The sequence below is a fragment of the Zea mays genome, chromosome 3 (assembly GCF_902167145.1).
Source record: "Zea mays cultivar B73 chromosome 3, Zm-B73-REFERENCE-NAM-5.0, whole genome shotgun sequence".
Classification (NCBI taxonomy): Eukaryota; Viridiplantae; Streptophyta; class Magnoliopsida; order Poales; family Poaceae; genus Zea; species Zea mays.
The window spans coordinates 173,467,599-173,539,271 of record NC_050098.1 but is presented as its reverse complement, the minus strand read 5'-3'; the positions used below and the strand labels follow the sequence as shown (position 1 = coordinate 173,539,271).

The 71,673-nt window shown below is 44.4% G+C and overlaps 2 protein-coding genes, 1 long non-coding RNA gene and 1 pseudogene across 40 annotated transcripts; 2 read left to right on the top strand and 2 right to left on the bottom strand.

Moving 5' to 3' along the window:
- The first annotated feature begins 1,702 nt into the window (after nt 1–1,702).
- Nucleotides 1,703–6,014, top strand: LOC100280264 (TAZ transcription factor). 13 transcript variants are annotated; one of them, XM_023301882.2, is made up of 7 exons: nt 1,718–1,829; nt 1,925–2,381; nt 2,918–3,336; nt 3,449–3,579; nt 3,800–4,106; nt 5,233–5,549; nt 5,693–6,014. In XM_023301882.2, the coding sequence occupies exons 3-7, from the start codon at nt 2,938–2,940 to the stop codon at nt 5,865–5,867; spliced, it is 1,329 nt and encodes a 442-aa protein (XP_023157650.1). In that variant the 5' UTR covers nt 1,718–1,829; nt 1,925–2,381; nt 2,918–2,937; the 3' UTR covers nt 5,868–6,014.
- A 7,347-nt stretch (nt 6,015–13,361) lies between these two features.
- LOC118471922 (uncharacterized) lies at nt 13,362–20,235 on the bottom strand. 26 transcript variants are annotated; one of them, XR_004857260.1, is made up of 14 exons: nt 19,447–20,235; nt 19,282–19,377; nt 18,994–19,109; nt 18,409–18,501; nt 18,189–18,335; nt 16,978–18,099; nt 15,769–15,866; nt 15,629–15,683; nt 15,058–15,394; nt 14,692–14,756; nt 14,403–14,609; nt 14,094–14,161; nt 13,933–14,019; nt 13,362–13,519 (listed from the first exon to the last, which is right to left on the bottom strand). It is a non-coding gene; the product is annotated as an uncharacterized lncRNA (long non-coding RNA). The 26 variants fall into 26 exon arrangements; XR_004857263.1 differs by having other exon boundaries at nt 14,403–14,536; XR_004857269.1 differs by lacking the exon at nt 14,403–14,609 and having other exon boundaries at nt 15,058–15,078; nt 15,181–15,394.
- A 216-nt stretch (nt 20,236–20,451) lies between these two features.
- On the bottom strand, nt 20,452–56,692 carry LOC103652354 (uncharacterized; annotated as a pseudogene).
- Nucleotides 56,693–62,702: 6,010 nt separating this feature from the next.
- Nucleotides 62,703–66,868, top strand: LOC103650901 (putative metallophosphoesterase). The gene is made up of 4 exons (XM_008676493.4): nt 62,703–63,199; nt 64,275–64,516; nt 64,686–66,266; nt 66,349–66,868. The coding sequence occupies exons 1-4, from the start codon at nt 62,824–62,826 to the stop codon at nt 66,463–66,465; spliced, it is 2,316 nt and encodes a 771-aa protein (XP_008674715.1). The 5' UTR covers nt 62,703–62,823; the 3' UTR covers nt 66,466–66,868.
- The last annotated feature ends 4,805 nt before the right edge of the window (nt 66,869–71,673 follow it).

The following is a 71,673-nucleotide window of genomic DNA, read 5'->3' as shown; positions in this document are numbered from 1 at the left end:
CTCGCGGGCCCCAGCTGTCATAGACTGCATGCGGAGTGCAAATACGGAGTCTCCTGAAAACGGCTCCGCAGCTGACTGCATACGCTCGCGGCTGCTCGCGGGCCCCAGCTGTCATAGACTGCATGTGGAGTGCAAATACGGAGTCTCCTGGAAACGGAGACGGATACGGAGAGGGAGTCTGCTGGAGTTGGTCTTATTACTTAGCACTAGTTGGGCCAGCAACGGGCGGACGGGCCTTTTATGAACAAAAGGCATCCGAATTCATCAGCTGTGACAGCTGCTGCAGGCAGTGAAGAGAAGAAGGGTCAGGCAGGCAGATGAATTCACCTGCCAGTAATTAGTGCGCATATTATTACTGCCCAAGTTTTAGCTTCAGTTCCACTTGCATCTGTAAGGCTGTGTTCTTTTTCCTCTTTTCTCAGAACAATTCTCTTATTTTTGTTCTTGCAGTTGCTCAGAAGTCAACTCCTGAGGTGTGGCCGCAGTATCTTGCCAGACCATCTCCATGACCAAGAGCCTCCTGATTCTACGGTCGGCCAGCAATTCTAAACACCCCTTCCATTCCCAAGCTAATCACTGTACGTACACCTCACTCAGAGGAGCAGAGCATAGTGGCCGGACTCGTACGTGTACGCAATATGATATCCCATCGCAGATCATTCATTCTCTATTTATTTTTTATTTTAAACTTCATTTAATAAATAGTAATATCTATAGTATAAAATCATATTTTATACGTTCATATACATGATCGGCTGGAGACTATAAATACAAATTTATTAAGTTTAATATTTTTGTCTCGGTGTTTTGTATTCATCTATGTAATTAATTGTATGAATATATTATATTTAATACTCATAATTGATATTCAAACATTTGATATGATATGAACTAAACTTCAATGAAAAACCAAGCACAACCTTATTAGCTGGTTCAACCTAGCTAAAAGTAGCTAATTGTTATCCAACTAATTTCATGTAACATTTTAGCCAGCTAACTATTAGCTCTAATGTATGTAAACTAATAGTTAGTTGGCTAAAAAGTTACTAGCAAAATTAGCTAACAAATAAATAGTTGACTAGCTATTAGCTAAATTTAGCTAGGTTAAACGAGCTAATAACCAATGGGTAGCTGCACTATTAGCTATGGATATTTGATAGCAAACCCAATTAATTAGGTTGTTTAAATGTCTCTACTTAATCTTAACAGCTAAAGATACAGTGCGTTTAAACAGTGCCTTAGTCGCCTGTGTCATGGGCACTATTTGTTTTAGCTTATTTACTGGTTCGGGCCACTAGAAGCTGCTACGGGCTGCCAAACATCTAACTTTTGAGCTATTTTCTATGAGAATCACTTTGAAAAAACCCATCTAAAATCTACGAGAAACACATAATCGGTTAGACATCGTGACAGTAAAGATTTATCACTTTATAGATTCTAAACCTTAATTCCTATCATATTCAGATTATTCTTACTGGCAGGTTCTCAGAAAAGTTCGTCACACAAAAGCTGAAACAGGTCGATGGACTCATGGATGACATCGGTAGTGCCGCCCGGTGCTGTTCAGCTGTTGTCACGGAACGGAGCGGAAGAGGACAAGAGAGGTCGGTACCCTCTGCACGGAAGAAACAAAACATCCCGAGCGCGGAAGGAAAGGTGAGGAAGAAAAGGGAACGAAGGGGCCAGGTTCCAGTTTCACTGGTCACCAAAGAAGTTTTTCTCATTCTGTGGCTTGGACGGGCAGTAGTGTTTCTGACTTGTGGCTGCCTCCCCTCCCGTAGCTGCAGCTGCAGCTGCAGAACCAAGGACGGTCACCGCCACACGAACAGGTGATCCCACGCCGATGAGAGTATGAGACCTCCCTGTCCAGCCTCTTCCACGGTTCCACTGCTCTGAACGCCCTCAGCCTGGGACCACCGTGCAGGCGGCGGCGGTGCCCTCTTGTTCTGTCCTGGTCCCGGCCGCCATCCTAACTAACTGGGTTGCTGGGCCTGGGCGGCGCCGGCGCCCCGACACGTGGCGCGCTCCTAGAGGCCCGGCGTCGCGTCCTTTCCACGTGAGGACACGACAGTCGGCGGCCGCGTCCGGCTACTTGCCGGATTCTGCTTTCTGTGTGAAGGCCGCCACTTTTCCGTGCCTCTCATCTCATCTCCTCGTCTCGCCTAGTCCATTTCCATTTTGTAGGGAACACTTGTCAGGACAGGCGCCTTGGCGTGAGTCGCCATAGGAAGGGGAGGAGGCCTCCAAAAGTTTCTGTGGAGCGACGAGGACGAGGACGCCGTGGTGAGTGAGTGAGTGGTGAACGAGCTCCCTTTTCGTTCTCCGCCTCGCTCTCGTCTCAGAGGCTTTGCAGTTTGCACTCCAGACTGATTTCACTTCAGGTGAGCACGCTCGTGCCGTGCGGTCTCTGACTGAACACACCTTTCTGTTTCATTCTTTCCTCTGCTGCCTTCAAATCTTCTCTGTGATAGCCCGAACGGCCGGCGTCCAATCGCTCAAACCCAAAGCTGGATCCCTTTGATTTCTTCTTTTCTTCCCCCCCGGAATCCGGGTAAAGGTTTTCAGGTTTCGTAAAGAACATAATTTTCCTTCTTCCTCCTTAGACGCCACGCGGGGAAAGCTTGAACGCAATCAATCATGCGTATATCTTTCTTTCGGCTCGTTGTTGGTATCCATATTGCTTTTTTTCCCCTTCAGTAATCTGGCAGCTGCTTTTAAAGAACAGTGCAGTAACCAGCACACAGGTATTATTATCAAAAAAAAACAGTAACTGTATTTAGAACGAATTTATTCGCCTCTGCTTTTGCTTACCTCTCTTGTGGGCGGTTATTTATTTTAGCTTCATCCTCCCGAACCTAAAACCGCGCTACGGACGGGACGGTCTTTAATTTCCAGCTAACGTTTTCCCTTTGCGCAGCCCAGAGCAGGAGGCAGTTGATGGAATGCGTGGAGCTGCTGGATTCTCCCGATCTCTTCTTCCTGGACGGCGGCGATGCGCATGCGACCGACTTCTCACTGGAGAACCATCTCGAGTCAAGTAGCTCGGCAGGTGCCAAAAACAAAGCTGCGCCGGGTCATAGTCATATTCATAGTCATAGTCATAGCCGGCGTGCTCAGCTTCATCGGAGTAACGCGCCTGTTCCACCGCCGCTGCCTGGAACCTCTTATTATGGCGCGCGGAGGAAGGCGAAGGCCGCCTGTCGCCGTGTCCCCGAAGGCGTCCTGGATTCCTGGGACAGGTTGTTCTTGGAGGGATACCAGTCTGACCTCCGTGTCTCCACAGACGGCGGCGCTGAGATTTCGTCGCATTCCTGCGTTCTCGTGAGTTTCAGCTCTGTGAGAATCTTTCCTCTCGTGTTCTCCTGGAACACGGCAGCTCTGCTTTGGCGCTTATGTGATTGTGATCGTGACCCACACCTTCGTGTCCTGCTTGCTTCCTCTTGTGCAGGGCGTCAAATCCCCTGTCCTGAGAGCTATGCTGGAGGAAGCTAGACTGAGAGATGGGTTTCGGTGTATCCGTGTCTCTGGCGCGCCTTCGGAAGCAGTCCGTGTCTTCATCAGATTTCTCTACTCTTCACGGTATGGATGCTATCTACTCATTCATATAGATAGTTCACTACTCATTCGTATAGATAGTTCACTGTCCTCTAATTCTCTAAAGATCAGATTTCAGCCCAAACAGTTTACAGTGACTGAAGCTGATGAAGACAGTGCAGATTCTTCTTCTTCTTCTGACTTTTGATGCGTGCGTGCATCTTTCAGTGAGAAACAGACGCGCTGAATTATTTGTTTGGTGAAGGTTTGAGCAGGAACAGATGAAGGAGCACGCTCTGCATTTGCTTGTGCTCTCCCACGTCTTCTCGGTGCCGTCTCTGAAGACGGTCTGCGTCGACCAACTCGAGAGGGGCTTCCTCGCTACTGACAACGTGGTAGACATGCTGCAGCTTGCCAGGCTGTGTGACGCGCCCCGCCTCGCGCTCGCCTGTGCCCGGATGGTCATCGGGGATTTCAAGACCATCTCTCTGACGGATGGGTGGAAAGTGATGAGACGGACCAATCCAAGTATGGAACAGGAGCTGCTCGAGTCTCTTGTCGAAGCTGATACGGTGAGTTCTCTGTGATGATTGGTCTCAGTATTGTTTGATCACATCCAACCCTGCATTGCTAGTTCTTAGTACTCAGTAGCTACAAGAGAAGGAAGGGAAATGCCCATAGTGATTCAGAGTTTCAGTATTTTTTTATTATGGAAACAAAATGTTCCAGCCTTTTGCAATCTCTTACATACGGCCTTATAAATCGAAAAAAACAACCATCCATCGTAAACATTCTTTGAAATAAAACATCAACAAATCAAGCTCCTTCTAATCTAGCATTGGACCTCCATCCATGGCTTGCAAAGATCTCCATAGCCACCACCTCTAAGGATCGACATACCGCAAGGATCTCGTGTTGAGGTTGTTCTTTCTGCAACAATTTCCAGAATCCGAGCCAGTATGTTGCCCTGAAAAGAACCTGCATAATTGATGGTTTTGGTTTAAAAGTAAAAACAACATCATTGCAACAAAGCCAAATAGACCAAAACATTGCCGCCACTCCAATTAGAAGTTTTTTTTCTATGTGTTGTTCCCTTGTTAGCAATCCAGGAGCCAATTATATGATTAATATTGTTCGGTCTCTCTATATTTAAGGCAAAGTAAATAATTCTCCAAATATTTCTAGCAAGGTAACAATAAAAAAACAGATGTTGAATAGACTCATTTTGATTACAAAATCTGCATTTTAAACAACCTTTCCAACCTCACTTAGCTAAATTGTCTTTGGTGAGAGTAACTCCCCTACCTAAATACCACAAGAAAATCTTAATTTTCAGAGGAAGATTTAGACGCCAAAGTATATTGCGTTTTGCAGGGGGAGAATTCATTAAAAGAAAGTACATTGAGCGAACTGAGAAAAGTCCATCTTTATGAGCCCCAAATGAATTTGTCTCTCAGTTCTTCTAAAGAAACGGTTGCCATCAAATTTAATAAATTATGCCACTCAACCTGCTCAATTATGTCTCTCGGTTTTTCAGAGTTTCAGTATGCCTGCTCAAAGTCTTTGCCTGTTCAATTCATAGTTTGTCTGTGTTTCCGGGGACTATATAGGATGTTCTCTAACCAATGGCCAGGCCAATGCTCGTTGTGGTTTGAAACCTTTGTTTGAAATATAGTCTGAAACTCTAAATTGATGCAGAGAAGGCAGGAAAGAGCTAAAAGGATGGAAGAAAAGAAAGTGTATCTGCAACTGTACGAAGCAATGGAGGCGCTGGTCCACATCTGCCGGGACGGATGCAGGACGATCGGGCCTCGAGATCAAGCGCTCAAGGGCAGCCTAGCAGCCGCCTGCAAGTTTCGCGCCTGCAAGGGCATTGAGCTGCTCGTGCGCCACTTCTCGGCCTGCGGAGTCCGGGTGCCCGGCGGCTGTGCCAACTGCAGGCGGATGTGGCAGCTCCTCGAGCTGCATTCCCGCATGTGCTTCCTCCCGGACACCTGCAAGGTTCCTCTCTGCAGGTGAGCGCGGCGCATCGATCTCTTTGCCAAAGCGGTAGCAAATGGGGAGAGGAAGAGGATATGCTCTGGCATATCTTGATTTCATTCATATAAGATATAACAGAACACGTGTTTTTATTTATCGCAAATTTTACGACTTGCAGGCATTTTAAGGAGAAGATGCGGAATCTGGGGAGGAAGGAAGAGACCAAATGGAACCTTTTGGTGTGCAAGGTGCTGGAGCGCGGAGGAACCATGGGTTTTATGCCCGGAAGGAGAAAAAATTTCATCAACCCTAAGGCCAGCTGGGTGTTGCCACGTGGCTCCTCTTGTATTTGAAACACTCAAACCTCGCAGGGGTACTTTTATGTTAGACGAGAAGGGGACCAGGAGGAGCAGGAACAAAAAAGAAAAACGTCAGAACAGCTGTTGCGTGAATCGTGATGATACTTTAAAAAGGAAAAAGCATCTAATTTTGACCATCCATCCATAGCTCGAGCAAATTTTGTTCCACCAATTACTAGTCATATTGGAAAAAAAATTACTATTCAAATTGGAAAAATGTCCATTTATCCAGTATCAAAAGTAGCTTTATAGTTCCTTTCTGAAATAATAAAAATCTGGTTTAATATTTACAAAGCTATAACTAATTTATTTTAAAAATCTAAAGACACATAGCCAGTAGAAAACACATTTCTAAGAGCATAGCATGTCTACTGGTTCTAGATTAGAGTTATTTGTTTATATCTCATTTATAGTTGTTCCTAATGTTTTGTTGCTTAATTATAGTCATGCCCGCTATTTATTTAAACTACTGTTGACACCTTTTTCGGGTGCCAAACACTCAACAAGAACCGGCGGCGGTGCTCTCTACACAGGCGCGGACGGTCCGCGACCAGGGACCGGACGGTCCGCGACCTGGAGCAGGGGCAAAGGTTCCCTGCCTGACGGCCGGACGGTCCGCGCCTACAGGCCGGACGGTCCGCGCGTGCGCAGGGGGTGGCGAAGGTCGCCGGCGGCGCCTGGATCTCGCTCCCGGGAGGGACCCCTTCGGGGAGGAGAGATCCTAGGTGTTGTCTAGGCTCGGCAGGCCGACCTAGACTCCTCTAATCGACGTAAAGTCGAAGAGAGGCGGAGAATTTGGAGATTGAGAGGCTAAACTAGAACTAGACTAGAACTATTCCTAATGCGTAAGGTAAAAACAAGAAATAGACTTGATTTGTTCGATTGATGGGGGGTTCAATCGGCCGTAGCCCTTCATCTATATAAAGGGGGAGGTCTGGATCCGTTTCCAACTGTTTCCTGAGTTAATCCCGCGGTTTTAGGCAACAAATCCCGCGAGAAACTAGGAACCCTAACTGACTCTGCGCGCGCGCGGACCGTCCGCGCCGCCACCGCGGACCGTCCGGCCTCAGGGCCGGACCGTCCGCAAGGCTCATTTTAGCCTTCAACATATGCCCCCCTGTCTTTTGGTGAAGGTTGACGAACCAAAAGCATATGAACTAAACCTGATGTAAGTCATCGGCTTTTCAAAATAGAGATCATTCAATAAAGCACCAATGTATAAAGGCCGTTTTGGATTGTATCTTTCTCGGCCATGACCATTTCATTAATGGATCAAAATGAATAGAATGGAGGTGCCCCCAGCCTGGATAGACAAAGGGACTATACATGTACCATGCATTCATCACCATGTTATTCCACATTTGGGTAGGACAATATACCGACGATGAATAAACGGGTGGAAAGTACCCTGGTCTCATAGGATGAACAGACGATGCTTGTCGCGTCGCCTTTTGGGCCATTTTGTTCGGCCGTTTCGTTTTAGTAGGTGACCGGGGTTTCTTTGTTGACCGATCACGTGGAATGGTCTTTTTGCTAGCATTTTTGGAGAGCAACTGATCAACAGTAGAGTCAGCTTTGATCAGTCGACCATTTGTGCTTCGCCGTTGTGTCTCCTTCCCTTTTAAGGTTTTGTGTGGAGGCTGACGCCTTTGGGCATAGGCGGACTGTCCGGCAGAGTTAGCCGAATCGTCTATGTGAACACCGGACCGTCCGCTCGTAGGTGCCAGATCGTCCGTGATGCTCAGGACAGGCTGTCGTGCTTGACTCATTAATTGTGCCTGCCCCCCGGTGCCTCCGGACTTTTTAGCCTTATTGCCCGGAGCCTTTCGAACAATCTCCTTTTGTGATATATTCGACGTGCGAGGACTACCAATGATTATGTCTTTGCTTTTGCCTTTATCGGCCATTTCGGGCCGAACTAAGATCTTTTTGCATGCGATATCTATTGTATTAACAGGAAATGATTGTGTGTCCACTTGCATTTCCTGAAAAGCCAATCGGCCCTCATTTATGGCCGATTGTACCTGTCGACGAAAAACATTACAGTCATTGGTGGCATGAGAAAAAGAATTATGCCACTTACAATAAGCACGTCTCTTTAATTCATCTATAGGAGGGATAGTATGAGTTAATTTAATGTTGCCATTTTTAAGTAGCTCATCAAATATCTTATCGCATTTGGCAACATTAAAGGTAAATTTAATCTCTTCTTGCCGATTCTTTTGAACCGGCTGTAAGGAAGAACATGCTGAAGATTTGGCCTTTGTTGGCCAAATAAACTCAGCGGTATATACATCTGCGGATTCATCATCTGAACTATCACGCTCTATTAGATGTATAGTACGGGCGGCCGATTTTGATGTCTCTTTAAATCGGCTTTCACAGGCTAAAGCCCACTGATGTAGCTGGGCTATCGAAAAGAACTGGGTCCCATCTAATTTGTCTCTTAAGTAGGATAGCAACCCATTAAAAGCTAACCCTGCTAGCTCTTTGTCTGCGACATGGATCCGAAAGCATCGGTTTCTAGTGTCCCGGAACCTCCGGATATAATCATTAACCGATTCTTCGCGTCCTTGTCGAACTGAAGCTAAGTCAGCTAGTCCTAATTCATATTCCCCGTCAAAGAAATGTTCATGAAATTTACTTTCTAACTCATTCCAGGAATTAATGGAATTAGGAGGCAGGGCGGCGTACCATGCAAAAGCGGTACCAGTAAGGGATAGAGAAAATAACCGAACACGAAATGCTTCTCCATCGGCCAATTCACCTAGGTGTGCTAGGAACTGGCCTATGTGTTCGTGTGTGCTTCTCCCATTCTCACCAGAAAACTTAGAAAATTCTGGTATCCTTGCCCCTTGTGGATATGGGACAGTGTCAAACCGGTGATTATACGGCTTTTGGTATGATTGCCCTACTCTGGCTACACTAACTCCGAACTTATCTCGAAATAGTTCGGTCATCTCTTCCCTAATTTTTTCCATTGCACTCGGTGGCAGACCACCGGACCCTGGGCTGTGGGGCTCATTTGGTCGGGTATTAGTATACCGACCTTCTTGCCGTGACCGATCGATAGTGTTGATCGGTCTGTGGTTGTATGGTACGTTATGGTTTAAATATGTAGAGGGCGAAACATACTGCTGCTGAGGTGTGTAATAATTTGGTGCATGGTGTGCAACAACAGGTTCTGCGTATGTGTATCCAGTTTGTCCGGTGGTAAATCCGAACTGACCGGTTGCGTTCGCCATTATCGGGACGCCATGTGGTAGTCCTGGTGCAGGCCCGGACTGTCCGGTAGGGAAAGCCGGACGGTCCGTGTAAGGGCCGGACGGTCCGGGCAGAAGCTCGGACGGTCCGACCGCGTCCAGGGTCACCGGTCTAACAAGCAGGGACGGCGGTGGTCCTAGGGCGGCCCCGGACTGTCCGGCAGAGCAAGCCGGACGGTCTGCATATGGGCCGGACGGTCCGGGCAGAAGCTCGGACGGTCTGACCGTGTTCATGGGTGCCGATCTACCAAGCAGGGATGGCGGTGGTGGTACTTGTCCTGTATATGAGTTCATCGGCATACCATATAATGGCTGGGGCTGCAAATCCCCATTTGTTGCCGATGTATTAGACATAGATATCCTGTTACTAGTCTCATATGATGGAAAACTAGGAGCAACAGACTTCTCCAACGTACGCGTTAATTTTCTAATTGACTCTTCTAACCCTACAACCTGTTGTTTCATTTGATCCTGCTGCTGATCTACATACTGTTTAATAAATTGGATGTCGTCGGGTTTACTTACGTTGGGGACTTGAAGCGAAGATAGAAGAGATGCGACGTCGGTCTCTCCATGTTTGACAACTTTCTGGTGACGATCCACCGTGTATTGTGATAAGAATTTCTCCCTCGCTTGACGCATGTAGTCCTCGTATTGCTGTTGCTCATCGGCCGTCAGACTTTCAACAGCCGGCTTCAAGATATTGTCCGGGGAGATATCGGTGTGATCTTTAGAACCGACCATTTGAGGGCCTGATTTTTAGTAGATCTAAACACCGTCCCCAGCGGAGTCGCCAAAAGTATGTTGACACCTTTTTCGGGTGCCAAACACTCAACAAGAACCGGCGGCGGTGCTCTCTGCACAGGCGCGGACGGTCCGCGACCAGGGACCGGACGGTCCGCGACCTGGAGCAGGGGCAAAGGTTCCCTGCTTGACGGCCGGACGGTCCGCGCCTACAGGCCGGACGGTCCGCACGTGCGCAGGGGGTGGCGAAGGTCGCCGGCGGCGCCTGGATCTCGCTCCCGGGAGGGACCCCGTCGGGGAGGAGAGATCCTAGGTGTTGTCTAGGCTCGGCAGGCCGACCTAGACTCATCTAATCGACGTAGAGTCGAAGAGAGGCGGAGAATTTGGAGATTGATAGGCTAAACTATAACTAGACTAGAACTATTCCTAATGCGTAAGGTAAAAACAAGAAATAGACTTGATTTGTTCGATTGATGGGGGGTTCAATCGGCCGTAGCCCTTCATCTATATAAAGGGGGAGGTCTGGATCCGTTTCCAACTGTTTCCCGAGTTAATCCTGCGGTTCTAGGCAACAAATCCCGCGAGAAACTAGCAACCCTAACTGATTCTGCGCGCGCGCGGACCGTCCACGCCGCCACCGCGGACCGTCTGGCCTCAGGGCCGGACCGTCCGCAAGGCTCATTTTAGCCTTCAACAACTACCATTTCGCGCACCATTAAAGTTAGAGGTGGACTGGTAGTGTTTGGTTGAGGTGCCAAGTAGAACGGAGTCGTTCCATCCCTGATTCTAAGAACGGAGCCGCTCTGTTCTGTGTTTGGTAATCTGGAACGGAGCGGCTCTGTTTTTTGTTTGGTTGCAGAGTGAACGGAACGGAGCGTGACTGTGAGAGCGGGATAGGAACGGAGCGGCTCCGTCCGGTTGATTTTTTGGAGCGGAATGATTCCGGATCTGAGGAGAATATTCCCTAATTGGAGTCATTCCGTTCTAATTCCTTTGTAACCAAACAGCAACAAAACTGGGACAGAACGGTTCCGTTCTACTTGACTCTTCAACCAAACACTATCCATACTCAAAATAGAGTATGCTGTTATCCAAATACAAAAGTATGCTGTTATCCAAATACAAATTGATTAGTGGCACTGGTACATAACTTCCATGGAAAAAAACATGTGCAAATACAGATTAGTGGCATCCCAGGACACCTCTGCAGCCACACAACTGTCAACTGACTATTACCCCTTAACTCTGTATTAACCAAGCTCTCCATACAAAGTAGTGGCATCCCAGGCGTACTGACGGATGTCTGAAAACAAGACCCATTTACATGTTGCTGCAGTCCTATGACGCCCGCACTCCGTTCCAACAGAAGCAAATTTAGGAATAATAACAACGACACGACACCACGAGGACCATCACTTTTTTTGGGCCAATTTGGTTTGAAAACATTCGAGTTGGACAACACTGAAGACAATAGTTCATGCAACCTCATAGAAGAATAATCCCAACATAGGGGCACATCATATGCCATACTTCCATTTTTTTCCTATTCTATACTAGGTGAGTGCCCGTGCGTTGCGACGGTGTACAAATTATTCGATAAATGTTAGTGCACAACAATTACATGGAAACGAACAACATATATATCAACCCTAATATCTCACATATGAGGAGTGGACATGTCAGTCAGTAATAGCAAGTGATTGTTCCCCAGAAGTCGTGAAAATAAGAGATGTGATATGAGAGACCGTTTACGAAGTGGAGTTTAAAATAAGAGATGTTAGACTGTTTGTTACACTGTTTATAAAGTGGAGTTTAAAATAAGAGATGTGATATGAGAGACCGCTGAAGATAGCCTAAACAAAAGTTCCCCTTATGCTGTGTGGTATTTTCTGTAAAATATTGATGTAATATCTAGCCGTTTTTTGTAAAAAAAACTGAAAGTTGTGAGTATGTACCCTATACTTCACAAAGAAGTCCTTGCAACTTACTATAATTTCAATAGAGATCTGTAGTGAAAGGTATTGCCCTTTTAGCAACTCCCTCATTAGCACAAGCACTTTTGACTGAACCAGTGTGACTGTGAGCATGTATCCTGCACACCACTACTGAAAATTTCAATGTAGATTCAGGCATGCAGCTCTCCCTTTATCCATGTTAATGTCAGCACACAATAATAAGGGAAAAATGCTTCTAGAGCCCTTATGTCAGTCCCCACCCACCTGAGATGAACCTGTTCCTAGTGGTTGATACGGAAGGTGTCAACATAGAGTAAACAAAAAAGACGCATTCAGCATGAGGGCTCTTAATAATACCCTTCATCTCTTATTCTTTTTTTAGATCAAGGTTTAACCCTGCTTTTAGAAAGCAAGTGATCCATACCTTCACATCTTATTCTCCTCAATTAGAATAGATTGTACGCATGCTCAGTGCTGGATATCGATGCTTTGCCTCGTCTCTTTTCTGAAAGTTAGGACCACCAGGCCCTTCTCTTGAAAGTGAAGTTTGGTAGTTGTGATATAGCTTCTAGTAACTGGTTTTGGTTCTTGGATCATATTAGTTAGGATGGATTTTTTGTGACCATATTCTCCATATTTACGTTGACATTTCATCAGGTATCATTTAGCTCCACACGTTTTCTAGGTGCTGGATACAAATGGGCATTTTGGTAACAGTTTGTTGTCTTCCAAGAAGGGCTTTTGTCTAATTAGCTATTGAACAAATGCATTATAAAAAGAGCTTGCTGTTCTGTTCTCAGTTCCCTTTCATGATAATATACAGATCATGCAGCTGCTTGACTTCCCCTGGAGTCCATGAAAGGGAATCTAGAACCTGTCAAATGTATCACTTTGAATGCTATGATCATTCGACCTCAAAACTGGTACGGACACACAACAACCATTTAAAGGAAAATCTATAAGAGCTTAGCATTTTATTTTATTTGATAGGTAAAATGGTTCCTGAACAGGACCGCAATAAAAACCACATCATGTTGTTTTCAAGCAAAAAAGAACACATTTTGCTTGGTGGCAAAAAACAAACTGTTTTGGAATGCAAATTCATGGTCAAACAAACTTCTCCGAATAAATCGAATAGTATAGTAAACAAACTTGCCATATCAGTTTCCTCCTGATTTGCCCTTGCAGATGTTGGAAGCCCCTGTGAGCTACTTGGGCTTGCAACAGATACTTGAGTAGCTAGTCTTGCCGATTCCATATGTTTCTAAAACTCGTTTTCCTCCATTGAGAGCGAGTGAGCACTGACATCTATTATAAACATCTTTGCTGAAATGAGGTTAGTCAGATAATATTCGACTTCTAAAATTAACTTTGTTTCTCTTCTAAAGAGCTGAACGAACTTCAGATTTGAGTGCAGCTGAGGAGGATTGGCCTACATCAAATTTTTCAGAAAGCTTCTCAGTTGCAGCGAACCAGTAAGAAGAAACAGAAAGAATAAACAGTGGCCAAGACTAAGAGTTGCTTGCCTTGATAGTAACATAGATAAGAATAGGAAGGAACTCATCAGCCTAGATAATATGTTCAGAAGCAAGTTATTGATGACTTGACAACAGCTCATGATGCACAGAAGCTTCTCACGTGGTTCTTTAAAGGAATTAATCTTCTGCAGCTCTTTCACTGCAAGCTGAAGTGGCATGTGCAGAGAAAGAATGGTCACAGTCAGTATGAGCTTTGGCTGTATCACTGGAACGATTTCTTTCATGGGAACTTTGGATAATTTAAATTTTTGGATTTTACATGATTAAAACCAGCAACTTCTTGAATATACACAATACAATCAGAGCATAATTTATAACAGAGGGGGAAAAAGAGCTGAATGCTTGACAATTGACACCCTTTTGAATACCGAGGCTAGCAAATTTATATCCAAGTAATACTATTTTGGGGGCTTCATTTTGATCAAACACAAAATGCTATTAAAATGTGAAATGCACCAATTACTCCATCTCCATCTCCACGAGGATTTTTTTGTTATGACATCGGGAATGGGCAGTTTCAGATACTCCATTAATTACTAACCTCAATACATGTACATACCTAGCCATAAAAATTAGGAGTCCACTATGTTTCTCCCCGTCTCATGGGTGCTTAATGTGACAACATCAAGAATTTGTTTCCCATTCTCTGTTGAGGACAAGCTAGTATCAATAACCAACATTTCAAACTGCAAGGGGAGCTAAAGGGGCAATGAGACTTACATTGGCAAATGTTTGTCCTCAGCAAGAATGGCATTGCCCGGCTTCACATCATACCTAGAGCACAGGTCCTGCGACAAACGTGTTAATTAGTTCGGAATAACTTGAGGTGCACTGGTGCAGCCTGACTACTCAGAACAAGGCGACCGACAAAGCGTTGTCCCAATCTAACAGACATCGTTCTGATGAAGCAACATAATTGAATGCATATTTTTCGCGGACACCAGTTTAGACAGGTTAGTGAAAAAAATAAGGGAATACGATGTGCAAGCAAACAAAGTGAGCCCAAGTGGACAGTAGTACTTCTAATACATTGATTTCCTTGGTAGCTTCAATAAAGGCGCTCTCGGTCTTGAGTATTGATGGTTAGTTCAGTTGCACGGTACGGATTGCTTATTCAGATTCAGGGTTCCAGAGGTTAAACCCATGACTCCATGAGGCCATAACTGCCGTTAGATACAACAGAGAGGTGAATTGGTGATGCTCGAGTCCGCATCACACCACTGGCAAAATTACGTACTGAAATTTAGAAAAAAGTATAGGTGTAGTTGAGAGATCATGAGACGTGATCGAGGAGGAATCGAGTACTTGGCGAACTTACTTATATCGTGTATATAGTGGTTTTTTGAATGCGTATTGGGCTTCAGTTGCTTCAACAAAGACCACCTGACACACAAAAAATGTAATTCAAGATAAACTAGTTAGGAGCCCGTGCGTTGCAACGGTATACAAAATATTCAGCAAAATGTTATTGCACAACAATTATATAAAAAAAATACCACATATATTATCGATCTCAATATCTCATAAATTCTTTGGCAACAATTAATACATAACTAAATTGATACGGATCAAATTATATTACAATACGACAATAATGTCATCTTCAAAAAATGCAGAGTTCAAACACGGGTTCCATTCAGGTGCTACAAGTCCATAAAGAAATAAGAAGTCATTGATGTAGTACTTGAAAGGCACACCGAGCCCTCTGTAGAATGTCCATGTACAACTTCACGCATCAGAAAAGAGAAGCAATAATTTTCTCTCCTTACTTCATATAAGCAATGACTCATGACTACTGCAAAAGTACCTGTTGGAGAAATATTGACTCCTAAAAGTTGGCTTAGCTCAAGGGCCTTCCGTGCTCTGGAACACCTACCTAAAAAGTTGGCAAATCTTAATAACCTCAATAAGAACTTCGGCAACACAATTAGGTCGAGCACCATCCGAGCGAGCAGCAACTTCATGGGCACCTGTTTGCCATCCTTACTCGAAATGCCTTTTCAGAATGATCTGTGGACAACCTGATTCATGTATCCAACAGGAAATCCAACCCACCATCACTACAAGTATCAACAAGGAAAGCAAACAGTAACATGCCCAGCCATACAAAAGGACTCAGTTCATTTAGTTTCCAGAAAGCATATGGCCAGGACAGCATCAGCATGAGAAATTGCCAAAGGAAGCCCAAAGGCAATCCGAAGATGGTGCTTACAATTTTCGAAAGGGCAGATAGTGTTAAACTGCTTGGTACTTACTGTGTCTATATGCTCGCGGATGAAATCGACCAACTGCTGGCTTGACATGCAGTCCCTAATAACCCAGAGGACACTGATGTTACTTCTGACAAAAGCAATAATCATGTTGAAGTAGTAGTAGAGATAATATAAGAACATACCCATGGAACTCAAATCCAGACTGTTACGCTGCAGCTCGAAAACGCTAAATCTCTACTGCTCCTCATCACAAATACTTGTGACATCCCGATGAAAGCCACTGGATAGAAGATGATCGACATAATTAAGATAGACTCCACCAATAAGTTACATTGTTACAGTTGTGTACAAACAGACAAGCCACATGGTTTCTTCTTTTACGCAAGGAGATTCAACAATATGATATAGTGTGTACACACACTCAGGTGCAGATCGAATCGTAGAAGCTAGAAAGTGCTTGGTTATACTTCAGCCTGTTCTTATAATCAAGTAATATGGACTCGGTTCTACGATAATTGTTTAAAAAATGTCTGGAGCAACAGGTAGCCATATCTAACTATTTATCTATGAGCAAAAAGGTATTTGCACCTAGAAAGCTTGGCCTTGGGAAGGTCACATGATACTAAATAGGTAGGCGCTAGTGATCTGCAATTGAACCACTTCATTTCAGTCATCGGCCAATTAGCCCACTATGTGTACTTGTTAGTACGGTTAGATGCCTCTTGATCTAGCTGAGAAACACCTATCTCACGACACATGCTGCAGCCTGCACTGGTATTCCCAAACGGCCTAGAGACCAAACAAGATGCGACATAATAAACTAAAGGAGCTGCAGATAATAACTACTTGGTTTAATATGTTCTTGCTTTGTTAAGCTCTGTTCTTTGTTACGGTGTAGTGTGACATGTCGGCTATTTCAGGCTAGGAAAGCAATGTTTATTTTGACATATATAATTCTCATTTTTAGACAAATATGTCAGCCTTGGCTCTTCAACCTATCAAAATGATGTTCAATGGAAAACTGAAAATAGAGCTTTTTCTGCTATAACTTTTTCCACCATGGACTATTACCAAAATCCTACCAGCACCAAAACTCCCTAGTAAATTACAAGGAATAGTCGGAACAAAAGAATATCGTGATAAACAACTATTAGTAGGTTATCGCGCTGTTCTGAAAAAATTAAGAATGCACCTAAAAGAAGCTTTAGAAAAACTGAGTCCTAATGCATAGAAACGTGTACCAATTCATCACACACTTTGTGAAAGGGTAGTACCTAATTCATAAACATTGCAACAAAATCAAAATACCCATGTGAAATGAATATGGCATAAGTTCTCCTCTGAACCAATTCATACACCATCCAATGCTTCATAAAGATTGAAGAATTTACCTTAAGGTTCCTGAGCTTCTACAGATCTCTAGTGGGCTAGTGGCAAAGAACTCGAATAGAGGCAGTGCTTAATGAAGAACGACTCATCGCTTGGGTCTATAGATCCCCTTCTAGGGCTCTTGTACTTGTGGTACCTGGACAAAGATGTGGGCTAGAAGCAACAATCAAATATATGTACCTAACTGAAACTTTAAGATAGTACAAGGAGAAAACGAAACAGAAAATCCATATGCACAATGTTTAACAGACTTGCCTCATTGAGAGGTTGCATATACATATAACCTAATAAGGCATCTAGAATGAGATAATGAAAAACATCATGTATAGGGTGTGTTTGGATTGCGCCTACAAGTTCTTAATCAAAACATTGGTCAGTAACTGTATGTAGAATAGGAGCTTGGATTCTAGTCGTGTTTTGTTTTGCCCAACGTCGTGCGACCAATGCACAGTACATTCAGGATAATGCCCAGCTGATTCCTATGCCGCCTAAAATTGGCCAGCCAACCATTTGGCAGAGCACAAAAAGGGAGCAACTAAACGCACCCAAAGTGCACAGTATCAGTTTATTGTATATAAATAATCGCTAGTAGTATTTGGTTCAAAAATTGAAAATAGAACACTACAACAGCAATACATACAGCTGCAATAATTGGTGTCTAGAAAAGCAACTTGTCATTTAGGATCTTAATCACAAATTTAATATCATAAGCGTATTTGAAACGGAACAATTAATGGTACATGCCAAAACTAAAACCGAATGGATATGATTAGTTAGGAGGAAAATATGCCGCAACGAGAGCCTAACCATATCCTTAATTATACTATTTTAAATATGTAGTAACATTTGGCACCAAGTCTCAAAAAGACCAATTTACAGAAACTGAATATAAGATAAGAATACATACATTACGCGGGCTACTTTGGACCGTGTCAACCACTTACTGATTACTAAGATGTTCCCAGAGTCCATGAAATGCAAAAATGGTGATGGTGGACAGTAATTGCTGGATCAGAACTAAGAAGTGGTCTCCTAAAAGTTTCCTGAAGACGAAACTTGCTGTGCAAAGGTTCTCTATTAAATTCTGGTTTCTTCAGATACACATCTCCTATTGACCTTGTTATCTACAACACATGATCATAGCATGTGAGATGCAACCTGGAAGTAAAGCAATTCAACAAGCAAGATGTGAAAATCAAGTTGTGAAACACACCAAGGGTTAAGAGCATTGGAAATAGGTTTGGGTGCGAGCAAGAAAAAACTTCCAGATCTTTGATGGATCAAGTGACACAGAAACACTAACTTCACTGGTAGCAACACAATCCACAGATATACATAGATCTTCAAATATAGCAAATACCTGCTCAAGGTCACACATGTAGTGATCAGAACAGTGAAATATAAATACAAAAATGGCTCAGTGTTCAACATACCCTTGCCAGAAAACCATACTGACCAAGCATCCGAGTGCTCACAATGTCCAACATAGTGACATTTGACTTGAGCACTATGCTAGTTAGTACAACCTAGTAGTGAAAAAGAGGGGCGAAAAAATCAATGACTCGAAAGTCAAGCGGATGTGACGATATATTTGAGGTTACCTACTACAGAGCTTATCAGGAGACTGACATCATGAGCTATATGTTCAATTCATGATGGTTAGTAAAGCAAATGCCAAGCAACAATCAATATAGCTTTAAAAGGTAAAAAGGGAACAACTGTTTATCTACTGAACATGATCTTTCGTTTTTGAGAAGTATGCAACTGAAAGATTCGTTTATTCACTAAGAAGCAGCCTGCTCACACTTTACACGTGCAATAAGGATGAATATCATGTACCGTTGTTTAGTTCCAGAACTCTTTTCTTGAGCATTCAAAATAAAATTTGTACAAAGATTCATTAGTGACAAAAATGAATCATCGCATGTCAACCATCATAGCCCCTTTAACAGTCCAAGACAGATAATTTTTCTTAGGGGAAATGTTAATTTTGATTCTTCACTCAAAAGAAAGAGTACCTGAGCACCAAAAAAGCAAGTTCTGTGGCCTCTTCAAATGTTAAGTATGGAACATTATTTGCATGTGGGTAGATATTTGGAACACAAGTAAGTACACCATCAACATCTTTCCATACCTATCACAAGCATAGTATGCTTTCAGACCAATTAGGCAATGTATGGGGATAAGCAACGATTTTCATGAAATGCACATGCTAGTTTAGTGATTAGCATCAACTGTTGTCTCAATTTTTTTCCTCAGAAAGAAAATTATGGTTTATTAAATATCTATTCAGACTAAACATAGACCTGAATTTCTCTCGGTCCCAAGGCTTTACCAATGGTTGTAGCAGTCATGTCGTTACCACCTCGGCCTAAAGTAGTTACAGCACCAGATTTCCAGCCCTGCAAGTGATGGCGGTTGCAGTAAACAAGTTGCCACATGGATGAAGAAATTATTTGTCGATGAGATACCTTCCCAAGGAACCTAGTAACAACAGGTACCGATGTATCCTATACCCAGTAACAACAGGTGCCGAATGTGGGGAAGCCCCGTCCGCGAATGTCGACAGGCGATGTGGGGAAGGGAGAGGAACCGGGGCGGATTTGGGGAAGGTTGGTCCGCGAACGTTGACGCCCGATGTGGGGAAGGTAGAGGAACCGGGCGGGATTTGGGGCGGGCGAGCGAGCAGATCGGCGCGCGCGTGGTGTGTGCTGGCGAGGTGCCGGAGCGGGATCTGGGCGCTCTGGAGACGCCGGAGGGTTGGTGGAGAAGGGGGTGCGATGCAGATGGGTGATCCCATCGCGGGGGCTCGGAGCAGGGTTGCGGAGGAGGTGAGGGAGCGGCGGAGGTCACGGCGTGCGTGGCGGGAGCGTCGGGCGAGATCCATTCGCGGGCGCGCATGCGCGGTTCTGGCGAGAGCACTGCTGGCGCGGTGGAGGCAGGCGTACGGCGGGTGCAGGCGGCGGCGTGCGGGGCGCGGATCTGGGAGGATTTGAGGTTGGGATCCACAGTGCGGACGACCTTCCATGGCGGCTGCGGTCCCGCGGATCTGTTGCACGGCGGTGGGGAGGAGGGCCCGCGGATCCGCGTGGGGAGGACCGCGTTGATTGCGGCAGCGGTAGGGAGGAGGGTGGAGGATCCGCGGGCGTTGATCGGTGGCGGCGCGGTGTCGACCGAGCGCTGATGGCGGGGCGGGTGGGGTGGACGATCGCGGTCTCGCGGCAGAACCACAACACTGTGCACGCCTACAATACCATCATATAGAGTAGTAGAGATAACCTCAAGTGGCAATATTTGTGCAATTTAGACATTCAAGATGGCAAGTGACAGAAGTTTTAAAAAAAAGTCAAGTGCAGTAAAAACATAAGTTGCTGCAATATATAAAAATAGCTGGATAACACAAGTTTAATATACTAACATACCAAGGCAAACACTCTCGTTGGAGGTAGAATGATTTTATCCAAACTACCATGTTTCTAAAACAGTGTCGCGAGTTCTTCATCAGTAGAATTAAATGGCAAGTTCTTTACTAATATCACATAATTGCTTCTTTTGAACTTCTCATTTCGTTTAGAAGCATGTTCTTCCAATGCAACAACATTAACTCCATACCTTGATAGAAATTTCTTAGTCTCTGCAATGACGTGTGTCTCACCAAGAGCAATACGAACAGCAAGATCATCTGCTTCTCTATCAAGTAACTCACTCTTATTGATACCATTCTTCCTTGCAATGTTTTCAACAACCTAAACGAAAAATAGAGCCCAATCATTAGACATGCTTGACAAGATCATGTATCTACATTACTCTGATCAGCAGCAATTTCATCAGGAAATAACTTGGCTAGCTCTTCCATAGTTGCATCGATGATTTCAGTGTCACTTCGACCAATCCATTCGTCTGCAGGAGCAAAGACCAACTCCAGCATTGAACGGTTTGGGTCATAGTATTCCTACAAAGAATTAGAAAAAAAACAGAAGGAAAGAAACAGCTGAGTGTGCATCTATGTCATTTGCTACCAAACATAGCGTGATTCAGTGTCCAGTGACACGTTCACCAATGATTGAAGTACTACATTTTAATAATCTATGTGCACACATAGCTAAAATTCATAATGTGCAAGACATTTATATTTACACTTAATAATGAATTCCTTCTAAATCTCATAAGCCATAAGACCTTTTAAATGTAGTTAGAGTAGACCTAGTGCGAGAGACTCTCGCGTAAGTGGGGTCTGTGGAAGGGATAAACCCAGTCAAGCCTTCTTCCGTAAATGCGGAGAGGCTGCTTCATGGGTTCGAACCCATGACGAGACAACTCTCACCACTGCACCATACCTTTTTAATGTAGTTAATAAAGTAAAATTAAGGTGAATATTATATGTCTTTTAATGTAGTTAATAAAGTAAAATTCAGGTATATATTGTATGCTAATGATTGTGGAATATTGTATTGTAAGTAAAATTCAGGTACATATTGTATGCTAATAAAGTAAAATTCAGGTCGTTGAGACCCTAGAAATAGTAAATACCCATCCCATAAGACCCTAGGATTGGTGGTTTTCTTGAGCTTTCCTGCCTGCTCTTGATGCACTTTTTCTGCAATTTGGCCACCTGCATTTGGTACACAACAGCATGTCAGGTTCTTCACATTCTAACTACAGGTAAAAGGCTGTATTTCTTTTTCAGTACCATCAGTTCACACTTCACGGAAATAGCAGTTACCTTCAGAGCAACATTCTCCTTCAGAGGAACATTATCATTGTTCTCCAACAGTCTGATTTCACTTCCATAATGTGATGAATTGTCCAATGCTTCTTCACTCGGAGCACTGGACACATTCTCCTTGTTGTCATCTGAATTGCCACATCGCGATGCATCCACCTCGATTCTCAATTCCTGCAGCACAACCTTCCTTTCCTGATGGGAGCCAGCAGTTTCTGCAAGCGAGTTCTCGTCTGCAGCAGTGCTGCAACCATTTCGGTTCTCTCCATCAGGTCCGGCATTAGCATGCTTCACTGAGCGTCCTAAAATTTTCTTCTTGGCATTGGTCTTGGATTCCAGCCCCCGCTTCTCGCTCTTGGCCACCGTGGTCTCTTCACTCTTCTTGGCAGTCTTCATATTCTTCGGCTGAGGCTGAGACATGTACCTGCTCGGCACCTCCCAGCACGCCAAGTTCAGCTTCCTCAGCTTCGAACAGACCTCGGACACCGCCCCCTTGCTCTTGTCTGCCGCTGGCGTCTAGACTGGTTCCTTTTTTGGCATCATGCTCATGAACAGAGACTTGACGACTGTCCCTTTCCTAGCTGCAGCGGCCAACGACTCCTTCTGGTGCTTCACGCTGTGGAACAGCTCCTGCCTCGGCTGAACGGTCTTGCTCCGCGGCGTGGTCAGTGCCTTCTTCCTCTCGCTGGGACATTCGACCCTCGCTGTCTTGGTGCGAATTGGGGATGCTCGCATGGCACAGATCCACTCGACCCTTGGCTTGGGCTCCGCCGGTGCCTTCCCCGCGGCCTCAGTCTCTGCGCTCAGCCTCGCAAACCGAGCTCTCTGACGCTTCAGTGGCGCAGAGTGCGGGCATTTTAGCATCGAGCAGCGTCAAAATCAGAATCCGGACTATAAATCTGAACCGAAGATGAAACATCCAGCTCAAGTGGAAGCTGTCGGTACCTCTAGTTCTTCCTGTCGATAGCCTTCTATAGCCTCACATTGGGGCTTCTCGCCGCCATGACCTGCCAATTAGCATCACACCATTCATTAATCGACGACATTTGCGTTGTATTGCATCGCAGGCTGATGATACTAATGAACACATGCGAGAGAAGGGGACAAACCCGCATAAAGAAGCTCCTGTCCAGGGCCTCAGGGTCGACCTGCTCATGGCCCTGTTCGCAACCTGCATACCACGACACAGATCATGACCCTTCGCTAGCCAGCGTAGAACGCGTGACACAGGGAAGAACTATGAAGGGGGTTCGACTCGCGAGGGAGTTTATTGACCACTTACCGACTCGTAGGCAGAACCAGGCGGGGTCGTCGTCGGGGCGGCCGACGTCGGGCGCGGTGAGGTCAACGTCCGGGTGAATTTTGTTTGGGCCGTCCGGAGAGGGGGATTTTCACCCCGAACTCCTCGAAGTCGACCTCGAAATCCTCGAGGTCCTCCAGGTCGAAGCTGTACCCGGCGCCCTTCCCAACGAACACCAGTCGGCTCTGCTCCCCCGCCGCCGCGACTGCCGCGGCTGACCCGAACGCGTCGCCTCCGAGGTCCTCCTTGGACGAGGACGTCAAGACGCCACCCACGCCGGACGTCGGGGGGGCTGCCCCCTGGCCGCGGTGGATGTCGCGGGCGCCGGCGCCACGACGTTTGGACACCACGCAGAGCACGATGGCGATGAGGAGGAGGAGCCCCACCACTACGGCGCCCACGACGATGCCCGCGATTGTGGCCCCGGAGAGCTTCCGCTTCTTGGATGAGCCCGGTGCAGGGCCGGGCCCGCCGGGCGACGGCACTGGAGGAAAGAACGGGCTGCTGCAGGGCGGAAGCGGGTCCCCGCAGAGCTGGAGGTTCCCGGCGAAGGATTCCCGCGGGAAGTGCGAGAGCGATTTGGGGGTGGAGCCGGAGCTAGAGGTGGGCAGCGGCTGTAGAGAATGTGGAAGAGAGCGATAGTGTGGGGCTTGAGGTGGTCGAGCACGTCTGCGAGATTTGGGGCGCAGGGGCAGGAGTGAGGGCGGGGTCACCGAGCGAGATTGCCGGCGGCGCGATGCCGATGCGAGATTTGGGGCGCAGCCGCGCAGGGGCGCAGACGCGCGAAGGGCGGAGGCGTGGCAGAACACCACTGTGCACGCCTACAATACGCTCTTAAGGAGTAGTAGAGATATAAACACAATAGCTTATGTCATTTGGAAGCTCAGCGGAAGACAGTGGGATCCTAGCAAGCTTTCTATGAACGAGTACACAGAGGTTATTAATACATTTAGTCCCATTTCTTGAATAAACACTACATATCAACCTTATGAAAAATATCATCTATGGAGCAGATTATTCAGGTATGTTATTTACGTGTAGAAGTTTCCAGAACTGCATTTTACCTCAAACAATCACCAACCCATTTACGCTACGTGGGATGTTCCACAGATGCAGCCGACACACACGAGGCATGTGCCGTTACGAGATATCTGGTAAGATCAACCGACCTTTAGAACAAAATAAACCATCAACCATCTCACTAACTTTATTTGACAGAGACTACACTTAAAAGTTCTCTTACATAATTATCAAGCAGAAGGACATCCGATTCTATCTCCGCCGACCATGAAGCAAATTTTGAAGCAAACAACGAATGCGCGCACACCCAACCAATACTTCCTCGGTACCTCTAGGTTACTCGATGCACACAATCTTGTATAAGGCTGGTTCCAATGCCTCAATCCTATATCTACCACCGGTTGCTCGTCTTGTCACCGACCACAACTGCGACCACTACAGTTGATATCGGCCGTGGTGTCAGGATAGATACCACCCCACTAGAACCGACCTAATATATTAACCACTACCTACCATCCGCTTTGTGCTTGCCCTCCGGTGTGATATGCCATCCTAGGCAAATCAAGCAGACAACCATTGCTTCTCCAACTAAATAAACGACTAATCTAGCTTGTTTTCTTATAATAGGCCAATGAAGACAAGGCAAGCATTCTACACTAGGACATCTTTGTGCATGGAAACGCCCCTTTATGCAAACTAGTCTAATACCCATGCGTAATGCTACAATCACAGAAGGGGGACATGTAGGGGGAAGGGGCCGGCGACAGAGGTGCGAGGGAGAGGCCGATAGCGACGACGTGAGCGAGGGGGAGGGACAACGAGGTTGGAGGGGGGAGAGGAGGCATGGGGTTAATGTGCGTATGAAGGATGAGAGAGAAAAGATGATTTAAATAATATTGATCATTGGACTTGACTACTTGAGTAAGAGAGAGGAAAGTTATCCAATGATCTGAGTCGTTGGTTTTAAGAGTGTGTTATGTGTTGGTGCAATTTGTTTGGTGGATTTAGTGTAGGTTATGGTTGTAGGGGTGATTTGGTTGAGTGCATTTTAGAAAGTTTATACTTGTTGAACACCAAAAATGGCTTGGCGGAATGTCTGCCTTGGGCTCGAACGGTCTGCGGTGGCGTCCTGGATGGTCCGGCGCATGCGTAGAATCAATTACGGTTCCTCGTTTTTTGTGGGGTTTGTTACTAATCTTCGCGTGACTAGCTTGGGAATCGACTTGTAACGGGTCTAAACCTTCTTCCTTATATAGATGAAGGGGTACGTCCAATTGAACCTCAAACAATCTATCCAATCAATTCTACTTGTCATTTTTACCTTATACATTAGGAGTAGACCTAGTTTAGCCTTCCTCTACCTCGAATCTTCACCTCTCTTCGGCTCTACGACGACTAGAGGCGTCTTGGGTGGCCTGTCAGCGATGAGCAACAACAATACGAAGATTTCATGAGTCAAACGAAAGAGAATTTCTTATCACAATTCACGGTGGATCGTCACCCGGATGTTGTCAAACATGGAGAGATCGAGGTTGCATCTCTTCTACCTTCGCTTCAAATCTCCAATGTAAGTAAACCCGATGACATCCAATCTATTAAACAATATGTAGATCAACAACAAGATCAAATGAAACAATAGATTGTAGGGTTAGAAGAATCAATTAGAAAATTAACACGTTTGTTGGAGAAATCTATTGCTCCTAGTTTTCTATCATTTAAAACTAGTAACATGATGTCTATGCCTAATACATCGGCAACAAATAGAGATCCACGGCCACAACCATTATATGGTATGCTAATGAACTCATATCTAGGGCAAATACCACCACCGTCGCCCCTGCTTGGTAGATCGGCGCCCCTAGGCACGGTCGGACCGTATGAATTTTCCCGTCGGATAGTCCGGGATACACCAAGCCCACCACATGGCACCCCTGTAGTAGCGAACATAATCAGACAGTCCAGGTTTACCATCAGACAGTCCGGCTTCGCGTTAGACCGTCCGGGCGCCTAGGTCGGACAGTCCAGATACGCATATGCATAACCTATTGTTGCACACCATATACAGATTTATTATACACCGCAGCAGCAGTATGTTCCTCCCCATATATATTTAACCCACGACGCACCATATGATCATAGGCCGGTCAATGTTCTCGATCAGCCACGACAGGAAGGTCAGCATAACAATGCCCGACCGAATAAGCCCCGTACCCAGGGTTCGGTTGTCTGCCACCGGGCGCAATGGAGAAAATTAGAGAAGAGATAACTAAACTATTTCGAGATAGACTCGGAGTTAGTGTGGTCGTAGTTAGGAAATCATATCAAAAGCCAAATGTCACACCCAGCTTTAAGGAACAAAGCCAGGTGCATTTCATACATGCGCCAAGAAGACAACATATATAATAACAGAGTGTATAGAGATAAATGTCACAATAACATCAGAGTATTTATTACATAGCGGAAGTCTTATTACAAAATAAAAGATAAATATAAACGAACTAAGGATCATCCTTGGCGCAAAAGTCAACTGAGAAACGCCACCTAGATTAGATCAAACTCCTCGCTTTGTGGCTCCTCCTGAACCACCTGTTCTTCTCCTGTGGGGGGATGTGAGATAGCAAGGGTGAGCTCACACATGATCATAGCTCAACAAGTTGTGGGGAAACCAGTGGGCATGAACTCACCATAGGTGGGAGTTCATGTGATGTGTAAGGCTAATCAACAACAGGGGTTAAAGCTGAGCATTGCTTTTAATTAGTTGGTCAAAATTTTATTAGCAGTTACTAAATGTAAGTAAATACCAAACCTTAAATAAAGTAATAGAACAAATTAATAAATAATCCCATGCATATGCAAATGACAAAATTGAATTTAAGTTACATAAATTAATCATGCGAGAGTCCTGAGCTGCTCATGACCGTGAGCTCGGCTAGTATACCAGTTTTACACTCTGCAGAGGTTGTACCCTTTACCCACAAGTCATGTTACCCATCTGCCAAGGGATCGTGACTCCCATACACCTCTACCTAGGAAGCGAGGCAGGGCAACACTACGAGGCCTTTACAAAGTTCCACTAGCTTCCGAGAACCCGCTACAGTTTATGGGAAGAGCACTTGCAAGAATCCCCCGTCTGACTGCCATCGCAGCAAAATCAACCCGAGAACCTCCTTGCATGCAACTCCCCTACTGCCCTTGCCCCTTTCGGGTAAGGTAGTCTTCCACTAGCTTTCCTAATTAGTTAGCCAAGGGATCCCATTCCTCCCTTGTGGTGGCACGTGTTTCTTAAGTTAAGCTCTATGTTCCAATTAACATTAATGATCTTGACATGAACATAAAATAGAATAACAAAAGAATTGGAACATGGATATAACGAAAGATTATCCCAAAACCTTGTAAAGCAATAGCAAAAACTACCCAAGTGATTTAGGGATAACAAGGTAAAAAGGGATAAACACTTTAGGGTGATCAATTGGGTCCCATCAAAATTAAACCTATGCATGAATAAGTGATATTAAAGAACATTATTGGATAAAAAGTGGTCAAGGGAACAACTTGCCTTTAATGAGCTCCTGCTCAACTACTTCTATCTACTGGTCACCAGGATCCTCAGTCACAGGCTCTTCTATTCGCATCATACAAACATACATAGTATATAGAGAAAATTAACATCACACCAAACATGTAAACAAAATACATAATAACAATCTACACATTAAAATAAAATCCTAGGAATAGGAATCGTAAATTTTGGAGTTACAGATTTTAAGATATGAATTTCCAAATGTTTTATGTGCTTAAAATAGGATGAAATGAGAAATAATTTTTCTTACTGTTTTTATGTCAAAATAGAGGCTCTAAGTGATAGAGAATAATATTACAAAATTTAGAAAGTGGAATGTATTAATTTGGACCAAGTATGGATTTTCTATGAATTTATTAAGTTCTAGTAATTATTTTCATATTAAAAATCCATTTTCCATTTGTTTTCTCTGGTTTTCGAGTTCTCTGGATTGGGTACGCTATAACAGAGAAAGGTAGGGTGCTCGGGGTAAAATACCCCGACACAGCGTACAGTCCATGTGGATGGCGGGTTGCTTCGTTAAAATTATAAGGTCCTTTCTACAAACTGCGCACGCCGAAGGGGTATGAAGCGTTGACGGCCGTCCGAACAAGCGCGGATGGCCCGGATTAGATCCGTCCCACCGCGAACCGGTACGCAACCACAGCCCTCAAATTTGGATCTGATGACATAGATTTTAAATACTAAGATCTAACTGCAGCCACTGGATATGAGATCTACGGTCAGGATTGATTGCACAAAGGGGTAAGCAGTGATCTAATCTTAACCGCTAATCCTGAGATCGACGGTTTCTAACACGTTATTCCCCATCACCTGCTCTTCCCGGCGAACAGACACGACGGAGCTCTCGCATGCGGTGACGCCATGGCCGGACACGGCGAATCGGCGGCTTACCAACCTAAACAGAGCGAAACTACACCGAGGGAAAGGGGAGAGGGAGGCAAAATCGCTAGAGCGGTCATACCAGCCTTTCGTCGCAAGGACGAGTCCGACGACGCGACGGCGCGGCTTCCTGGTCCAGTTCGACTCCGACGAGCAATTCAATGCTCCTGGGACGAAGACAAGCCCGGCGCAGCTTCCTGGTCCAGTTCAATGCTACTGGTTTTCTCCGACTTCAAGGGATCACGGAGGTGAACCCGCACACTCAATAGAGGACAAGTCAACGGCGAGCAACACTTGGCGCGCGGCGGACTGAGTTCTACCACGGCGGCGGCGCTTTTGAGTTTTAGGGAAAGGGAGGCGGTCAAGGGTGTCAGGTGACGGGAACGTGGTCTTTAAGATATGTAGGAGCGTGACCGTTATGCAACTCCAAGGTCCTCGGAGGGCTCCCCGCGCGAGGTGGGCACGGTCCGCGCGGTGAGGATCTCGCGGGCTCTATTACGAAGGAGAGGGAGCAGCGACTGATGCGTGGGCCCGACGGAGTAGCGTGTGCGTGACTCACGGGGGAACTGGCCGAGCTGGTCCATCTATCATCGAATGGAAGAGGAGATGTGCGCGAGGGTAGGAGGCTGACAAGATGGGTCTGGTTGTCGGCGCCGCAGTGATGAGTTGGGTCGCGCGGTGAAGGTTGGCTAAATGGGTCGAGAGTCGAGGTTCAAGCCCATTCACTGTTTTCTCCTTTTCTTTTTTTTCTTTTTTTCTTTTTTCTTGTTTTCTTTTCCTTTACTTTTATTTTCTAGAATTCAAATTTGAATTCAACTTTAACTGTGAATTTATATTCATTTTAATTGTACAAGTTGAACCCAATTAGGAAGGTTTAACTAATTTATCTATATTTATTTTCTTTATCTTTGTTTAGTATTCTTTCTTCTCTTTCTCAAATTCTTGAACTCCCTTTAGATAATTTAATATATTCCTTTTCACATTATGTTATGTTGTCACAAAATGCACAAAATAAGATCCAGCATGATGCATAATTTAGTGGTATATCTTTTTATTATTTATTTGTTGTTTGAATATGGTATTCACATGTGATGATAAGTAAATCCAACACACACATAAAATATAGGAAATGACTTTTCTCCTCTTTTATTATATATTACAAACTGGGTGTTACAAATCCTATCCCCCTTAAAAATAATCTCGTCCTCGAGATTTAAGAAGGTCTAGGGAAAAGATGGGAAAAATCTATGCGAAGCTCTTCTTCTCTCTCCCAAGTAGCTTCATCTTCTCCATGGTGACTCCATTGCACTTTGTACATCTTTATCACCTTATTCCTTGTAACTCTAGTTAAAGTGTCAAGAATCTTGATCGGATACTTCGTGTAAGTCAAATCACCCTGAACACTGAGCTCTTCCATTGGTAACTGTTCCTCAGGGACACGAAGACACTTCTTAAGTTGAGACACATGAAACACATTATGCACATCAGATAGATTAGCCGGTAGCTCAAGTTGGTTTGCCATCTCCCTAACTCGCCTAAAGATCATGATTGGTCCAATAAAGCGAGGGGACAACTTGCCCTTAACTTTGAATCTCCTCATTCCACGAAGTGGTGACACCTTGAGGTACACATAATCTCCTTCCTCAAATTCCAGTGGTCTCCTTCTATTATCAGCATACCTCTTTTGCCTGGTTTGAGCTACCCTCAAATTCTCTCGAATGATACGGACTTGTTCTTCCGCCTCTTGAATCAGTTCAGCCCCAAAGAACTGTCTTCTCCAGTCTGATCCCAATATAAAGGAGTCCTGCACTTCCTGCCATACAAAGCCTCAAACGGTGACATCTTCAGACTGGTCTGATAAATATTGTTATATGAGAACTCAGCATATGGTAGACTTTTATCCCAACTTCCTCCATGCTGAAGGGCACATGCTCTCAACATATCTTCCAATACTTGATTAGTCCTTTCGGTGTGTCCATCAGTCTGAGGGTGATAAGCTGTACTGAAGTTCAACTTTGTATTCATATTCTCATGAAAGCTTCTCTAAAATCTTGAGGTAAACTGTGAACCTCGATCAGACACGATCTTCTTTGGTACTCCATGTAAACACACAATCCAAGCCATATATAACTCTGCTAGCTGAGAACCTTTATAAGTAGTCTTGACCGGAAAGAAATGTGCCACTTTGGTCAGTCTATCCACAATCACCCATATAACATCATATCCTTTCTAGGTGCGAGGCAATCCAGTAATGAAATCCATACCAATCTCTTCCCACTTCCACTCGGGTATCTTAAGTGGGTGCAGTAGTCCAACTGGCCTCTGGTGTTCAACCTCAACTCTTTGACACACATCACATATAGCCACATGTGCAGCCACATCTATCTTCAATCCATACCACCAATATTTTTGCTTCAAATCTTGATACATCTTGGTGCTACTAGGATGAATAGAATAATCCGAGTCATGGGCCTCCTTTAAAATAGTCTCACGAAGGCTTTCAATATCAGGAACACATATCCTGTCCTTGAACCATATGGTGCCTTGCTCATCTTCCGTGAATTCTAGACCTCGACCTTCAGTAATCAGATCCTTAATCTCTTGTATTTTAGCATCACCAATTTGTCCTTTGCGGATCTCTTGTTCCAAGGTAGGTTCCACATCAATAGTAACTCCTTCAGTGTGAGCAACTATCCCCAGGTTAAGTCTCCTAAAATCCTCAATAATCTCATCAGGTAGCTGGGCAACAACAGCTGAATGAACATGCTCCTTTCGACTCAAGGCATCGGTAACCAAATTCGCCTTGCCCGGGTGATAGTGAATCTCCAAATCATAATCCTTAATAAGCTCCAACCAACGGCGTTGCCTAAGGTTGAGATCCTTCTGTGTGAATATATACTTCAAACTCTTATGATCTGTGTATACTTGACACTTGGTTCCCATAATATAATGTCTCCAAACCTTAAGCGCATGCACAACGGCTGCCAGTTCTAAGTCATGCGTGGGGTAGTTCAATTCATGTTTCCGTAACTGACGAGACGCGTAGGCGATCACATGTCCTTCTTGCCTAAGCACACATCCCAAGCCTTGGCCACATGCATCACAATAAATGTCAAATCCCTTCTGTAGATCTGGCATAACCAACACTGGTGGTGACATCAATCTCTTCTTCAATTGATCGAAACTGTCTTGGCACTTCTCATCCCACTTGAACTCTCTTCCCTTCTCCAGAAGCGAGGTCATGGGCTTCGCAATCTAAGAAAATCCTTCAATAAATCTTCGATAATATCCTGCAAGTCCCAAGAAACTCCGGACCTCAGTAACTGTAGTGGGTATGCTCCACTCCATTATCTCTTTGACTTTAGCAGGATCCACTGATATTCCTCCATTAGAGATGATATGTCTAAGAAATGGCACCTCGCCAATCCAAAACTCGCATTTGCTATACTTGGCGTAGAGTTAATTATCTCGTTACTTCTGTAGCACCAATCTCAGATGTTCCACATGTTCACTATCACTCTTGGAATAAATAAGAATATCGTCGATAAATACTACGACGAATCTATCCAAATACTCCATAAACACCTTATTCATCAAATTCATAAAATAAGCTGGTGCATTAGTTAATCCAAATGACATAACAGTGAACTCATATAATCCATATCAGGTTGAGAAAGCCGTCTTGGGGATATCCGATGGTCTAATCTTCATTTGATGGTAACCTCATCGGAGGTCAATCTTAGAGAACATCCTAGCACCTCTTGTAGGAAACAGGTGATGCCTAAGGGGGGTGAATTAGGACTTCTAAAACTTTTACTAAACTAGGCCACAATCAAATCCCTAGAGCAAAACCTATGCAAATAGTCAAACTAGAAAGTGCAAACTAGGTTTTGTCTAAGTGTTGCTATCTCTACCGCAATGGCTAAGTTTCAATCTACACTAAATAAGTATGTATACAAGATTGAAACTTAAATGCTTAATATAAATGCGGAAACTTAAAGAGCAAAGTAGAGAAGCAAACTCTCGTGGATGACGCCGGTATTTTTACCGAGGTATCCGGAACCACACAAGGTCCCGACTAATCCTCGTTGGTGCCCCTACGCAAAGGGAAGCCTACGCGAGAGCCAAGCACAATGGTTGAGTAACTCCGTAGAGAGCCACGGGCCTTCTCCACGTGCAAGTGGTGCTCCGCTTCCGGCTCCTCTCGGACGCTCCCGGCGTCTCCACTATTGAGCTTCCGGTCGAAACGCCACGGGCCTCGTTCCCTCTGGTACACGGTGGTGGCCGTGACACAAACGCGGTTGTCACGATCTCGCAAGACTCTCGCCCCACTCGGTACAATTACAACGGCTCACGCCAGAGCCGAGGGGTTGTGTGGTTTTTCTAAACTCACTCAACTAACTAAGGTTCACCTAGAGCAAGCGCTAAAGTGGTCTAACTAACCTAAGCACTTCGCAAAGCACCTACGCTAATCACCAAGTGATTCTATTAAGCACTTGGGTGTTTGAGCTCTTGGAAATGTGCACTATATGCCTTGGTATGTTGCTTGGGCTCCCACACCTTCAAATGGCCGGTTAGGTGAAGTATATATAGGCCCCAACTCCAAAATAGCCGTTGGAGAAAAGCTGCTGTTCTCTGCAGCACACCGGACAGTCCGGTGGTGCACCGGACAGCGCACTGTAGCTTGTCCAGTGCGCCTAGCCGTTGCCCTGTCAGAGCAGGTGACCGTTGGCGCCGCAGGCTTTTCACACCGGACAGTCCGGTGGTCTTCTCTCCGGGTGCCACCTAGAACTAGCCGTTGGGCTACAGTTCCCTGGTGCATCGGATAGTCCGGCGTGTGGGCACCGGACAGTCCGATGTGCCACCGGACAGTCCGGTGCTCCACGCACAGACAGTCCGCAGGCAGCACTTCTTCTTTTCTTGGACTTCTCTTGAATCTTATTAATGTCTTCTTTTGAGGTGTTGCTTTCCTCAATTACTTAGTACAAGTAGATCTTGCATCCTATGAACTACAAACACAAACACTAGGAAACTTATTAGTTCACGGATTGTGTTGATCATCAAACACCAAAACTCAATCAGCTAAATGGCCCGGGGTTCATTTTCCTTACAATCTCCCCCTTTTTGGTGATTGATGACAACACAACCAAAGCAAGCAAATAATACAAGTATTTGAATGAAAATATGCAATCTACTTGCTAGGATGCATGTTTGTCCCCTTAAAGTGATATTATGGACTTAAGCCTCCCCCTAACTCCATAATTCACTTACTTCCTATTTTGGACCAAATAACCAAAACCACTTGAATAGACACATGCAGATTTAAAAATTTTAATTTGGTGGTGTTTGGTGTTTGATACATTTTTTATACTGCTTTGGTCCCTACTGTAGAAACGGGTGACGCCTAAGAGGGGGGGTGAATTAGGACTTCTAAAACTTTTACTAAACTAGGCCACAATTAAATCCCTAGAGCAAAACCTATGCAAATAATCAAACTAGAAAGTGCAAACTAAGTTTTGTCTAAGTGTTGCTATCTCTACCGCAATGGCTAAGTTTCAATCTACACTAAATAAGTATGAATACAAGATTGAAACTTAAATGCTTAAAATAAATGCGGAAACTTAAAGAGCAAAAGTAGAGAAGCAAACTCTCGTAGATGACGCCGGTATTTTTACCGAGGTATCCAGAACCATGCAAGGTCCCGACTAATCCTCATTGGTGCCCCTATGCAAAGGGAAGCCCACGCGAGGGCCAAGCACCACGGTCGAGTAACTCCGTAGAGAGCCGTGGGCCTTCTCCACGCGCAAGTGGTGCTCCGCTTCCGGCTCCTCTCGGACGCTCCCCGCCGTCTCCACTATCGAGCTTCCAGCCGAAACGCCGCGGGCCTCGTTCCCTCCGGTACACAGTGGCGGCCGTGACACAAATGCGGTTGTCACGGTCTCGCAAGACTCTCGCCCCACTCTGTACAATTACAACGGCTCACGCAAGAGCCGAGGGGTTGTGTGGTTCTACAAAACTCACTCAACTAACTAGGGTTCACCTAGAGCAAGCGCTAAAGCGGTCTAACTAACCTAAGAACTTCGCGAAGCACCTATGCTAATCACCAAGTGATTCTATTAAGCACTTGGGTGTTTGAGCTCTTTGAAATGTGCACTGTATGCCTTGGTATGTTGCTTGGGCTCCCACACCTTCAAATGGCCGGTTGGGTGAAGTATATATAGGCCCCAACTCCAAAATAGCCGTTGGAGAAAAGCTGCAGTTCTCTGCAGCACACCGAACAGTCCGGTGGTGCACCGGACAGCGCACTGTAGCCTGTCCGGTGCGCCTAGCCATTGCCTTGTCAGACCAGGTGACCATTGGTGCCGCAGGCTTTTCACACCGGACAGTCTGGTGCTCACACCGGACAGTCCGGTGGTCTTCTCTCCGGGTGCCACCTGGAACTAGCTGTTGGGCTGAGATTCCCTGGTGCACCGGACAGTCCGGCGTGTGGGCACCGGACAGTCCGGTGCGCCTTCGCACAGACAGTCTGCAGCAGCACACTTGGACTTTTCTTGGATCTTCTTAATGTATTCTTTTGAGGTGTTGCTTTCCTCAATTCCTTAGTCCAAGTAAATCTTGCATCCTGTGAACTACAAACACAAACACTAGAAAACTTATTAGTTCACGGATTGTGTTGTTCATAAAACACCAAAACTCGATTAGCCAAATGGCCCAGGGTCCATTTTCCTTACAATCTCCCCCTTTTTGGTGATTGATGACAACACAACCAAAGCAAGCAAATAATACAAGTATTTGAATGAAAATATGCAATCTACTTGCTAGGATGCATGTTTGTTCCCACAATGTGATATTACGGACTTAAGCCTCCCCCTAACTCCATAATTCACTTACTTCCTATTTTAGGACCAAATAACCAAAACCACTTGAAAAACCATTTGTAGATATAAAATTTTAAATTGGTGGTGTTTGGTGTTTGATATAGTTTTTATTGCTTTGGTCCCTAAACGTCTCCCCCTTTGGCATCAACCACCGAAAAGGAAGACATTAAAAGCATGTAGGAAGTAAATAAAAGCTTGTCCTCAAAGGATTACTCCCCCTAAGTGAGTGTTCTCCTTTAGAAAGAGTTTTCTCCCCCTTTAGAGATGAAGAAAAGCTCTCCCTGACAGAGATCTTAGGAAAAAGCATGTGAAAATTTGGAGGTGCAAGACATTGTAGCATCCCAAAAATTCAAATCTTGTAATTTTCTCAAACTCGCTCTAAATTCAAAATGAATTTCAAATTTCATTTCAAAATGTTTGTTTGCGAGTTGATATCAACAAATAAAATTGTAGTGGTCTATATTCTCTCTAAAATCTCCTCAAAATCTCCTACAAATATTTCCCCAGTGATCACCCTCAAACTCTTTCAGAAATACTGCCCAAATATTCCACCGATATATGTCCAAGTATTTTCTTCCTGAGAAATACCTTCAGAATCATTTTTCAAGTCCCTACAAATATTTTCTCCATAACTTTCCTCATGCCCATACGTATACGTATGCCTCCAGTGTCATACGGTGAGCTCTACAAGCTAATTACACTCATACAAGACAAATCCATGCTAATCTCCCACTAATCATCTCATCCTCCCACTAATCCTCTCATCCCTCCCCCTAATCCCCCACCATGGCTATAAATAGAGGGGCAAGGGCCTCCTCTCATCCCACCCCAAGCCATTTCATGGCAACTCTCTCCCCCCCACACACCCAATCCATGTTCCACATAAGCACACACTAGCACAAGGATCGTTCGATCGTTCTTCGATCGTTCGTCCCCCTGTTCTTAGTTTGTTCGTTCGTTCGTCCGATCGTTCGATCGTTTGTCCGATCGTTCGATCGTTTGTCCGATCGTTCATGGTTCGTTCGTCCGTTCGTCCGATCATTCGATCGTTCGTCGGTTCGTTCGTCCAAATAATCTTTTTCCTGCCGTTATGCTGCCAAAATTCCGATCGTTCGTTCGTTCGATCATTTGATCGTTCATCGTTCGTTCATAGTCCCTATTCATCGTTCATCGTTCGTTCATAGTCCCTATTCATCATTCTTCCAGATAATCTTTGTCCTGCAGTTATGCTGCCAAAATTCCGATCGTTCGTTTGTTCGATCATTCGATCGTTCATCGTTCGTTCATAGTCCCTATTCATCGTTCATCGTTTGTTCATAGTCACTATTCATCGTTCTTCCAGATAATCTTTGTCCTGCCGTTATGCTGCCGAAATTCCGATCGTTCGTTCGTCCGATCATTCGATCGTTCGTCCGTTCGTTCGTCCAAGTAATCTTTTTCCTGTCATTATGCTGCCGAAATTCCGATCGTTCGTTCGTCCGATCATTCGATCGTTTGTCCGTTCGTTCATAGTTCCTATTCATCGTTCATCGTTCGTTCATACGAACTATTCACTATCACTATTCACTATCACTATTCACCATTACTATTCATCGTTACTATTCACATACACTATTCATTATTGTTACTATTTATCATTACTATTCATCATCGTTACTATTCATCGATGATATCTATAATTACTTTTCCGTCGCCACTATTCATCGTTACTAATCATCATTACTATTCATCGGTCATCTAGTCATCCCAAATTTCAACTACTCATCCATCATGCTGTCCAGTCTACCTAAGACCAGCACGACCCATGTTCCAGTCATACGAACTCCGGTGACTGTGATTTTCCTTCCAGTAGGGAACTTCCCATCTGGTCACCCATCCTAGGTTTCTCCAAGTTGAGCATGCTTAACTTTGAGATTCCTTTGAACCAGGCTTCCAAACTTAGATTCCAATAATTCTTGTTTCTAAATTCTTATCAAATTATTCCCTATCCAACCATGTCATCCCTTAAGCATGGTTCATGTTCCAGAAGACTCCCAAAATACTCTCGTCCCATATTCTGCCTATAACTCTCCTGTTCATACTAAGTCAGACGATTCATTCGTCACTGTTCTCACCTACAATGAACTTCACTGTGCTACACCACATACACCCAGCTATAAATACACCCAGCTACCCTCTCCCTCTCCACACACACTCCACACCCTCAGCCAAGGAAAACTCCCACCCACTCAGTTACTCCGCTCTGCCGGCTACACGCGTAGTGTCGCTTCGCCTCCAGTCCACCCTCCTGGTAAGCACCTCCGCTCCACCACTAGTAGTATCTCAACACCACATGACATAGATTCTACTCAAGACTCTACCCATCCATATATCGCTTTTCTGACCACTATACTAAATATTTGTTGGTATATTTGCTGGTTTGTATGTTTGCTTGTTCATGTTGCATAGTTATCAGAGCGTTCGTGTCGTCTCGTGGAGGCCAGATCTACAAGTCTACACCAGGCAGTGGAGCCAGAAGTCAGTTCCGCGAGCTCTCCCTCCGTTTTGCCGGATAAGCACGGCAAGCTCACTGGATCCCTTTGATGCATAAATTACCTATGATTTTTTAACCACAACCCTCAGCCTGTTATTTTATGCATAATATGATTTTGAGACAAGTTATTATGGCCACCCAGCCGCTTGCCGCAATCAATCCCTGATATAATTGTTACAAATGATTTGAGGAAAGGTGTGAGTTTTCAAAAGAAAATGCTTTTCAAAATGTGTTTGATGAAGGGTTTTCACCCTTATCACCTTTGAGTAGGGATGATCAGGGACTCCCTGGTTTAGGGGAGGGCCTAAGGTGATGGCTCAGCTGGTTTAGGCGTAAGTAGAAGGATTGTCCCCACTTATAAGGACCGGTTTGTCATCTTTCACTACCTGTACTCATGATAAGTACAACCACTCGAGACTGTGTGGGCACTCACTCAATCTGAACTCGTACGGTCCAACCCCAGGGTTATGAAGGCTGGGGAGCACCGGGAGGATAAGGAGGGGGAATGTTTTGTCCGGTTTGGACATGGCGGTGGCCTGACTCCTTCCAGTATAACCATTAAGGTTAGGACATGCGAGGAAAAAAAGAGACTCGGATTCGGATCTCATCGGCCATGAGATCGCAGAGCCGGACTAGTGGGTAAAGTGTACACCTCTGCGCAGAGTTCAAACCTATTCGAATAGTCTGTGTCCACAGGAATGGACGAGTCTGGTGTGGTATGGCAATTAGTGTTGTTTTCAAAAAAAGGTGCGTTTGAGAAAAGTGGTTTTTAAAAAGTTCGGTGGTTGAGCCGTGAGCTATGGTGGACGGGAAGTCCAGTAGCTGTTTTTGAAAAATGAAAACCAGTGGGAAACTGCCGAGATACCTGGATGGTTTAGTCCAGGGGATTTTGTTCTAATATTGAAAAACTTCCTGCTCCTTTGGGAGAGGATGCACTTTGAAAAAAAAATACAAAATGTTTTACAAAACAACCCTGCATAAAATATTGCTGTTTCTGCAAAATATCATGAGCTCCATATATTCCATGCATTATATCTGATTTCCCCATTCCGTGGGTGAAGGTGGGCTGCTGAGTACGTTTGTACTCACCCTTGCTTATTTGTTGTTTTTCAGAAAAGGAGATCGGGTAAGAGTTACGACTGTTCCCAACCTTGCCTGTGGCTGTTGGACCGCTGAATTGCTTCGCTGCGTATATCGGGCTGCTTCATCCCCACTCTGATGATATGTCCCGAGTTGTGGACCAACTCTTAAAGTTGTTCGCCACCTTTATAGGTTTGTCTCGTTTAAGCAGATCTGGAATCATCTGATGTATAAATGTGTTTACTAGCCTCCTGGGACTAGTAATTGTATCACATTTGAGTCCCAGAGGATCTGGGGCGCTTCAAACATGATTTGAAAAGACTAACTTCCCTTATGCATAGGTAACAGAATGTGAGTTAACCACTTATGCATTTTTAGCAACATGGAAGTATGTGATATGAAATATAGTCTAATCAAATATTGGAGAAGACATGTACATGATACTAGATGTAGTCTCAAAAGATACCGATTGAAATTCAATGGCGAGCTTGAGAGACATGAGAGTTCTTGGAGATTTTGCAGTGGAAGATTGTTGTCTTTCTCCGGGGACCTCATTTTCCTTACAATGAGACTATCACATGAAATAGACTTGAAAAGGTGTTAGTCTCAAAGTATTAGATTATAGAGTAACCTCCCCCTGAAGGTGTGCATACAAGTTTTGAATACTTGTAGGAGACATGCACTTTGATTTGATATCAAGAGGGGCAAATTATCTATAATCCGAACTTTGGCACATATAGGTTAAATGATATAACTTGTAGAATTCAAAATTTTCAATTGATGCATCATTTACTATGGAGTGATATAGAATCTATGTGTCGTGCTTCAATAAACATTTTAATCCATGTAGGTTTGCTTAAGTATATGAATTGAAAGCAAGCAATCCTACCATGTGATTTACCTAGTATGCATGATTTTAAGCAAAAGTAAATAGCAAATGTAATACTAGGCAAGAAAGGTAAACTAGATACAAGGTAAATAGATACGCATATCTAAAAACAAGAGATACAATAAATCTAGTTACCTCAGTCATGGGTGGGAAATTTGGGTCCAAAATTTTCACTAACCCACCTGGCAATAAACTTGATCCAATATGATGTATCCCATGATATACATCCTAATTTTGCCAAGTCTCCAAATTTCCCGTTGACCTTCGGTCCACTCACTTCCCTTTCGGGATCCAAACCTTCTTGGTGCTTTTCATGGTTGAAATTATTTCCTTTGGCACCCAGATGCGTTTGACCCCCTTTCCTTTGTTGGCTTGCTTGTTGGCCTTGATTGCTATCACCTTTCCATTTTTTTCTTGATCAAATATGGTGTAGCATCCTTTTTATTCACCTTTATGATGTAGGTGTTGGAGATTTTGCTTGATGGCTTTTGCTTGAGCTTTTGCCTTTGTTTATCCCCGGTCAATGCCTTGCATTGGAAAGACTTGTGGCCTTCCATGTGGCATAGCCTACAAATCACAGTTTCTCCCTCCATAGGCTTGTTCACTCTCGCAGTGGTGTTATCCCATGGAGGTCGGATTTGTTTGGCTTTGCCTTGTCATACAAAGCCTTGCCAAGGCGAGCCACTTCTTGCTTTAATTGCTCATTCTCTTTTGCAACCTCATCCGAACATGTTTCTACAACAATATTCTCAACAAGAACTTGGTTGCAGAGGTTAGAATCATTAATTAAATCAAAGCAGGAAGTAGAAGCATCTTTCTCAGGTATTTCAACTAAAGATGCTGCTGGGGTGCTACCGATGTTTTCTAGCTTAGTAGTTAGCTCATTATTGTGTATGCTAAGAATTTCCATTTTCTCTAGCAAATTTTCAATAGCTTCTTGGGAGCTAGCTAACTTAGCCTTAAATTTTTCATTCTTTTTAATGAGACTGTCATCGGTAGCAGTGGATGGAGCACTAGATTCTAATAGCTCAATTTTAGTTGACAACTCACTATTTAAGTTTGCAAAAGTTTCAAATTTTTCTAGCAAACCTTTATAATCATTTTGGGAGCTAATCAACTTCTTTTTCAAAGTTTTAAGTTGAGCTTTTTGCTTAGTGCAAACATCCTGGAAAAAAACTACGGCTTCCGCAAGCTCATCTAGAGAGGGCTTTTCCTCACCTTCATCATCACTACTACTTTCATCACTAGAGGATGGAATGCTTGTGTTACCTCTTTCCATAAGGCATTTGTGTGATGACCCTGATGAGCGCGATGAGGACCGGTGGCTGCGCGTCCTTGGAGGTTCATCTTCACTTGAAGAATCATCCCAAGTTCTAACACTTGTTAGCGCCTTGCCTTTGCTCATCTCCTTTTTGGGTTTGGCCATATTTGGACAGTTGTCCCTGAAGTGGCCCTTCTCCCCACATGCGAAGCATCCTCTTTTCCTTTGCTTTTTCCTATCAATGTTAAAGAGAAGATCTTCGACCTGCAGGGGCACACCCATTAGATTAATCTTGCGGATCATCCTCATTACCTTTCCGACGCGTCGGATTGTTTCTTCATCCTTGGAGGATGATGTGCATGGTTGATTATCTTCATCATCATCACTTTCTTCTTCTTCCTCTTCTTCACTTGAGGAACTTGGAGTGGGAGCCTTCTTTTTGCCCTTCCTTTCATCACATGCAAAAGCATATGGTCTTGAGGAAGTTGGCTCCTCTCCCCGACACATTTTTCGCGACATCTCAAAAGCCGCGATTTTCCCAATCACAATGGTCGGGGTCATGTTGCTCAAGTCCTCCATGTTGTGAAGGATGGTGATGATGCTCCCATATCTTTGTTGTGGTAGCAGGGAGATAATCTTCCTCACAGTGTCCGCATCACCTAGCTTATTAATGCCAATAGAGTTGAGCTCATTGATAATTAGATTCAAACGAGAATACATGTCTCTAACAAGCTCATCATCTTTCATAGCAAAAGAATTATACTCATTTAAGACTAGGCAATGTTTTTGCTCATGGACATTGGATGTGCCGTCATGGAGCTCATGCAATTTTAGCCAAATCTCATTAGCAGTTTTTAAGGTAAATACTTGATTAAAAATATCCATGCTAAGAGATTCATACAAGCAATTTTTGGCTCTAGCATTTAAATGAATTTCTTTTTCCTCACTCGTGGTGGGTTTCTCGGGATTCTTGAGGGGTTTCATCCCGTCACGAGTGACTCTCCAAACACCTAGATCAACAGCCTCTAGGTAACAAGCCATTCCAGCACTATAATATGGGAAGTTAGTGCCGTCAAAGTGTGGTGGCCTATGAGTATCCATCCCTTCCTCTAAAAAGCGTCGGCTCTTTTAGCGATGAAGCTAAAGCGTTTCAAATGAGCCAAACCGGGTTCTAATACCACTTGTAGGAAACAGGTGACGCCTAAGAGGGGGGTGAATTAGGGCTTCTAAAACTTTTACTAAACTAGGCCACAATTAAATCCCTAGAGCAAAACCTATGCAAATAATCAAACTAGAAAGTGCAAACTAAGTTTTGTCTAAGTGTTGCTATCTCTACCGCAATGGCTAAGTTTCAATCTACACTAAATAAGTATGAATACAAGATTGAAACTTAAATGCTTAAAATAAATGTGGAAACTTAAAGAGCAAAGTAGAGAAGCAAACTCTCGTAGATGACGCTAGTATTTTTACCGAGGTATCCGGAACCACGTGAGGTCCCGACTAATCCTCGTTGGTGCCCCTACGCAAAGGGAAGCCCACGCGAGGGCCAAGCACCATGGTCGAGTAACTTCGTAGAGAGCCACGGGCCTTCTCCACGCGCAAGTGGTGCTCCACTTTCGACTCCTCTCGGACGCTCCCTGCCGTCTCCACTATCGAGCTTCCGGCCGAAACGCCACGGGCCTCGTTCCCTCCAGTACATGGTGGCGGCCGTGACACAAACGCGGTTGTCATGGTCTCGCAAGACTCTCGCCCCACTCAGTACAATTACAATGGCTCACGCAAGAGCCGAGGGGTTGTGTCGTTCTACAAAACTCACTCAACTAACTAGGGTTCACCTAGAGCAAGCGCTAAAGCGGTCTAACTAACCTAAGCACTTCACAAAGCACCTATGCTAATCACTGAGTGATTCTATTAAGCACTTGGGTGTTTGAGCTCTTGGAAATGTGCACTATATGGCTTGGCATGTTGCTTGGGCTCCCACACCTTCAAATGGCCGGTTGGGTGAAGTATATATAGGCCCCAACTCCAAAATAGCCGTTGGAGAAAAGCTGCAGTTCTCTGCGGCACACCGGACAGTCCGGTGGTGCACCGGACATTCCGGTGGTGCACCAGACAACGCATTGTAGCCTGTCCGGAGCGCCTAGCTGTTGCCCTGTCAGAGCAGGTGACCGTTGGCACCGTAGGCTTTTCACACCGGACAGTCTGGTGCTCACACCAGACAGTCCGGTGGTCTTCTCTCCGGGTGCCACCTGGAACTAGCCGTTGGGCTGAGATTCCCTGGTGCACCGGACAATCTGGCGTGTGGGCACCGGACAGTCCGATGCGCCTTCGCACAGACAGTCCGCAGCAGCACACTTGGACTTTTCTTGGATCTTCTTAATGTCTTCTTTTGAGGTGTTGCTTTCCTCAATTCCTTAGTCCAAGTAAATCTTGCATCCTGTGAACTACAAAACACAAACACTAGAAAACTTATTAGTTCACGGATTGTGTTGTTCATCAAACACCAAAACTCGATTAGCCAAATGGCCTGGGGTCCATTTTCCTTACACCTACAACTTCTCCCCCTTTGGCATCAACCACCGAAAAAAGGAAGACATTAAGAGCATATAGGAAGTAAATAAAGGCTTGTCCTCAAAAGATTACTCCCCTAAATGAGATCTTCTACTTAGGAAAAAGCATGTGAAAATTAGAGGAATAACACATGATTTGAAAAGACTAACTTCCCTTATGCATAGGTAACAGAATAAGAGTGAATCACTTATGCATTTTTAGCAACATGGAAGTATATGATAAGAAATATAGTCTAATCAAATATTGGAGAAGACATGTAAATGATTCTAGATGTGGTCTCAAAAGATACCAATTGAAATTCAATGGTGAGCTTGAGACATGAGAGTTCTTGGAGATTTTGCAGTGGAAGATTGTTGTCTTTCTCTGGGGACTTCATTTTCCTTACAATGAGACTATCACAGAAAAATAGACTTGAAAAGATGTTAGTCTCAAAGTCTTAGATTATAGAGTAACCTCCCCCTAACGGTGTGCATACAAGTTTTGAATACTTGTAGGAGACATGCACTTTGATTTGATATCAAGAGGGGCAAATTATCTATAATCCGAACTTTGGCACATATAACTTAAATGATACACATTGTAGAATGTGAGTGTTTTTACCACTTGTAATATTAACAGTATCAATTGATGCATCATTTATTATGGAGTGATAAAGGAGCTATGTGTCGTGCTCAAATGAACATTTTAAATCATGTAGGATTGCTTAAGTGTATGAATTTTAAAACAAGCAGACCTACCATGTGATTTGCCTAGTATGCATGCATTTAAGCTAAAGTAAGCACAAAATGTAATACTAGGCATGAAAGGTAAAACTAGATACATAAAAGATAGATGCTCATATCTAAAGATAAGAAATACAGTAAATCTAGTTACCTTAGTCATGGGTGGGAAATTTGGGTCCAAGATTTTCACTAACTCTCTTGGCAATAAACTTGATCCAATATGATGTAACCCATGATATACATCCCAATTTTGCCAAGTCTCCAAATTTCCCGTCGACCTTCGGTCCACTCACTTCCCTTTCGGGATCCAAACCTTCTTGGTGCTTTTCATGGTTGAAATTATTTCCTTTGGCACCTAGATGCGTTTGGCCCCCTTTCCCTTGTTGGCTTGCTTGTGGGCCTTGATTGCTATCACCTTTCTATTCTTTTTCTTCTTGATCAAATATGGTGTAGCATTCTTTTTGTCCACCTTTTTGATATAGGTGTTGGAGATTTTGCTTGTTGGATTTTGCTTGAGCTTTTGCCTTTGCTTATCCCCGGTCATTGCCTTGCATTGGAAAGATGTATGGCCTTCCTTGTGGCATAGCCTACAAATCACAGTTTCTCCCTCCATAGGCTTGTTCACTCCCGCATTGGTGTTATCCTGTGGAGGTCGGATTTGTTTGGCTTTGCCTTTCTTGTCATACAAAGCCTTGCCAAGGCGAGCCACTTCTTGCTTTAATTGCTCATTTTCCTTTGCAGCCTCATCCGAACATGTCTCTACAGCAATATTTTTAACAAAGACTTGGTTGCAGGGGTTAGAATCATTAATTAAATCAAAGCAGGAAGTAGAAGCATCTTTCTTAATTATTTCAGGCATTTCAACTAAAGATGCTACTGGGTTGCTACCAATGTTTTCTAGCTTAGTAGTTAGCTCGTTATTGTGTATGCTAAGAATTTCCATTTTCTCTAGCAAATTTTCAATAGCTTCTTAGGAGCTAGCTAACTTAGCCTTAAGTTTTTCATTCTTTTTAATAAGGCCATCATCGGTAACAATGGATGGAGCACTAGACTCTAATAACTCAATTTTAGTTGATAGCTCACTATTTAAGTTTGCATAAGTTTCAAATTTTTCTAGCAAACCATTATAATCATTTTGAGAGCTAATCAACTTGTTTTTCAGAGTTTTAAGTTGAGCTTTTTGTTTAGTGCAAACATCCTGGAAAAATTCAATGGCTTCCGCAAGCTCACCTATGGAGGGCTTTCCCTCACCTTCATCATTACTACTACTTTCATCACTAGAGGATGGAATACTCATTTACCTCTTGCCATAAGGCATTTGTGTGATGATCGTGATGAGCGTGATGAGGGTTGGTGGCTGCGCGTCCTTGGTGGTTCTTCTTCGCTTGAAGAATCATCCCAAGTTTTGACACTTGTTAGCGTCTTGCCTTTGTTCCTCCCCTTTTTGGGTTCGGCCATAGTTGGACAGCTGTCCCTGAAGTGGCCCTTTTCCCCCGCATGCGAAGCATCCTCTCTTTCTTTGCTTTTTCCTACCAATGTTAAAGAGAAGATCCTCTACTTGCAGAGGTACACCCATTAGATTAATCTTGTGGATCATCCTCATTACCTTTCCGACGTGTCGGATTGTTTCTTCGTCCTTGAAGGATGATGTGCATGGTTGATTATCTTCATCATCACCACTTTCTTCTTCTTCCTCTTCTTCACTTGAGGAACTTGGAGTGGGAGCCTTCTTTTTGCCCTTCCTTTCATCACATGCAAAAGCATATGGCCTTGAGGAAGTTGGCTCCTCTCCCCGACACATTTTTTGCGACATCTCAAAAGCCGCGATTTTCCCAATCACAATGGTCGGGGTCATGTTGCTCAAGTCCTCCATGTTGTGAAGGATGGTGATGATGCTCCCATATCTTCGTTGTGGTAGCAAGGAGATAATCTTCCTCACAATGTCCGCATCACCTAGCTTATTAATGCCAATAGAGTTGAGCTCATTGATAATTAGATTCAAGCGAAAATACATGTCTCTAACAAGCTCATCATCTTTCATAGCAAATGAATTATACTCATTTAAGACTAGGCAATGTTTTTGCTCACGAACATTGGATGTGCCGTCATGGAGCTCATGCAATTTTAGCCAAATCTCATTAGAAGTTTTCAAGGTAAATACTTGATTAAAAATATCCATGCTAAGAGATTCATACAAGCAATTTTTGGCTATAGCATTTAAATGAATTTCTTTTTCCTCACTCGTGGTGGGTTTCTCGGGATTCTTGAGGGGTTTTATCCCGTCATGTGTGACTCTCCAAACACCTAGATCAACGACCTCTAGATAACAAGCCATTCTAGCACTATAATGTGGGAAGTTAGTGTCATCGAAGTGTGGTGGCCTATGGGTATCCATCCCTTCCTCTAAAAGCGTCGGCTCTTTTAGCGGTGAAGCTAAAGCGTTTTAAATGAGCCAAACCAGGTTCTGATACCACTTGTAGGAAACGGGTGACGCCTAAGAGGGGGGTGAATTAGGACTTCTAAAACTTTTACTAAACTAGGCCACAATCAAATCCCTAGAGCAAAACCTATGCAAATAATCAAACTAGAAAGTGCAAACTAGGTTTTGTCTAAGTGTTGCTATCTCTACCACAATGGTTAAGTTTCAATCTACACTAAATAAGTATGTATACAAGATTGAAACTTAAATGCTTAATATAAATGCGGAAACTTAAAGAGCAAAGTAGAGAAGCAAACTCTCGTGGACGACGCTGGTATTTTTACCGAGGTATCCGGAACCACGCAAGGTCCCGACTAATCCTCGTTGGTGCCCCTACGCAAAGGGAAGCCTACGTGAGGGCCAAGCACCACGGTCGAGTAACTCTGTAGAGAGTCGTGGGCCTTCTCCACGTGCAAGTGGTGCTCCGCTTCCGGCTCCTCTAGGACGCTCTCCGCCGTCTCCACTATCGAGCTTCTGGCCGAAACGCCGTAGGCCTCGTTCCCTCCGGTACATGGTGGCGGCCGTGACACAAACACGGTTGTCACGGTCTTGCAAGACTCTCGCCCCACTCGGTACAATTACAACGGCTCACGCAAGAGCCGAGGGGTTGTGTGGTTTTTCTAAACTCACTCAACTCACTAGGGTTCACTTAGAGCAAGCGTTAAAGCGATCTAACTAACCTAAGCACTTCGCAAAGCACCTACGCTAATCACCGAGCGATTCTATTAAGCACTTGGGTGTTTGAGCTCTTGAAAATGTGCACTATATGCCTTGGTATGTTGCTTGGGCTCCCACACCTTCAAATGGCTGGTTGGGTGAAGTATATATAGGCCCCAACTCTAAAATAGCCGTTGGAGAAAAGTTGCGGTTCTCTGCGGCACACCAGACAGTCCGGTGGTGCACCAGACAGTCCGGTGGTGCACCAGACATCGCACAGTAGCCTGTCCGATACGCCTAGCCGTTGCCCTGTCAGAGCAGATGATCGTTGGCGCCGCAGGCTTTTCACACCGGACAGTCTGGTGGTCTTCTCTCTGGGTGCCACCTAGAACTAGCCATTGGGCTGCAGTTCCCTGGTGCACCGGACAATCTGGCGTGTGGGCATCGGACAGTCGCAGGCAGCACTTCTTCTTTTCTTGGACTTTTCTTGAATCTTCTCAATGTCTTCTTTTGAGGTGTTGCTTTCCTCAATTCCTTAGTCCAAGTAGATCTTGCATCCTGTGAACTACAAACACAAACACTAGGAAACTTATTAGTTCACGGATTGTGTTGATCATCAAACACCAAAACTCAATCAACCAAATGGCCCGGGGTCCATTTTCCTTACACCTCTCATCTGATCAAATAAATCCTTAATGTGGGGTAATGGATACTTGTTCTTCACAGTAACATCATTAAGGGATCTATAGTCCACACACATCCTTTGTGATCCATCCTTCTTCTGTACAAACAGGACCGCCGCTCCCCAATGTGAGGAACTCGGACGAATGTACCCAGCCTCTTGTAATTCTGTTAACTGCTTCTTCAGTTCCTTTAACTCCTCTACAGACATCCTATATGGCCGTTTAGAAATAGGAGCAGTTCCAGGTAAGAGATCAATAACAAACTCAACTTACCTATCTGGTGGCATCCCTGGTAACTCCTCTGAAAAGACATCCGGAAAATCCCTAACCACACGGATATTGTCACCAACAAACTCCTCAGGTATAAAGAAAATCGCACGTTTGGATGAGGTGGTTACTGCAATTTGAACTTGAAACCTTTCTCCTTTAGGGCTGGTAAGTTCTACCGTACCCCTACCACATGCTATAATGGCCTTTGCCTTTCTTAACCATGACATACCAAGAATCAGATCTATACTGCTTGCCTCTAATATTATAGCGGTAGCTCCAAATTATCTTCCCATAATTGTTAATGTCAATCTACGTGTCATATGATTTGCCTCAACAGGCCCTTTAGGTGTAATTACTATCATTGGTTTTCTCATTTTTAGCAGTGGTATCTCATTTGTGTTGGCATATCGAGCAGACATGAATGAATGTGTAGCACCAGAATCAAATAATATGGTTGCAGAAATTGCATTAACGTAAAACATACCAAGTACGATGTCAGCACCATCAGGAGTAGCATCAACGCTGACTTGATTAACCCTGGCAATACAGTATCCCTTGCCAGATCCTGGAGTCTGTTGCTTATTCTGAACTGGGATGGTAGCAACTCTCTGCGGGCAAACATTTGCATAATATCCAGTCTTCCCATAGTTGAAGCAAGTAGTGCCTGCACTCTGTCCTGAAAACTTCGTTGGGGTGCCAGTGGGGGTAGCCTGACGAGTTGGTGGAGTCCTCTGAGGTAATTGCTGAACTAGGCGCTAGCCTCCACCAGTGCGAACTGGTGTTCCCTAGGGTGAACTGTAACGTGGACGAACACTGTTGCTTCCTTGTCCTTGGGATATAGCCTTCCTCTTCAAATCTCCTAGCTGAACACGCTTGTGTTCAATAGCTAGAGCCTTATCGAGCAGCCTCTGAAATGAGGGAAATGTATGTGCCACTAGAGCATACTGTAGAGGTCCATTAAGTCCTTCAATAAAATGTTCATGTTTCCTCTCATCCTTAGCAACTTCATCAGGTGCATATCTGGATAACTGAATAAACTTATCACGGTACTCGCTGACTGACATGTTTCCCTGCTTCAGCGATAGAAATTCCATCTTCTTAATTTTCATCAATCCAGCTGGTATATGATAGTTCCTGAACTACGTAGAAAACTCCGCCCATGTGATAGTGTCAGCAGCATCGTGGGCAGCAGTGTATGAATCCCACCAATCAGCAGCAGGACCTACCAGACGACCAGAAGCATATAGAACCTTCTCCCGGTCAGAGCATTGTGCAATAATCAACATCTTTTCCACAAATTTCAGCCAATTATCAGCGTCCAGTGGATCAGGAGAACTAGCAAATGTCGGTGGCTTATGGCTCATGAACTCTTGGTGCTTGTCCAGTGGTGGAACTAGTGGTGGTGGTGGAGGCAGTGGTGCTTGCTGATGTTGTTGTTGTTGTTGTTGCTGTTGCTGTTGTGCCCTCCTTTCCTGGCATATCTCTTCTCGTTCTTGGCATAGCTCTCGATGTATCTCTTCTCGTTCCTGGCGCATCTCCTGGCGTTCTTGCTGCATCTGAGCATGCATATCCGCCATGGTATCTGCCATTCGTTGCATCATCCTCATCTCAGCTGCAACTAGTGGGTCAACTCCTGCTGGTGGAGGCGGTGGCAAAGGATCCATCTCTGCTGGTTGTGGCTGGGGTTGTCTGAATATCCTCCGAGTGTGTCGATTGGGAGGTAAATCAATTCCACCACCCCGCCTGGTATTGACCATCTGGGTTAGATACATATAGTAACAGAGAGTAGTAGACAAGGCAAGTAGTTACAAATCAGGTTACTTTGGGGGATTTATTAGCTAAACAGATTAATGTTTTACTTACTAAAGCTAACTCAATACCTTATGGCGGTACATGCTAAGATGTCCATTTATAATATCTCAATCAATCAAAGAAGCAAATCAGGCATTTATCATCAGAACAATCAACCAACAATTTTAAATACAGAAAATAGTTTTAATTTTGTCTTAGGTTCCCTATCTCTTAAAAATATCATAAATGTAGGATTCCAAGGTGTGAAATCCATCTTGTCTTAGAGTAGAAAAGGTAAGAATGATCAGAGTAGAAAAGGTGGGACATGATCAAGACAAGATGAGTATAGAAAGAATCAGAGTAAGATAAGTAGGTAAGAGTTTTGTCCATTTCTATCTAGGTTTCGTCCTACAGTCAACATTTCCTCTCATACCACTTCTATCACACCCGGCTTTAAGGAACAAAGCCAGGTGCATCTCATACATGCGCCAAGAAGACAACATATATAATAACAGAGTGTATAGAGGTAAATGTCACAATAACATCAGAGTATTTATTACATAGCGGAAGTCTTATTATAAAATAAAAGATAAATATAAAACGAACTAAGGATCATCCTTGACGCAAAAGTCACTGAGAAACGCCACCTAGACTAGATCAAACTCCTCGCTTTGTGGCTCCTCCTGAACCACCTGTTCTTCTCCTGTGGGGGTGTGAGACAGCAAGGGTGAGCTCACATATGATCAAAGCTCAACAAGTTGTGGGGAAACCAGTGGGCATGAACTCACCAAAGGTGGGAGTTCATATGATGTGTAAGGCTAATCAACAACAGGGGTTAAAGCTGAGCATTGCTTTTAATTAGTTGGTCAAAATTTTATTAGCAGTTACTAAATGTAAGTAAATACCAAACCTTAAATAAAGTAATAGAACAAAATTAATAAATAATCCCATGCATATGCAAATGAAAAAATTGAATTTAAGTTACATAAATTAATCATGCGAGAGTCCTGAGCTGCTCATGACCGTGAGCTCGGCTAGTATACCAGTTTACACTCTACAGAGGTTGTACCCTTTACCCACAAGTCATGTTACCCATCTGCCAAGGGATCGTGACTCCCATACACCTCTACCTAGGAAGCGAGGCAAGGCAACACTATGAGGCCTTTACAAAGTTCCACTAGCTTCCGAAAACCCGCTACAGTTTATGGGAAAAGCACTTGCAAGAATCCCCCGTCTGACCGCCATCGCAGCAAAATCAACCTGAGAACCTCCTTGCATGCAACTCCCCTACTGCCCTTGCCCCTTTCGGGTAAGGTAGTCTTCCACTAGCTTTCCTAATTACTTAGCCAAGGGGTCCCATTCCTCTCTTGTGGTGGCACGTGTTTCTCAAGTTAAGCTACATGTTCCAATTAACATTAATGATATTGACATGAACATAAAATAGAATAACAAAAGAATTGGAACATGGATATAATGAAAGATTATCCCAAAACCATATAAAGCAATAGCAAAAACTACCCAAGTAATTCAGGGACAACAAGGTAAAAAGGGATAAACAGTCTAGGGTGACCCATTGGGTCCCATGAAAATTAAACCTATGCATGAATAAGTGATATTAAATAACATTATTAGGTAAAAAGTGGTCAAGGGCATAACTTGCCTTCAATGAGCTCCTGCTCAGCTACTTCTATCCGCTGGTCACCAGGATCCTCAATCACAGGCTCTTCTACTCGCATCAATACAAACATACATAGTATATAGAGAAAATTAACATCACACCAAACATGTAAACAAAATACATAATAATAATCTACACATTAAAATAAAATCCTAGGAACAGGAATCATAAATTTTGGAGTTACAGATTTTAAGATATGAATTTCCAAAGGTTTTATGTGCTTAAAATAGGATGAAATGAGAAATAAATTTTCTTACCGTTTTCATGTCAAAACAGAGGCTCTAAGTGATAGAGAATAATATTACAAAAATTTAGAAAGTGGAATGGATTAATTTTGACCAAGTATGGTTTTTCTATGAATTTATCAAGTTCTAGTAATTATTTTCATATTAAAAATCCAATTTCCATTTGTTTTCTCTGGTTTTCGAGTTCTCTAGACTGGGCACATTATAACAGAGAAAGGCAGGGTGCTCGAGGTAAAATACCCCAGACATAGCATACAATCCATGTGGATGGCGGGTTGCTTCGTTAAAATTATAAGGTCCTTTCTACAAACTGCGCACGCCGAAGGGGTATGAAGCGTTGATGGTCGTCCGATCAAGCGTGGATGGCCCGGATTAGATCCGTCCCACCGCGAACCGGTACGCAACCACGGCCCTCAGATTTGGATCCGACGACATAGATTTTAAATACTAAGATCTAACCGCAGCCACTGGATATGAGATCTATGGTCAGGATTGATTGCACGAAGGGGTAAGCAGTGATCTAATCTTAACCGCTAATCTTGAGATCAATGGCTTCTAACGCGTCGTTCCCCATCACCTGCTCTTCCCGGCGAACAGACACGACGGAGCTCTCGCATGCGGTGGCGCCATGGCCGGACACGGTGAATCGGCGGCTTACCAACCTAAACAGAGCGAAACTACACCGAGGGAAAGGGGAGAGGGAGGCGAACTCGCCAGAGCGGTCATACCAGCCTTTCGTCGCAAGGACGAGTCCGACGACGCGACGGCACGGCTTCGTGGTCCAGTTCGACTCCAACGAGCAATTCAATGCTCTTGGGACGAAGACAAGCCCGGGCAACCCTTGCGCCGGCTTCAAGGGATCACAGAGGTGAACCCGCACACTCAACAGAGGACAAGTCGACGGCGAGCGACACTTGGCGCACGGCGGACTGAGTTCTACCACGACGGCGGCGCTTGTGAGTTCTAGGGAATGGGAGGCGGTCAACGATGTCGGGTGACGGGAACGTGGTCTTTAAGACATGTAGGAGCACGACCGTTACGCAACTCCGAGGTCCCCTGAGAGCTCCCCGCGCGAGGTGGGCGCGGTCCGCGCGGCGAGGATCTCGCGGGCTCGGTTACGAAGGAGAGGGAGCAGCGACTGACACGTGGGCTCGGCGGAGCAGCGTGTGCGCGACTCACGGGGGAACTGGCCGAGCTGGTCCATCTGCCATCGAATGGAAGAGGAGACGTGCGCGAGGGTAGGAGGCTGACAAGATGGGTCCGGTTGTCGGCGCCGCGGTGATGAGTTGGGCCGCGCGGTGAAGGTTGGCTAAATGGGCCGAGAGTCGAGGTTCAAGCCCATTCACTGTTTTCTCCTTTTATTTTTTTTTCTGATTTTCTTTTCCTTTACTTTTATTTTCTAGAATTCAAATTCGAATTCAACTTTAACTGTGAATTTATATTCATTTTAATTGTACAAGTTGAACCCAATTAGGAAGGTTTAACTAATTTATCTATATTTATTTTCTTTATCTTTGTTTAGTATTCTTTCTTCTCTTTCTCAAATTCTTGAACTCCCTTTAGATAATTTAATATATTCCTTTTCACATTATTTTATGTTGTCACAAAATGCACAAAATAAGATCCAACATGATGCATAATTTAGTGGTATATCTTTTTATTATTTATTTGTTGTTTGAATATGGTATTCACATGTGATGATAAGTAAATCCAACACACACATAAAATATAGGAAATGACTTTTCTCCTCTTTTATTATATATTACAAACTGGGTGTTACACCATATAATTACCGGTTTGACGATGTCCCATACCCACAAGGGGAAAGGATATCAAAGTTTTTCAAATTTTCTAGTGAAAGTGGTAGAAGCACACAAACATGTATGCTAGTAGCACACCTAGGCGAATTGGTCGATGGGGAAGCCTTTCGAGCTCATTTATTTTCTTTATCCTTTACTGGTACCTCTTTTGCATGGTACGCCACCCTACCTCCTAATTCTATTAATTCATGGAATGATTTAGAAAGTAAATTTCATGAGCATTTATTTTTGTGGGGAATATGAATTAGGGTTGGTTGATTTAGCCTTAGTCCAACAGGAACGCGAAGAATTGGTTAATGATTATATCCAAAGGTTCTAGGACACTAGAAACCGATGCTTTCAGATCCATGTTGCGAGCAAAAAGCTAGCAGGGCTAGCTTTTAATGGGTTGTGATCCTATTTAAGAAAGAAATTTGATGGTACCCAATTCTTTCGATAGCTCAGCTACATCAACGAGCTTTGGCCTGTGAACGTCGAAGTAAAGAGACATCGAAATCGGCTAGCCATAATGTGCATCTATTGGAGCGTGATAGTTCAGACGATGAATCCGCGAATGTATATATCACCGAGCTTGTTTGGTCGACGAAGGCCAAACCTTCTGCTCGTCCAAACCTTCTGCACATGGTCAGCTAGTCAAAGCTGGCCCTACTTTTAAACAATTGTCTCCAAATATGCTAGCAAGAAGCCGGTTCTATGCGATCGGCCAACAAAGAAAACTCGGTCACCCGCTAAAACAAAACGGCCGAATAAAACGGCCCGAAAAGTGACACAACAAGTATCGTCTATGTATTAGAGCTCTATTGAATGATCACCCTATTGGATTGAAAAGTCGGTGACTTGCATCAAACTTAGTTGTTACTTCAAGAACAAGATGACGTGTGAGATCCATCGTTTCCCGAAGGGTGCTAGTAGAGCATATGCTCTGGGTTCGTCAACCTCCAACAAAAGGCAGGGGCATACGTTGAGCATAAAAAATGGCTTGGGGAACCATCCACCCTAAGGCCAGACGGTTTGCGATGGCGGCATGGATGGTCTGAGCGTGCACAGAATCAGTTACGATTCCTCGTTTCTTACGGGATTTGTTACCAATCTTCGCGAGATTATCTTGGGAACCGATTTATAATGGGTCCAGACCTCTCCCTTATATAGATAAAAGGGTACGGTCGATTGAACCCCATAATCGATTCAATCAATTCTACTTGTCATTTTTACCTTATGCCTGGCAACGGGGATTTCCCCGTCGGGGAATGGCTCCGCATCCCCGTCCCCGTCACCGTGAACGCTCACGGGTAGCTTTTTCTCTCATCCCCGTCCCCGTCGAGGAATTTATCCCGGTGGAAAACCCCGCGGGAAATCTATCCCCGCTAGAAGTACAATATTTAAAGATAAATTTAAATTGATTGTATCAAATTAATACAAATTTAATAAAAAGGTTGAAAATTACAAGAGAAATCTACTTTAAAATTTAGTTTGTTATTTTATAACATGTCATGTATTGAGTTTTTACTATAATTTTAACAAATAAATTGACTAACTTGGATAAAAAAAGTTTTGTGAGGCGGGTACATGGGGAACGGGGACGGGGCATGGTTCCCCGCCCACGGGGATTAAATTAGTCCCATACCCATCCCCTAATAGGGGAATTCCCCGCGGGGAATCGGGTCCCCATTACCATCTCTAATTAGAAGTAGAGCTAGTTTAGCATTCATGTACCTCGAATCTTCACCTCTCTTTGGTTCTACGTCAACTAGAGGCGTCTTCGGTGGCCTGCCGACCCCAAGACACACCTTAGGATCTCTCCTTCTGACGGGGTCCCTCCCGAGAGGCAAGATCTGGGCCTGCTGCGAATAAAGACGATCATCTGCGCCATCACGAACGGTCCAAGCCCTAGGCACAGACCATCCGGATATATGGAGAGAAAGAACTGATCATGCGGCCTAGGACCACGAACCTTCTGTGTCTTATCTACGCGTGATTGACGTCTAAATCGACACCAACAGTACTGGTGAGTTACATATGAGTATAGAGTAACACTAAAACCTTATAATATACTAGGTATATGCCCGTGCGTTGCAACGGGAAACACTTGTACATGCATAAGTCATTGTTTAGTAATGCTAGTAAGAATCAACGCAACAATCATAATAAATATTGAAGTCTGTCAGTTTTATTGAAACAGATCCAAGCAATCCCGACACACGTTTGCATATAAATATTTATGAATTAACATGTACCATGAAGTTGGACAGTCAAAGGCTACATATGCAGACGACGCGCACCGTGTCGCTTGCTGTTTATAGCGGTGATGCAGAATCCCAACTCTCATCCAGGTGTTCGCCAGCATCATCATGCTCTATGCATGTCAGCGTGCGTGTTGTAGCCCTGCATGAGCATGACGAAGGACACCATATTCCGCTCTGGTATTCCGACTAACAACCTACACGTGGTGGCTAGAGGATCGAGCTTCACGTAGAAGTTGAGAAGGACGTTGGCGCAAAAGGTGACCAGGAACACCCGCACGACCTCCTCCTCCTCCTTGGACAGTGCCTGCAATAGCTTCTCGACGTCCGCATAACTGCTGAAGATGCCCTTCTCCACCCGATCTTGTTGTTTTAAGGTCGATATCTTTTGGATCAATAACCACATCAACTTCATCAGCCTACTATGTCATTGAAACAATATTAAGCATCAAAGAAGAGGGAATTCGTGTCATAAAACTCCACATGAATATTAAAATGGCCCACCTCTGCCATAGTAGTTGTTGTTGCTGTTGACGCATAAATACGACCTATAGGCCATAGGCTCTATCAGGGGAACATGATGTAAACCTGACTCAAACCTTAGTTTACTATAGACTTATTTCCCCTTGACTTCCATCACGGATGTCTTGTAACCACCCATTTGGCCATTTCTGCCTGAAAGAGTCAGCTTGTAATTTTTTTTTCTTAATAAATAGTCACGTTAAGGTTGCAAGTACATACCTATGAGCAAGAAATTGACTTAAGCTTCCAACTGTTGTGCTCACAGTATCTCTGATACATGCGACCTACAGATAGTCATTGGCATATTTAGTTCTGGAGTATGTGTGTAAATTTGCGGATATGGCGCACTAATATAGCAGAAGTATAACCGTTGTAACAACAGTAAAATGAACTAAGAAGAGCATATGCTCCCAAAAGAAAGATTGTAATCCTACTTGCACGTTCATTATTTATTCTAGATATTGCCCATCTAACATTAAGGTCTGTATGTTAGGCTTTAGTACACTACTTATTGAAAAACATTAAAAACAAATGTATAGCATTTGCTAAATTGCACTCACATGGAATAAAATCGTCATCTACCTAGAATGTCACCAGACCAAATCCCAGCTTCGTTGGCACCGGTGCCTGCCCTTACTGCAGAAATGAAGGAATACAGTTAGTAGTAACTAAGATGAGGAAATAAGAGTGGATGAGAAGCACTTGAAAATGTCTAATGTATGATTTCTCCAACGAAATGTAGAAATCAACGTTATAGATAGAACACATAAAGCTAAACATAATGTCCAGATTTTATGTAGCTATCATGCAGGTCATTATGTAGTATTCACCTTCATTTTTCTAAAGATTTCAACTCCTCCCTGATATTTAAAACATACCATATGATTTAAAGCTAAAATGAACTAAGTGTCATCTACTTACAGATATAGCAAATCATCAGTAATTTTAATATAAGTAATTTGAATATCATACCGTTCATTTTAGATACTAAGTCCGATCACATTTTAGTAATTTTGCTATATTGCAAACTAAGTGCTCTTAAAATATTTAAATATTGAGCCAAGTCTAAGTAATTTTCTAAAGATTTCAACTTCTCCCTGATGCTCATCTGAACACATAGTAAGTCTTGAATTTGTGCTTTCAATGTTTTGAGCGTGAAAAGACAGGAGATGTAACGAGCTGGCTACATGTTGAGAAAGAACAAGGTGAATTTACAGAAAGGAACAACTATCGGCTGGAAAAAAGCTCGAGCGCAACGAGCTGGCTCAGGCTCGCAGCGCGTTCGGCTCGGACCGGCTCGACCCTCAGAACGATCTAGGAGCAAGTCGGGCAGCCTTTTCAAGCTCGTCAGATGGGCGAGTTGAGCCAAGCTCGGTTTGTTGCAGGCTCGTTTCCACTCGCTCAGATGCTCACTACCATATCTCATAAAGGTATAAACCATCATTTTGTTTGTTACACACCTGTAGGAACTTGTGCAGGTTTCTACAAACTGAACATGGCATCTGACTTATCTCAAATGAGCATATAGCAATATATCAGGCAATCAAGAATCCAAAACAGAATTTCAAAAATTAAGATGAATAAAGTTTCATAAGTTAGGAATTGTTGTTGCACGGACTACATGGAGTTTTAAAACATAATAAAACATGAAACTAAAAAGAAAATGACTAAGGTTTGCTTATCTAATTCTGAAAATTCAGGAATGATGTAACATTATATCAGAACATACAAGGAAAACATAGTACTGTCAGGAATGATGTTCGCTTTTGTTGCAAAGAAAATAGACTACTACAAGAAAAATTGAAGTGGAACATAAAAAATATCCCAAGGAGTTTGGCTGTGTGATCAATGTATTTTCAACTTTAATGAATTCCTTGATATTTTATTTGCTTCAAAGAGATGTTTACCAGTGCCAATCTTGTCAATTATCTGGTTACTCCAGTTGTCAATTGATTACTAAATGATAGTCAGGAAGGCCATTAATCAAGCCAACATGGTGATAGTAGAACTAATGTGACCAACGAAGCAATCAAAATCATTTTAACAAGTCGCATATCCTTGAGATCGTCACAGGACCAAGCAAATGGTTTATCAGATAAGGAAAATCAATACCTCAGTCTATACTCTATAGCATGGGTTTGGCACTTTATCGTTTTCTAGAAGCCTATCCATTGCTTCTGGAGGCATTCTCTTGTGGAAGATTGCAGCATGATCGTTTATTTACTATCTTATCAGTTTCAATTCTACAAATATGTATTGAAATTAAAATATTATATTTCTTGATGTTGTCATAGAGCATGTACATACCAAAATTTTAGCAAGCCCGAATTCACAAACCTTGACTTGGTGGGAAAGAGGATCCACCTATCAAAGAACAAAAAAACGGTCAACATTTTCCAACTAAACATCACTGCTGACAACTCTTTAATCTCATCAGCTGCAAAACAAAAGTATTACATAATTAGTCTTTTGGTGTTGGAAGTTTCTACATGGTCTGTGGCATTTAAAATATATGCACACACAAGATGGTCCACCGCCGATAGGAGCATGAATCATGGACTCTTAGAATATAACACTACTTAGCATATGCGATAGGGATTTTTTCAGAAGAGTAGTCTATATGCAAAAGGGAACAAAAACTTCAATCATTAAATGTCTGAACAAATAAATTACTTGCATAGAAGAAAAAATATTAAATGCCTTCAAAATTACCTGTAACTGAATCATGAAAAATGTATACATGTTCACATATTGCACGTTATAAAAATCAGCAAACTAAAGTGCTGCAACCTGCAAGGTTGCTAGATATCTCAGATAATTCAAAATAGAACATCTCCAGCTGGTACCAAACAGTGTCAGGTTAGTGTAACATAAGTGTAGTTTGAACTGAATTGCCCAGACCGCTTAGTTCAGTTGACATAAGTGCAGCAGGTCGGTTCCAACAGATTTCACATACAATTTTTAAATAGATTTCAAATAGGTTCATACATAAATCCTCAAACAGCACGAGCTTCGCCGGAACAGAGACCATAACTTCACCACCAAACTGAGCCATTTAGCCAAAAGAAATTTCTCCCACAAATAAAATCATGTAGCAATTAGACTAACTTAATCTATTTGTTTACTATTTTGAGTCTAATTGGTAAATGGTGATACCTTGCTAGCTAGACCTGTGATATTATATGAACTTAGGAACAAACAAAGTCATCTTCAAGTAAAACATAGATCCTTGTGGCATATAAAATTTTGGACCATAAGTACAAGATCACACAGTCACCAATTAAGTAACAAGCTTGTACCAAAAAATAGGATTTTAAAAAAAGGCCCCCAAATGTAGGATATAGACGTTCAGCTTATTAAGGGCATAAAGTCTAAATTAGCATCTGAAAAAATAAAAGAATGACAGAGCAAGAGTACCTCTGCTTGAATGCCCTTGCTCCTCCAGAAGATAGATTTAAGAGCCTACGTGATCTTGTCTCCTCCGGCTCTCAAATCAAATACACATAATTAAATGGCCTAAACACAGTACATGATCGTCTGACAATCACACAAAACGAATCCATCAACACTCGGCAAGGGTTAGATATTAATCACAACGACATCATGGCATAGAAATAACAAATATATAGTGTTGATTGCTCGCCTAAAGGTTCTTAAAACCAAAACCACGCAATCCGACCGCATCAGTCCTAGGCTACGTTTATCCCATCATGAACACATCTAATCCAAAATTAGATCTAAATCATAGGAAAGAATCTGCTGACACTAATCCAGGAATAGTCACAACCGACGAGCAGATCCAAACGACTTACGCACGCAATCCCTAGATCTGAGGAAAGGGTAGGAAAGGTGTGCGTACCTGCGGCACTGGTAAGGTTGTGGTGAGAAGTCAGGTAGGCAAGGGGGCCACTTAGGAGGGGGAGCGACGTAGCCCGACAGCCTGCACTGGGCGTTGTCGGTCGTGCTCTGGCCCCAGGCCAAAGGGACATCAAGTTAGAGTGGGTATCACATTCAAGATCCAGCATCACCACGCAGAAATTGAAGTTCTCGTTGCAAAAAAGGGGCTCCATATGTCACCCAGATGCTCAAAGGCACCCACAATTATAGAAAATACATCCTAAAATCAAGTAAAATACATATATAAATGCACATAGTACAATAGAAGTCATTTTTTCAATGTATACTATACCTTCATTGCATCATCATCATATGGAGCATCAGACCCCTTCTAATTCAGAGATGCATTGGACTGATGATGATGTAGGAGACAAAACACAAATATTCAGTTTCAAATAATTGATACTTGTTAGTCTTGCGATCAGCCAAACCATACTTTCTGTAATTCTTAGCTTGCAGTAGTCCACATTGCGATCTGTCATTTATTGTCTTGTCTACTCTTGAAGCTGCACCGATGATGTTACACATCTCTGAAAGAAAAAGTCTAACTCTTAATACGCTACACTAATACCATATCTAGGAGGTTTATCCTGTGATTTTTTTTCTAAAGCACTCACCATTGAACACAACAATTAGACATAGTCTGCAACTTCATTTTTTTGGATCGACAACAAAAACATCACTACATCGGTGGGATGGAAAGCGTCAGGAAGTTGCCACATCGAAAGCGCTCGCTCTAGATCTACCGCTGCTACCTCCCCTTGTGGCATCGATGTGCACCCGATCCTGCGGAGGAACACGAGAGGGGTTGACATCCTCTTGTGTTCGACGACGGTGGGTTTGAGGCCGCAACTGCCTGTCGCAACTGTCGGGAGCACGCCAGGCGCCGTTGGAACTGGCAACACCGTGACGTTAACCTGGTAGGCAGGGATGGGTACCTGGTCGAAGGCAGGGAGCGGAGCACGGCGGTGGTCGACATGGATGCGGGAGATGGGGGCGTAGACGCTTGGTGATGAACTGGAGATAGAAGACGTCTGACTTCTCTCCGAGCGCGCTTAACGGGGGTAGGGGGAGGGGGCGTCGGGCAAGGGCATTACCTCCTATGGAAGGGGGCGGCGACGATGGGCGATGCATGTGGAGGATGGAAGGGAGCAGCGAGATTTGGAGCGTGGATGGCGGGCGCGGTTCCCGTGGATTTTGGGCGAGGTTGGGCACGTCGGAGTGGTGGCGAGAAAAGGAAGGAAGGAGCGTGCAGTCGGCGGGATTGGAGGCGAGGTTGGGCGCGTCGAAGCAGTTGCGAGGAAGGCGTGCACGGCGTGGTTGGAGACAGGGGCTCGGGTGGGGGCAGGCATGGCGCGGCTTTGGTTCTCGCCAAGGTCGATGCTCGCCTCCGCCGTCGACGCGGAAGCGGGAATAGGAGAGGAGCTGGAGGACGCAACCTCCACAGTGGGCTCACCGCAGCTTTTCGCCATTCCGACGCCGAGGAGAGAGGAGGGGCTTAAGGTTCCACGATCTTGAGACACAGTGGGTTCATGCGCGCGGGGAGTCAGGGGTTTGGAGCACTGGAATCGCGTGGTAGGCGGGCACAGTTGTGACGGCGGTGCGCGCGGGGGATTGCTTCGTGCAGGCGTTGCGGTTCGCGACTGGCAGCTGGCAAGCGGGGCGCGGGAGGGCGTGCGGATGGTGGCGGGATTCGCGGCGGGGGGAGTGCTTCGCGCGGGCGCTTCGCAGCGGGCGGCGTGCGTGTGGTAGGTGAGGAGTTCGGTAGCGGCTGGCGTGCGGGAGTCGTGGCGGCTGGCGTGCGGCGGGCAGCGGAGCGGCGGGCGATTCGCGCAGGCGGGGGCAGTCTACAGATGGGTCTTAATAGTTGTAGAGAATTGCACCCAAAGATAACCTACAAATGTTTTTGGACGTCGACCCTACCTGCGGCAGCTACCAGTGAAACGTGCAACCTGATAATGAGACGACCTTTTGTACACGTTGAGCAGCACGGATCCCGATGAGTTCCCATTCGCCGAATAGGGTGGGCGTCCCGCGTCCGTCAGCGTTGTAAAAAACATACAGACCAACGGAATACAGATTCGGGCATCGTAGGCGAACTTCCACTCCAGTGCTGCAAACGTAAAGATGCGGGTTGGGGGACTGCCGGACTGGGGAGTGGGACGAGACGACCAGACAAATCCAGAATCGCAGTCGCGTTCTGCTCCTGGAGGCCCCCGCCTGGCCGCCTGCGCCTTCGCCATGGAATCGCGCGGCAAGCGGATCCTCCCCTTTCTGTTGGTCATTATCGCCGCTGCGGCGGCTCCGTCCGCCATGCCCCGTGACGAGAGAGAGGTGGTGGTAGTTTCCGGTGCGCCGGACGGGGTTGTGTGGGTGGCCCAGCTCTCGGATCTCCACTTCAGCGTGCACCACCCGGAGCGCGCCTACGACTTCCGGCGGTATGTCGGCCCGGCGCTGGCCATGGTCAACCCCGACCTCGTGCTGATCACTGGAGACCTTACTGGTACGTCGTAGATCCCTCCCATCGTCCCTTGCACACGTCCCCTGTTTCATTCCTCGCGCTCGCGGTTTCAGGGCTGATGAAATTACTCAATTGGTAAATTACTCATTAGGTAATTTCATCTCGACAACTTGAGATGAAATTACTCAATCGGTAAATGAGCTAGTGTTTTCAGTGCTTCTCATTTCTCAATCTAAACGAAAAACCGGTCGTTTCAGCACATTCAGTATCAAACCATAATTGAAGGCAGTACAATCCATACAGGGGCCAGTTTTCTCCTAGTTGCCCACCAGGGCACCACTTAGGGCGTGGGCTACTTCAGCTCTCAATTTCACCATTACAACAAACAATCTATAGAACATATGTAAATTTTGTCCAAATGGAATTCTAGTGGTAACCAGAGATTGCCAAGAGCTGTAAACCATCGCATGTAGTTTTCTCTCTGGTTTGGTTGACGCGCACGCGGCTCGCAGAGCGCTACCAAACGACCCCTAATAGGTTACGTGTACACGTTTTCATATTGAAAAAAATGATATCATGTAGTAACCAAACCAATAGATTTGAATCTCAAATGCCTATGCAAATTCAAAATTTAGCTAAATGAACATATGATCTTTCATTACCTGTTTCAGCATTTGGAAATGAAAACCACCTGTAAGTCTTTTGTATTGATCATCACCACACAAGGCTTCCGAGTAGCACATCCCCTTCGGGGCGAATTTTGGGCTTGGTTAAAAAAAAATCCCCTCGCTATGTCCCACCCGCTCCCGGGTTACGTCCTGCGTGCCACCCTCCGACTAGGCCGTTGCAGAGTGGGCGGTGACGTCCCACTATTGATGGGGGGCTAGGGTTCGGGGATTTTCTGGGCCGGGACCATGTTTCGGTCTCTTCTTAATATAATATCTTCTTAATATAATACCAGGTGGGTGGTGTTTCCCTCCCCGACCGAGTTTTTTTTTTATAAAAGGAAGTAGTTAGCACCTCTGAGAAACAAACTACATTCATTTCAGAAGGTGAAACACTATTGCCAAGGGAGTTCTCTCCAGTTTCTAATAGATATCTCAGTTTTTGTTAACAGATGGTAAAAGCAAAGATCTGTTAACAATGAAGCAAAACGAGGTCGAATGGGTAGAATATGAAAGTACAATGAAGGAAATAATTGAAAATAGCAAGCTTCCAAGAAGAATTTTCTATGATATGAGAGGAAACCATGATAGCTTTGGTGTACCAGCATCTGGTGAGGACTATGACTTTTATAGTAAGTATAGCATCAACGCCAAACTAAGACGACAGGGGCGTGTCCAAAGCATTACTTTGGAGGTCAGTAGTTTCTCTATGTATGATCGATACTTATCTTGTGCAGGAAGAATGATACTGTACTTATTTCATTGCCATCTTGTAGTTCAAGTGTGTTGTTCTTTGTTATATATAGTGTTATGGCAATTTCTTTTAGAATACGCTTGAAGCTGCATTTATGAATGATCTGCAGAATAGTGGTCGGAAGCATCTGTTTGTTGGCTTTGATAGCACAATGGAGATTGGTCTTAGAGGTCCAACCAATCTATTTGGACATCCAACTGACAAGCAGATGATTGAATTGGATCAAGCATTATCACAGTGGAATACTGACTTTGACAAGGTTCCAGTGACAAAAATCGCATTTGGGCACTTCCCGTTGTCTTTCTCAGCATTAACAGAGTCAGGAAAAAGTATCAAGGATGTTTTTCTAAAGCAATCATTGGCAGCATATTTGTGTGGTCATCTTCATACAAGGTTCGGGAAGAACTTGAAACGATACTACCATCGGGCAGTCCAGGAACCATCATTATCAGAGCATTACTACCAACATAACATGCACCAAGGAGATGCATTCCAGGGTAATAAGGAAAACTGTTCTGAAGAAGCTTCTCATGTTGAAGAGTTCTGGGAATGGGAGATGGGTGATTGGAGAAAGAGCAGAAGCATGAGGATACTAGCAATTGATGATGGTTATGTTTCCTATACCGATATAGATTTCAGATTAGGTTCAAAGAGCATAATCATACTACCTACCTTTCCCCTTGATTCAAGATTCATGCAGAGAGCCTCTGCTTTTCGTGATTTTAAATGTCATGTCATGGGGGCATCATCTTTTGATACCGTGAGAGCTCTTGTATTCTCTAAACATGAGATAGTATCTGTTTCTGTAAAAATATACGACTCAAGGCCAGGAACTCTTGAAATAGTCTTCGACTCTGAAATGAAAAGAGTGGATTCCAATGAAACTCGAGGAAATATGTATTTGATACCATGGAACTGGAGGGCATTTGAAGATTCCTCTCCCAGCCGATATTGGCTCCAAATTGAAGTGATGGATATAACAGGTGACACAAGTGTCAGCCAGTTGAGGCCATTCTCTGTTAACGGCTTGCTGGCAAGAGTGAACTGGACATGGAAAGAGTTTTTTGTGATTGGTATTCAGTGGGCTTCAATATATCATCCTGCACTGTGGTGTGCCTTTTCTCTAATCTTTTCGTTGCTTCTTGTACCACAAGTTTTAGCAGTGGTATTCAAAGATCGGTTCACATATAAATCTCTATGCGCATATGGTGGGCAGAGGACACTGTTGAAGTCTCTAGTTGGTGGTTTCATCTGTTGTTTTGTTGAACTCGCCAGGCTGGTTCTTGTATGGTTATTGCTACTGTTATATGCTATCTATTTAGTTTTTATACCTTGGTTATTCGGTCACCCTATTACTGAAGATGGTAGCCTGACTTACATGACACATAAAGGCTGGATTCTAAAAGGACCCAGTAGTAGCAACGAAGTAGTCCATGCTGGGATTCCAGATGTCATGGTCATTGTTCTACCTCACCTTTGCTTTGTGTTAGTACCCACCATTGTGATTTTAGCTGCCATGGCTGCTGAGAGAACAGCATATCGAGAGCATTATCTTTCTCGATCAGGAAAGAAGAAAGATGACTACCGTAAGAGCAGGAGACAGATAGAACATGAAAACTTTTGGAACGGTCGCTGGATTAGCAAATTTCTGTGTCTTCTCTGCGTGGTGGTTCTATGCAAACATTGGAAGGTACAAAAAAGCACACAGCCAAGTTTCTGTGCTTGCAGTTATCTCTATTCCAAAAAATTATCTGACCCCTTGTATTATGCAGCTTTGCAGAGCGCTCGTGAAGGCTTATGCTATGAACCCCTTGCTCCATGCGCCAGTACTTTTCTTCTTCGTTCCTTTACTCATGGTGTTTGCCATCTACAAGACACGGTCCATTTAGCTGTTCGGGAGTTCTGAAGATGTGCTGCACTGGACTGTCCAATAAATGGTGCTTCAACTGTGAAGACTGAAGACTAACCCACAACTGAAGGTGTGCTACTTCGATTTGTCACTTTCTCTCTCTTTCAGAGAGCAGATTTGTTAGATTGTTTAACAGGCATGTATAGCTTTCAGCGTTGTGCTCCGTATAAATGAGGGACTGCACGGCATTTCATTAGAATGGAATGGTTAGGATTTGAACCAAGGAAGAAGAGACTAAACTGCTCAATATAGTTTTTCCTCTTTCTTTTGAGAAAGTTCTTTTTCCCTCCTCTGTTTTTGACCTGCCGGTTTTGTTTTTGTACATTTATCCTTCTTGTGAGACTTTGACCATCTACAGTATAATAGCACTGTGGCTTGCGGAATGCGTGTTTACACTCACTACCGGAATTCGCGCCTTTGCCGAGTGCCGGTGGCTTTGCCGAGTGCTTTTTATCGGGCACTCGGCAAAGAAGGCTTTGCCGAGTGCCGCACTCGGCAACGTCCTGCGCTCGGTAAAGAGCTAGTTTACCGAGTGTCGGACACTCGGCACAGCCGAGCACTCGGCAAAGACTTCTTTGCCGAGGGTCAAGCACTCGGCAAACACGGCTCTCGGCAAAGGGCCGTTAGCGGCCGTCAACAACTGACGGCCGTCAGTCTTTGCCGAGTGTCAAATATCTGGCACTCGGCAAACATAGTTTTTGCCGAGTGTCCTCTGTAGACACTCGGCAAAGCATATTTTTATTTTTTTTATTTTGGTCACCAAAATTTTTGTGGTATGTTTCTACACTATGTAGACCTACATGTACCATTTTGGGACAATTATAACAGTGTTTTCTATAGCTAGTACATTTAGTTTGTTTATTTGAATTTCTTCGGAAAATTCAGATTTGAACTGCAGGTCACTCGAAACTTGGAAAACCGTGAATGCAAAAATGATATCCATGCTACATAGCACAAGTTACGACCGATTTCAGGAGCGGACCGAAAACTTCGAGCACCATGCTCACTCAACATGACCTTAAACTTGCCATCCAGGTGTTTAAAAATTGTATAAAACAGAAACAAAGTCAGAAAATCATGAACCCTGTCCACATGTCATGATATCATATGTAGAGGCTGTGATAAAAATTTGAAAAAGTTTCGAGAAAGCTGTAACGCACTATGTGTACAAACCTAAGAGATCCACATTGAAACTCTATGATTTCATGCGTGGTTCTCTTAGGTTTCTACACATAGTGTCTCACAACTTTCTCCAAATATTCTAAATTTTTTATCACAGACTCTACATATGATATCATGACATGTGGACAAGTTTCATGATTTTCTAAGTTTGTTTGTGTTTTATAAATTTTTTAAACAGCTGTATGGCAAGTTCACGGTCATGTTGAGTGAGCATGGTGCTCGAAGTTTCCGGTCCGCTCCTGAAATCGGTCGTAACTTGTGCTATGTAGCATGGATATCATTTTTGCATGCACGGTTTTCCAAGTTTCGAGTGACCTGCAGTTCAAATCTGAATTTTCCGAAGAAATTCAAATAAACAAACTAAATGTACTAGCTATAGAAAACACTGTTACAATTGTCCCAAAATAGTACATGTAGGTCTATATAGTGTAGAAACATACCACAAAAAATTTGGTTGGCAAAATAAAAAAAATAAAAATGTACTTTGCCGAGTGTCCAAAGAAGACACTCGGCAAAGACTATGTTTGCCGAGTGCCATCCCGGCAGCATTCGGCAAAAACAATAAGTTAAGGTTTTGCCGAGTGCCTGTCAGTCGGCACTCGGTAAAATGTATTTTAAAATTGTTAAAAAATGCTTTGCCGAGTGCCCGCGATCTGGCACTCGGCAAAGACGTCTTTGCCGAGTGCCATGCCCGGGGCACTCGGCAAAAGGTATTTTAAAATTTTTAAAAAATTCTTTGCCGAGTGCCCGCGATCTGGCACTCGGCAAAGCCATTGAATAATACTCCGGTCGTCTTCCTCCCTTCTTCTTTTCGCTCACTTCCTTTCTCTCTTCCCACGCCGCGCCCACGCCGCCACGACGCCGCCGGGCCGCTTCACGCCGCCGGGCCGCTTCCCGCCGCCCCCACGCCGCCGAGCGCCGCGCCCCGCCCCCACGCCGCCGGGCCGCGCCCACGCCGCCAAGCGCCGCCGCCCACACTACCACCAAGCGCCGCCGCCTCCCTGCCACCAAGCGCCGCCGCCCCTGCAGTGCCATCTACGCCACTCCCCGCTCCGGCCATCGACATCTTCCCTGCGCAGACCGAGGTTAGAATCATGTGTATTAGGATTTAATTCTTGTTTATGTCAAGTGAGATTTAGGACTTGATACTCTCAATGATCAACATAACCTAGACAATAGTTGGTAACTAGAAATATTATACTAATCGTCTTTGCTTTGGATGAACTAAAGTTAGAAGAACAGATAGTTGCCATTAGGGCTTCATATTATACTAATCGTCTTTGCTTTAGTATCTACTTTAGTATTTATTATTGCTTAGTGTTTATGATTTATAGAGAAAATTTTTACGGACTATTTACACATACTCTAACCACCGGGTCCTTTCAAAAAAGAGGAGATTATTATCAATCTATTAGATTGATCTATTACCTTTGGAGTGTATACTTTAGGTGAATTTTTTGTTACTGTGTGCATGTCAGCCATCGTGCTGTTAGTGTTATTTGCAGGTTTTAAAAACCTCAACGTACAGGGGAGGTGCTGTCGATTTTTTTTGTATTAATAGACTTGTGTTTCTTTTTTACAGAGAAGATACTTGTCTTCCTAGCCGCTGCGGGTCTGCCTGCACCGCGTCGCGTCGCCACTGCACCGACCCGCCACAGCCCCACTAGCCTGACTCCACCGCCACCCTAGGTATAACCTCTATTTCCGCATCATGGTCGTAGATCACGTAACCCAGTTAGGCGTCTCCCGTTCGAAAGTGATACGGTGTAGATATGCAGATCTTTGCATATCTACAAATGTATCAGTTTCGAATTGTCCACGTTTTTTGGACAGCCCGCGGTTGCGTAGATGGTGTTAGTTTCCATGCTCTACTCCGGTCCGAGAAAGAGTTTCGGCGTCACCTCCCTGTTGTTCTCCGGACAGTACACTCTCCCTGCCAGGACGTGTATCCGGAGAACAGCGGGGAGGTGCTGCCGAAATTCTATCTCGGATCGGAGTAGAGCATGGAAACTAACTCCATCTACGCAACCGCGGGTGGGATTAGGACCTATCCTCACCTATTAGAAGGTAGGAACGTAGTGTACATGCATTACATGTCTATATTAAACTATACTCGGTTATATATGTTAGAGGATGGAGGACCGTGAGTGGATGTACACGGGCCGCGTTCGACGTAATGATGTCACCCCAGAATGGATTAGGAAGACCGATGCTTTCGTGGAACGGGCATATGGCGAAGCTGCTAAAGGAGCTAGCCTAGTCCCTTGTCCGTGCAGCAAATGTGACAACCGGAAAAGAAAACCAAAGAAGACCATGGTAGAACATATTTGGAAGAATGGATTTACGCCGGACTATACTCGGTGGATCTTCCATGGTGAAGCGCATCGCACGAGAGAGGAGGTGGTCAGACAACGCGTCGAGGATTACGATGCTGATGCCGGGGTAGCAGACATGTTGAACGACTATCACGAGGCACAGTTCGCCGAAGGACGTACGGAGGACGAGCCAGAGGCGACCGCAAAGGCATTCTACGACATGTTTGACGCGGCACAGAAACCCCTTCACGGCAAGACAAAGGTTTCTCAACTGGATGCCATTGGGCGTATAATGGCGTTGAAGTCGCAGTATAGCATGAGTCGAGACGCCTTCGATGGTTTGTTGACAGTTATTGGCAGCCTGCTTCCGGAGGATCACGTTCTCCCAAAGAGCATGTACGAGGCACAGAAACTCCTTCGTGCACTCAAGATGACGTATGAGCAGATACATGCTTGTCCGAAGGGCTGCGTCCTATTTAGGAAAGAACACACTGAGGCAAAGTACTGTCCGAAGTGTAAATCGTCTAGGTTCATGGAGGTAGACTCTGGTGATGGACAGAAGAAGCAGCTCGACATCCCCGTGACAATCCTACGCCACCTTCCGTTCATACCGAGGATCCAGCGTCTATACATGACAGAGGAATCCGCGAAACAGATGACATGGCACAAAAAAGGCAAACGATACAATCCTGACAAGATGGTTCACGCATCCGATGGTGAAGCATGGACCCACTTTGATGCCATTCACCATGAGAAAGCCAAAGAGGCTCGACATGTTCGTGTTGCGCTGGCCACAGATGGGTTCAATCCCTATGGAATGACCGCTGCCCCATACACATGTTGGCCCGTGTTCGTTATCCCCATCAATCTCCCCCCCGGCGTATGCTTTCAAAGACAGAACATATTCGTGTCGTTGATAATTCCTGGACACCCGGGGAATAAAATGGGCGTGTACATGGAGCCTTTGATTGATGAATTGGTCCGTGCTTGGGAGGAAGGGGTATGGACGTACGACCGAGCTACGAAGACAAACTTCAAAATGCATGTTTGGTACCAGTACTCCATGCATGACTTTCCGGCGTACGGGCTATTTTGCGCCTGGTGTGTTCACGGTAAGTTTCCATGCCCAGTTTGCAAGGAAGCTCTTAGGTTCATTTGGTTGAAGAAGGGTGGCAAATATTCGTCATTCGATAAACATCGACAATTTCTCCCTCCTGACCATGCATTCCGACAAGACATCAAGAACTTTACGAAAGGTGTTGTGGTGACAGACCGCCCACCTGCAATGATGACTGGTGCCGAAGTTCGCGAACAGATAGATGGTCTCGTGGCCAACCCAGAAGGTGGTTTTGTGGGATATGGTGAGCAACATATGTGGACACATAAGTCGGGCTTGACTCGGCTCCCCTATTATGATGACCTGCTCCTTCCACACAACATTGACGTGATGCACACTGAAAAGAATGTCGCCGAGGCACTTTGGGCGACAATTATGGAGATTCCTGATAAGTCAAAGGACAACGTAAAGGCAAGAGTGGATCTGGCAGAGTTATGTGATAGACCAAACCAAGAGATGAAGCCGCCTAGTGGTGGTAAGACATGGAGAAGGCCTAAGGCCGATTTCGTCCTGAGCAGGGCCCAGAGGAAGGAAGTACTACAGTGGATCAAGATGTTAATGTTCCCTGATGGGT

What these genes read in the sequence shown, in the direction of transcription:
- LOC103650901 (XM_008676493.4), top strand. Translation starts at nt 62,824, where the DNA reads ATGCGGGTTGGGGGACTGCCGGACTGGGGAGTGGGACGAGACGACCAG. An exon ending in TCCAAAGCATTACTTTGGAG is followed by an intron (nt 64,517 to 64,685) that starts GTCAGTAGTTTC and finishes AATGATCTGCAG; the next exon opens with AATAGTGGTCGGAAGCATCT. An exon ending in TTCTATGCAAACATTGGAAG is followed by an intron (nt 66,267 to 66,348) that starts GTACAAAAAAGC and finishes TGTATTATGCAG; the next exon opens with CTTTGCAGAGCGCTCGTGAA.
- LOC100280264 (XM_020549689.3), top strand. Translation starts at nt 2,938, where the DNA reads ATGGAATGCGTGGAGCTGCTGGATTCTCCCGATCTCTTCTTCCTGGAC. An exon ending in AGATTTCTCTACTCTTCACG is followed by an intron (nt 3,580 to 3,799) that starts GTATGGATGCTA and finishes TGTTTGGTGAAG; the next exon opens with GTTTGAGCAGGAACAGATGA. An exon ending in CTCTTGTCGAAGCTGATACG is followed by an intron (nt 4,107 to 5,232) that starts GTGAGTTCTCTG and finishes AAATTGATGCAG; the next exon opens with AGAAGGCAGGAAAGAGCTAA.